Raw genomic sequence first — 71,087 nt, 5'->3', positions numbered from 1 at the left:
TTGGTCTGCGTTTCTGACATGCGCAAGCATGACAGCAGACCTCATCTGTCAAGGCCCTGAGATGCCCGGCCCATGTCACTGAAGCTGATGCTCCCCCAACACATCCCAGGCAGGGCCACGACCACTAGGCCACTGGGAAAGGCACTCACCTTGTCTGAGAACCCAGCCTAGACTCCACAGGAACTGAGCAGAGGGTCTGGGCTCTGCTCCCTGGAGCCCGGATCACCCTGTCCCATAGCATCCCCTCCCCTGTGGTCTGTGTTCCTGGTCTAACTCTACCACTCACTCCGGCCTCAGTTCCCCTACGTGTGCCAAACGAATGGCCTCGTCCGTGAGCCTAACTCAGAGGTGTCGTTTACCTCAGAAGCATTTCTGCCCTTTCCTCAGAGGGGCCCATCTGCCATCTGGAGGGAGTGAGGCTGCTAACCCTAACTCTCTTGCACCACACAGGATGCCCCACTATAAAGAATGAGGGCCAAGCTCCCTACACTGAGGAAAGAAACCAAAAAAGCAGATTCCCTGTCACAATCCCTAAAAAGGCAAAATTGAAACCCTTCCTCTGTTTTCCCCCAGACCATGCTCTGTGGCCTCCCTTGGGGCTGGGGCAGGGGCATTTCACAAATGATCAAGTTCCAGGGCACAGACCCCCCCTCCCCCATTTTCTGACCATTGAACCATCCTCCCCTCATTTTCGGATAACACCTTCTTTCTGTTGGTTTTTTTTCTCCCTCCTGCTGCCTGCAGATCGGAGCTGAGTGAACCCCTGCATGGGTTGTAAGGGTGCCTTTATAAAGGGTCACACGAGAGATTCCTTAGCATCTTGGAGCTCAGGGGATGATGGATCGAGTTACCGATTCCCTTAATTGCATGTCTGGGCTAAAAACAGACTCTTTTAGTTTTCCTAAGAAGTTACATTCTTAATGACATTAAAATATTGCGGTGAGTGAAGCAAACTGCTAGCTGACGGATTTAGGGCCTGAATCAGTGTGCGCGGAGTGTTTACCTAAACTTGTTTACCCCTGCTGGGTCACTAGTCTCCGAGGTTCTGCCAAAGCCCAGGAAGGAACAGTGGTGTCAGATTCAGGACCTGGAGAAGGCTCAAGAATGTCTTTCGATTTCTTAGCCCCGGACTGAGCAGGCGCTGCAATCACGCTGTAACTGAAGAATGACTGTGTGCACCAGGCCTGCAAGCCGATTCATCACCCTGGATTTCTGCAGGGACCGGGAAGGGCAGAGATGCCATGGGGAGAGGAGGGAAACCTCTTGGCTTTGTGTCCTGTGGCAGCTCTTTCCAAATCTTAAAACAAGTAAAAGCAGAGACAACTTTGAATAGGCACCCTCAAGAGGCCAGGTTCAGTGGGGACATGCTCCGTGGAAGCTTCCCAAATTCTCCCCATCGCAGGAAGCAGGAAGCAGCATATAGCCAGGATGTAGAACCTAAGCCCCACAAACTGCTGGGTAACTCCAAGAGGACATAGCTTGGATTCAGTGCTCTTCAGACAGGCCAAGAGCTCTGAGGTCAGACAGTGTGCTCCCAGCCTGGTAACCTATGCTGAGGCTCTAGGAGACAGCTATCTGGCAATAGAAACAGCCGCAACCTGAGCCGTCAAGGTCAGTATCACACACATACCCTGCCCCTAACAAGCTGTCATGATGCTTTTACCAGGCATCTATCCTCTAGCGGTTCTGGTCTCCATCCCTCGCCCTCTCTCCTAGCCCCACGGAGGGAAGGACCCATGGTGTGTAAGCTGATCAGTCACAGTTATTGTAGATAATGATGGCCAGAGAGATGGCTTAGTGGGTAAAGGGCTTGCCTCAAGGACCTGAATTCCATCCCCAGAGCCTACACAAAAAGCCTGGCATGGTGACAACATGGTGAGATGTACTTGTAATGCAGGAACGGCGAGGTGGAGGGAGACGACTCGTCTCCAGACTAGGGAGATGCCTGTCTTTAAAAAGGATGGTAGACTCCAGAGGATGACATGTGCATTTGACCTCTGACCTTCCTGCGCACATGCACACAGACATTACAACAACAGCAACACACACACACAGATAATCTAAAAGAATAAAACAGGCAACGTGTTGTCAAAACCACCCAATACTTCAGACCCAACCCCACAGACATTTGACGGTTGTCATCTCCAGCACAGGGTCTCACCATGAAGTCCTCCTGGCTGGCTTGGTACTTGCTGTGTAGTCCAGGCTAGCCTTGAGTTTGGGTGGGTTCTCCTGCCTCAGCTCCCCAAATGCTGATATTACAGTCATGTGCCACTGCACACCCAGTTTGGCCCCATGTATACTTTATCTAAAAATAGAAACCCTATAAATCAGCTGTGGACTCTAGCAAATGCCACACACAGGCAGGCTGGGGGTTCTGGTTTCTGCTGCTCACTCGGGAGAGTGCGCCCAGAATTACGGCTAATGATGGGCAGAAGGGAGGATGAGGGTCAGGTAGGTAATGAATGATAGGTACCTGAGAGCGGCTACACAGATCTTTTAATTTTAGCTAGTTAGTGAGTCTGTGAGTGAGTTGATTAGTTAGTTAATTAGTTAGTTAGTTAGTTAGTTAGTTAGTTAGTTACAAGGTTGTGCCATGGCACCCATGTGGAGTGGAGTTTACAGGGAAATTGGAAGATGAGATTGGATCCTGGTTTTGAACTCAGGACCTCAGACTTAGCAGCAAGCCCCTAAGCCGCCCTGTGCAACTCTTTAAACTTTCTGCATGGTTACGAATTTTCACTGAAAATATTCCAAAATGGAGAATGCAGATCCTTGATACATGCTCAAAAGCTACTCTGTCCACTCACCAGACGCCACAGCCTCGCAACAGATCCTTCACAGCAGCGACGTCCCCAGCTTCTCAGACTCCCTCCATTGGCTGCAGCCCGAGCATGCGCACTGCAGTGATGATGAGGCGGACTGAGGATCGCTTAGAGCTTGCCACTCGTCAGCTGCTCTCCTAAACGCTTAACGCACATTGACTCGGAAAACACCTCCATAATCTATAGGTCAGTGTACATGTCCTCGGCAGGGCGGTGATGGTGTTAGCCATTTTACAGATGACAACAGTGAGGTTCGGAGAGAGCTATGAGGTGCTTCGTCCAGTGGGCGGCGCACCCGTGCTCACTCATCTCGGGGGACTCAGAGGTCCTCGATCTGCAGCATCTTGGTGGCATGGTTCGGGTTTCCTCACCCAAATCCTGTGGCCCCAGCTTTTTCCTTCTCCTGGCTGCATTGCTTTCCGCATCCCACAACTCTCTCAGCCCATCCCCCACTAAACTCTCAATATTGGAGCCCAATCTGTGCTGAGTGATAACCTCGCGGGCCTCTAAGGGAAAGTACACCACCACCGGTTGAACCCTCGGAAAAAGGGGGGTGGGGGTCCATCGTATTCAGAATTTCTTCCGCGTGACTGTGAATGTTAAGCTAGATTCACGGGAGAACTCTCTAGGGTTCTCAGTGAGGGTGAACTGGAAGACAGCAGCCACTAAAATCTTACAGGGATGTATTCGAGAAAGAGACCAGAAGGAGAGAGGGAGGATGCTGGGTAAAAAAAGCTGTTTGGATCTTATTAGCCTCAGCTGCTATTGGAATATGTCCCCAAAGTCCTAGAAAGGGAAGATGCTAAAGGTGGACAGGCAGATGCCAGGCAGAATGTGCCTAAGTGTGTGTATTCCCATGTGTGTGCACACATACGCATGTACACGCTCAAGTGCATATGTGTGTGTGAATGTTCTCATATGTGTGTACATGCATGCATGTGTGCAAATGTTCTCATATTTATGTGTGTATGTGTGTTTGTACAAGTGTTCTCATATTTATGTGTGTGCATGTTTGTATATTCTCATATTTATGTGTATGCATGTGTGTGTGTGTATGTGCATGTGCATGTGTGCATCTGGATTTTTACTCACAGTATCTAGCAGAGAGTAAACACTAAAGACACACAATGTATAACCTCTGTATAGATTGCGCCAGGACCCTGTGATTAGTGGGGGCTCCTGGCACTTCCTGGGCACGGGAAGATCACGGAGTGGCAACCAGGCTGGCAGTTTCCCGACCCCATCGCTGTGCCTACTGTGTCATTTGCGGGTATTTACAGAGGCAGCAGCTCAGCTGCATCTTCTCTGACTTAACACATTTGCAGCAAAGGGTTGTAAACCTTCCAGTGAAACCTGCCCACGAGCTGCCTTCCTTGGAAGCCATCAGGCTCTTGGGACATTGAGGCAAATCCTCAGCCTGCCTTGTGAGGGGTGACAGTTGGCAAAGCTACAAAGAACCAGTCTGAGTTATTGGGGGGGGGGTGCTGCGCACGTGTGTACTGAGAGTGTGTGGGCGCGTGTTGTGTGTATGTGTGTTGAAATTACTAACTTCCCCAGGCTAACGTGATATGCAGAGCTGGCCTGCCCACCGCCGTGGGTGGTCCTCCTTGGGCCCTCTGGAGGGGGATCGGATGGAGCGGGACATGAGTTTAGCAACATTTCCAATGGGGTAATGACAGCAGTAATAATGGCTGTCCCGCTTGGGAAGAGGAAATCAAAAAAGCCTACACGGGACAAAAATAAACAAGCGCGTAACGTCGGCCCAGGAGGCTGGCCAGTTCTGAACTTGGAGGACATCAAAGCAGGATTGGTTATCGGGCATCCCAGGCTCCAGGCTCCACTGAGCCCTGGCTCTCACTTTTATCAGCCTTGTGGATGTGGCCAGAGTCTCACAGCTGCACAGCTGTGGCTGCCCCACAGAATCCTGTTTCTGGGGAGGCTCAGACTGCAGCAGATTGATGGAGAAAGACCTTAAGATGACCCAGAGTATCACGGGGACAACAGAAATACCTACATTTAGATTCTAAATTCTGAACCACAGAAAGCAGGCTGAGGTCAGAAAGCATCCAGGATGGAGCCTCGCCACTGAAAGGAGCATGCCTCCTCCAGCAGCTTGTCCTGGCAGGGGCTGGGTGACCCTGAGCCAGTGGCCTCCCCTCCTGCTCAGATGGGGTGAATTATACCCAGCGTTCAGGCAGCCCGTGTGTTGTGTGTGCCCAGCTTCTGCCATGCCCAGACATGGCATGGAGTTTCAGTAATAAGGTGTTGATGAAATCTGTCCCCCAGATGGGCCCAGAGAGTTGGCTCAGCCGTGGGAGTTACAGGCTGCATAGGAAATGGACATCCCTGGAAATCCTCATGCTAAGCAGAGTGAGCAGACTCAGGAAGGAGACATGATTTTTTTTTCTCACACACAAAATCTAGATCTGAATGTGCAGGACATGGGATTAGGAGGGCCATTCGAGGAGAGGAGAGAGGCAGGGGAGGGAAAGAAAGGCCAACACCTGAGCCTGGAGAGATGGCTCAGTGGTTAAGGACATTGCCACCTCTGCTGTTCCCACTATCCCCAGGGTGGCTTACAGCAGCCAGTAACTCCAGCTCCGAGGATGGGAGGGTCTGGTGCCCTCTTCTGGTTGTCTTGAGTACTGCACCCAGGTCACGCACAGCAGAACAAGTAGACAGTCTTGCAAGATCAGCAAATAATGCTTAATTCCTCTCATGTATTGTTTAAGATGGATGGGTGGGTGGACGAATGGATGGATGGTCAGATGCACAGACAGACAGACAGACAGATAGATATTGTAGGGTAAGGAGACTTGGGGAGAAGAAAGAGTAAGAGAGGGTTGGGGTGACTGGCATCCATGTATAGAAATGTTATAACAAATTAACTCTTTTGTATACTAGAAAAATTAACAAATGTTTCAGCAAGGCAGGACGATGTAGCATGGGACTGAGGTTTGTTGCTGTGGTGACGGGCTGTTTTGATTGTGACTGTTGTTGGTACAGAAGTCTACACATGTCATAAGTGGTTAAAAAAAAACCCGCAGATGTTGGGGGCTGTTTGTGTGCTGTCTCAAGGTTAATTAAGTACTATCATGTAAAACTCGGGTTTGAGGCCATCATGGAAAGTGATGGGCACATCACATCCCTCAGTTCCTTCTCACAGCCATAGATACATGAAAGGAAGACCGACCAACAGGACTCCACCCCACTGGGCTCAGGTCCTGATGGGATCTAAGGGAGGGCATTTCCAGGGAGATTTAACTGAGTGAGCAACAGTCACTCCCACTGTGGGTGGCACCATTCCCTAGGCTGGGATGCTGGACTGAATAAAAAAAAAAAAAAAAAGGAGGAAGTGAGCTGAGCGCCAGCGATCATCTCTCTGCTTCCTGACTGTGAATGCCACGTGACTAGCCACCTTATGCTCCTGACACCATGCCCACAGCATCATGATGGACTGTACCCTTGACCTGCAAGCCAATTAAACCCTTCCTTCCTTAAATGTTTTTGTCGGGCTTTGGTCACAGCAACAAGAAAGTATAACACAGGTGCCATTAGCCCGCTTCACAGATGAGGAAACTGAGGCTACCCAGAAATCAAGGGACGAGTCCAAGATAACACAGTCAGCAAGTAGCACCCCAAGGTCTCAGAATGCAGACTAGTCCATTCCAAAGAAAGCCAGAATCCCACAGTGAACATCCGTATGGGAGCGGGGTGAGGCAGGTAGGTGTCTTGGATACAATGGTGGATGTGAACTTCCTGCGCCCTCTCTCCACACACTGGTGTCAGGGCTCTTTGACCAAAGGCACAGGCTCTTGACCTCCTCCCTTTGAGCTAGCTGCCAACCTGGTGGGATTTCTCCGTCCAGGCTCAGCTGTGCGGGGTGCACAGACAAGCCTCTGGTGCACCCGCTCCACCGCAGACTAGCTGTGCAGGTCTGGGCCTCCCAGGGAACCCGATGCAGCTGGCAGGGGTCCTCATATCCAGGGGCGAGGGATTGAGTCTCAGCTTCCCACCCCGGCTGTTTCCCAGACCCCTAATGACACAGTCTACTGACACCTGGACGGTGAAATCCGAGTGACTCGTGAGCACGTGAGGAACCAGCCTGGGAGCCCTGCAGTGGTGGCTCACTCCTTTAATCCCAGCACTTGGGAGGCAGAGGCAGGCAGATTTCAGAGTTCTAGGCCAGCCTGGTCTACAGAGTGAGTTACAGGACAGCCAGGGCTACACAGAGAAACCCTGTCTCGAAGAAAACAAAAAAACAAAAAAGGAACCAGCCTCGCCATCTTGTGTCACCTTCACCTGCCCCGAGCCTTGGGTTTGCATCTGTAAACTAGGGAGAGCCGCTGGGAGGACTGACAGTTGAATACCATCAACGCGCCTGCGCACCACAGGCCTGTCCACTCCCTGCTCCATCACTGGATAATACTGCGCTCATCACTGTCTTCGTGAAGGGAAGGATTCAATGGAGAGTCAGGAAGACGTGGGCGCCTTAAGCAGAAGCTTAGGCAGCAAAGCAGAGACTGGAGCAGGCTGACCAGAGGGCGGAAGCAGCCAGGGGGTCCTGCCTGTGGATCTTCATAAATATTTATGAGGTGTTTGGCATATTAATACGATGACCCTCCCTCTCTCTCCATCTTTCTCCATCTTCCTCTTCCTCCCCGAAATCGTGGTGGATGGGGTTTCCATTGTAGGGTTTTTCTTCGCGAGATCCTCTAAGGAAGCCCACAGAGGAGAGAGGGAGGTCAGAGCCACAGTGAGGACGCAGCTGTCTTGTCAATCCCTCCACGTGCAGTGACTGGGACAGTGCGTGGGGCCGTTTCTGACAGAGAAACTACCTTTCTGCAGCTTTGATAACAGCTGTCTACAAAGTGGCTTTTTAACCATCCTGGGACGCTGTGGCGTCCTTGGCTTGCTGCCTGAGCAGGAGACACAGTTGCTTAGGTTGGTTGCAATCCCTCTGCCTCCTCACAGATGCCTCCCTGTCCACCTTCCGGAGACCATGCACCACTATATGCAGAGCCCCTGCGTCGTGCCCGGAAGCGGACGTGACCTGAGAAGAGCAGGCTCTGAGTTCATTTGCATCCTGGCTTCGTGCTGGCGCAGCCAGGGCTTCCTTTGAGCAGCAGGAACTGGAAGAGCCTTAAACTTGTTTCACGTCGATTGAGTGATTGATTGCTGGATATGTGGTGTACTTGCAGGAGGGACAGGACAGCTAACAGGGAATCGTTTCTCTCCTTCCACCACGTGGGTACTGGGGATAGAACTCAGATCCCTCAGAGTCTGGCAGCAAGCACCTTTACCTGCTGAGCCATCTCACTGGCCCATTCTGCTCTTTCTATGTCCTTTTCTGAGAACATGGTTTAAAACGACACATGTACGTCTTGATGTATGCCCTTAAGGGGCAGCCCCGCCAAGTCCATACAATAGCTCACACCTCCTGCGGGGCTGGGGCACTGGCCTCCTTGTCCCCTTTGATCTCACAGCAGCCTGGTAAGCTGACACACTGTCACTGAAATTGCCTGCTAGGAGCTAGACAGGCAGCGCCCATGGCTGCAGCTCTCTGGGAACCAGGCAGCCAGGACCAGACCTCTGGCTGGGTCAGGAGAGTCCTGTGGTCGTTGTCCTCAGAGCCATCTGCCTGGACTCCCCACCCAGGCTCCCTGCATTCCAGCCCAGGCTGCCAAGCTTTGAAGTGTGACAGCTCTGGAGCCATCCAGGAGCCTGGACTCCAGGGGCCATCTGGCTCTGATCCCATAAGCCCCAGGGAGCTAGCAGGACAGATGGGGAGGGGGACAGCGTCCCTTACTGTTCACAGGCTCTTCCCAACCTTAGTCTTCCTGGTACCCTTTCCTTTGGCCCTGATTTTTCTGAAACTCCACCCTGAAGCCCTCTCTGCCTTTCAGCCCCTAACCCTGGCCCCTCTCTCTCTATTGCCCAAAAAGTGCAGGACCCAGGGAGGGGCTACCATTCTGCTCTGGCCAGCTCCGTCCCCATTAGGGTGACTGTTGACAGGAACATGTCACACAGGAAGATGGATGCTTGCTTTGTCCCATAAGTCCTGAGACCTCAGAGCCAGAGGTGGCCCTGAAAGGCCTTTTCTCGGTAAATTACACCGTTTATTTAGCCCTTGAAAGGTTGTATACACAGCCTGCCTGTCCCCATGAGGTGGCCACAGCCACTCCCTCCTGGACAGCCTGGGATGCGGGTGGGGCAGCCCAGATGTGTGCTGCCCTCCAGGGAGGTGCTTCAGACCAGTCTGCTGCCAATGCCCGACTTTGGGCATCTCCTCAAGGGCCTGGAACCCCTCACTCTTGGTCCCTTAACTCAATTCAGCATCAATAGCTCATCGAAGCTTCAACACAGCACCAAGAGCCCCAAAGCACAGCCTCCGCAGGCAGCACCCACCCAGGTTCCTGGAAGGACCTCAAAGCTGTTCTTCCATGGGTGCCAACCATGGATCTGTCCTTCAACTGGGACTTGGCAGTCTCACTTTCAAGGCAGGAAACTGAAGCTGGGAGAGGGAGAGGGAGAGGGAGAGGGAGAGGGAGAGGGAGAGGGAGAGGGAGAGGGAGAGGGAGAGGGAGAGGGAGAGGGAGAGGGCCTCCCAGGAAGCACTCACTCTTCCTGGGAGAGTCTGAACTAGAAGGGTCTGAAATCTCTTGGGGACAGTGACTGTACAGCTTCCTGGGGACTCTGCTGCCCATCCCTTACATGGATCCAGAAGTGGAGTATGGTCTCCTGCAAGTCTGCACTGATGACTGGACCCTCCTCCTCTCCTGTTCCAGTGAGGGTGGGGGACGGTAATTACTGGGGAATGGGCTACCTGTCCCCTACTAGAAACCCAGAGAAAACTTGGGGTCCAGCGTCTCACCATATCTCTGAATTGCAGGCAGAAGGCAGCAAAACCACATGCACAGCTGTCCCAGATGTTGGCACTGCCCACTATATCCAAAGCTGAACATCAAGTGGTGGGTTTGGGGCAGGAGGAGGGAGGGAGGGGTTGTTACCCAGACAGACCCAGAACCGGTAAAGGCTGTGGGAAGTGAGGGAAGCGCATGCAGCTCAATTCCACTGACATCAGATGTCTGGAGGGAGCAAATCCATGGAGCAGAGAAAGGTCCGAGGTTTCCAGGGCAGGGGGCCGGGTGAGAGGATGGAAAGGGTGGCTGTTGGGTCCCAGGTGTCCTTCAGGTGCTGACAGAGTTCTGGAAATAGAGGCCAAGGTTAAGGACACTCAGGACATGGAGTGTCATGGTGCTGTGCCCTTTAAGATCGTTACTTTGACGACATGTTCATTTCTCACTACTGAGCCCCCACTAGCCAGAAGTGGACACCAGGGCCGCCGTCAGCTGAACCAACGTCTCTGGTTGCGTTTCCTAGGTGATGCAGGGATGCCCGGTGCGGATTCAACCACTGACACCCCTGTTGCCTGGTTTTCTGCTCTCCACATCCCCTATCACCAGGCTGGGGTCCTTTGACTAACAGACAGAAGGATCAGGGACCCAACACTGGCTAACGCACGCAGAGTAACCTTTCCCCAGGGTTCTGCTTATGTCAGGCTTCTTGCCAGCACATCCACGGGCTTACAGGCTTTCTTCCAGCTATCCCTAAAGGCCTCCTCCCTGCCCCTCCTCCCCACTGGTCCTCCCCAATGGGTAGAAGACGAGAGGACAGGAGAGGTCTTGCCCCAAGCACTGTGTCGGGAACTGGTATCCCTTCCCTGAACAAGCTCCTGTTTCTCTAGTTGTTGTGGCGAGCGCTGCTTTCAGACAGCCAGGTGCAGGACCAAGGTTAGCTATTTCCAAATCAGATCGGTGAATAGAATTCCGCAGTCCTTCACTACAGAGCTCAGGCTGGCCTCCAACACAAGGCAATGCCCCTGCTTCAACCTTCAAGCCCTAGACTGCAGGCTTGAATTTTCTCGTGAACAATTCCCATTTTCAGAAATGTTGTTTGAGAATATACGTTATTGAACTGAGAACCCAATCCTCTGGTAGGAATAGAGAATGGCCCCCCCAAAATAAATGCTTAAAAGGCATACTGGCGAGTGTTGGCGGAGCACAGAGGAGCAAGTCTTCTCTGGGTTTGCTCCTAGACACAGGAGCAGATTTAGAGGCTCTCTGAGAAGTGCTTTAGGGGCGCATGCCAGGAGCTCACAAAGGGTCCACTCCTTGTGATCTGGGGCTGCTCTAGCTAAGACTTACGGAGGGAAACAGACAGGCAGGTCCACACAGATGTATGCGTAAGGGTCTATGCTGGCAACTGTATTATTATGGAGAATACAAGAACACTTAGGACATAGAGTGTCGTAGTCTAAGTATACAACCAGGGGAAGGACCTGCCCAAGAGTAAAGCCAACGGCCAACACACAAGGAGATGAAGCCCCTCAGGGGGCCTCGTGCAGCAGCTGAGCCCAGGGCGGAGTCTCTTGCCCTCTCGGGGTGTTGCTTTCTTTATTCCCACCAGAGGACTTGATTTTCAATTTAATATGCGTATTCTCAATGACTGTTTCTGAACATGGAAATAGTTCGTGAGAAAAAAAATACAGGCTTGAAATCTAGCGCTTGGAGGTTGAAGCAGGAGGATTGATGCCTTGAGTTTGAGGCTAGCCTGAGCTATATAGTGAGTTCAAGGACAACCTAGACTGCATCATGTAGCAAGAGCATCTCAAAACAAAACAAAACAAAACAAAAACAAACAAACAAAAAACCCAAACCATTCTATAACAAAAAGACTTGCTTTTGAATTATTATTCCGGGGGAGTGGGGGTTTCACACACACCATGGTGACTGTGGAGAGGCTGTGGACTCAGTTCTCTCTAGAACCCAAAGGTATTTAGGGAGTCTCAGGGATTGAACTTGCCTTATCAGGCCTGTACAAGAGCTTTACCCACTGAATTACGCCACCATTCCCCTCAATCCTTCTTGTTGGCTCCCCCAGGGAATGAGCTCTGGCGTGGCATGTCCTTTCCTGAAGGGTAGAGAGTCATTTCTGGAACTGTATAGTGGGGAGCACGCCAGCCTCAGGGTTAGAAGCATAGCCTGGCTGGCTATATCCCTGCCACGGCCTCCTCATGAGAACTCTAACAATGGCCTGCTGTCTGTCCATCACTACCCAGCAAGCCCCTTACACTCCCTCTGTGCCTCAGTTTCTCCAAATGTCACGTGATGCATCTTCTGGTCAGCATTTCTATCAAAGTTGTGGAAGTTCTCTCTGTCCCTTTTTATCCTCACACACTTTAATTTTCTCATTAGATTTATTTGTTTTATTTTATGTGTGAGTATTTTGTCCCCATATATGTTTGTGTCCCACATGCATGCAGACATGGTGGGGGGGTCAGAAGAGGCCATCAGATGTCCTGGAACTGGAATTAGGGATGGTCCTGACCCACATGGTAGATGCTGGGATTCGAACACTGGTCCTCTGCAAAAAAAAAAAAAAAAAAAAAAAAAAAAAAGTGTTCTTAATCGCTGAGCCATCTGTTTTTTTAAAATCAGTTCACTTTCATTTAAATAAATATTTTTTCAAACCTTTCTATGGTTCTTGCAAGTAAGAAAGAGTCAAATAGCAATATGACCACATAATCAATGAAGTCGAACAGTTATGGGTTTGTTTGAGTTTTTTGTTTTTGTTTTTGTTTTTGTTTTTGGTCTAGACTTTTGTTGTTGTTGTTGATGTTGTTTGGTAGGTTGGTTGTTTTGTTGTTTTATTTTTCAAAACAAAATCTAGTGTCGTCAGTGCTGACCTTAACCTCACTATGTGGCTGAGGGTGATCCAGGACACCTGATTCTTCAGCCCTCCCCTGGGATGACATGAGCCTGCCACCACGCCCAGTCTATTCAGTGCAGTGGCTTTGTGAGTGCCCAGGTGGGTGCTCTATATAATGAATCCAGTGCCCACCCCAGTGTCACTGAATTTTACAGGGTCTCCTGGCGGACTTGGCTTCCAGAGACCTCGCTAGAAGGGCTGAGACACACACAGGGCATTTTGTCATTTGTTTAAGAAGAGTAGAGGAGCCGGGCTTGGTGGCACACGCCTTTAATCCCAGCACTCGGGAGGCAGAGGCAGGCGGATTTCTGAGTTCGAGGCCAGCCTGGTCTACAGAGTGAGTTCCAGGACAGCCAGGGCTACACAGAGAAACCCTGTCTCGAAAAACCAAAAAAAAAAAAAAAAAAAAAAAAAAAAGAAGAAGAAGAAGAAGAAGAAGAAGAGTAGAGAAGAAGCCACCAGGCCATGGGGAACGCAGGACTCTTTCCTTCCCCCCACCCCCCAGAGTGCAGTGTCAGGGGTCCCAGTCCTGTGCAGAGTGCCTTCCTTTTGCTTCCGGGCTGAGGCTGTCATGGTTTCCATTAGTCCACAGAACAAAGGAGGGTGCGAAGCTGTTTGTTATTTCACCGTCGGCAGAATTAGCGGCGGCTTTACGCTTGGTGCCCAGGACTGCTCCCCACTCCAGAAACCTGGCCTCCGCCAAGCCATGCAAATTGCTCTCAAATCTCTTATTAGTGAGGCTCTTAACTGTTGAAAGATCACAGGCCACCAAGGGGCCAGAGAAACCACAGAGGCTGGCTGGGAGGGCAGGGCGGGGTACGGGCACAGTGGAGGCTTCCCAGGGTACCTGGGGCTGAAAGCTGACTTCTAAAGGACACTAGGCCGGAGCTCCACCCACAGCTCCGCCCACAGCTCCACCCTGCACGTGGGGGAACACCAAGCCTGTGGTCTAGATTCCTAAATAAATGGCCCAGAAAGGTTATGCAGCTCTGTAAGAAAACAGCTTTCATTCCTCCATTTAGAAACGTCGAGCAGTGCTCGGGACAGGGCGCTTGCCTGGCATGTGTGAGATTCTGGGAACGCCTCGGGACAGAAAGAATAAATATGTAAAAGGTAGATAAATAGTGCCCACTAAAAACTCCTGCATGGGGCACTGTGGGCATGTAAGCTCAGGTGGCAAAGTTACTGCCCCACAGTGAGAGCATGCTCGCCACCGTTTGAGCTCGGCAGGCATTCCTGTGTGAGGCACAGGGCAGAAGCAGCAAGCGATTTCAGGATGAAACTGTGGTGTTGTCAGCATCCTGGCCAGGACTTTGTGTTGTATCTGTGAGAGGTGTCACCAGGGTAAATCATGTCAGAGGAGTTCCCTGCATTGTTTCTCAAAACGTCATGCAGATTAGCAATAATCCCATAATTATTTTAGAAAAAAACAAAAAACAAAAACAAAAAAAAGCCCTATATTTTGCAGAAGCCAAAATAAGGATATATAGTAGTAATGATGACTGCATCTTGCTGGGAAGCAGAGAGCCTAATGGCCAGTGCTGAGTCTCATCACCCAGGTTCACAGCACCACTCAATAGGGGAATGCTGATGAGTGGTGTCACCGCTAGAGCCTTGGATGGCATCACCACTAGCATTGGATGATGTCACTACTAGAACCTTGGATGACGTCACCACTACTTTGGTGTGGTGATGGTCACACTTCTGCATTTAACTCTTTTGTTGTTCTTACAACCGCAGAAAGTTCCGGAAGGCTGTGGGCTGGGCATCCAGCAGTCAGTCACTGATCCTCTTCAGAGGGGAAGAGATACAGAGGGTGTCAGGTCTCCCATAGACCATCATCCCTGAGCAGTGAGGCTGGAGTGGGAGCCACTTTTGGGCCCTGGCTCAACAGAGTCCATCCTCTCTGAGGCAAAGCACAGGGGCCTCCATCCTTCAGCCACACAGAGAGTATGAGGTTCCTTGTGTATCTTCCTGCCACTCTGAGAGGAGCCTTTACACTGGCTAGGATTGGAGACATGAAACCATGGGCTAGCCAGGATTCCTCTCCTCCCAACCCATGCTCAGCCTCTTCTTGCCTCAAGCCTCAGCTCTGTCCCAGCAAGGGAAAGAGAATTCCCAGACTCTTCCTTCTCATCCCTGAGAACACAGATCCCAGCCCTTCAGGAAAGGGCGGTGTGAGCCAGCTGATGGTAGAGGGGACTTGGGCCTCAGGAAGGAAAAGAGGCGTCAAGAATGCAGCAGTAGCCTGCAGCTCTGACCACCCCACCCAAGAAACCATTTCTGCTCCTCACCACACTCTCTCCTGCAGATCACAGGAGTCCCATAAGCTGATGATGGGCTCTGGGGTTTTCTAGCTGTGTGCCTTGGCACACGTCACCCAGACCTCACTAACTCCATCTGTCAAATGGGTACAAAATAATGTCTGGCCACAAGGAAATATTCAAAGCAATGATCCAACACAGCCCCCCATTCACTAGCTGCTGTGTGCCCGATCAGTCCCACTACAGTTGTGACTTGTAAGAAAGGCATGGAGTCAGTCATGGTCACAAGGAGGTTTGGACAGCAAAGTCCCAGTGTTGGGGAGGGGCACAGAGGGTCCCTTCAGCCACGACCACTGAGGGTGGTAGATGCGGATACCTTGGACAGACATCCCTTACTGGGAGGAATATCCTGTTTTTCCAAGGGCTAAATGCAGAATATTCTGTGTCCTATTCTGGTCACCTGCTGTGCCACCAGGCCAGGACAAGCTCAGGCCAGACAGGTATCTTTAGAGGGAGGAGCCACAGCATTGGTGAGCAAGCTGAAGCCTGCAATGAGAGTTTGAGCTGAGAAGTCCTGGCTCCGAGGTGTGTCTTTATGCCATCCTGACCACATCCGGGAGCTGGTTTGTGTGTGTGCTAGTGGGGGGCGGGGGGAAGAAGCTGTTGACTTCTTGGAGAATCGGCCACAGGCAGACCCTCAACTGTGAAAGTTGTCCACAGTGTGGAGATGACAGAGATGAGAGGCCCAGCAGGGTCAGGGCTCTCCAGAGGCGGCTGAGACAGAGCAGACCCCTGAGGAGGCCAGACACCAAATGGTGCTGGGGTGGAGATCACAGAGGCTCATCTTCCTTGAATCCCCCTTTCTTCCCCTCATACTATCTGCAGAACAGGGCTCCCTTGACCCCTCCTCCACTCATTTCATTTCATCTCAACGCTGCCGGCCTCTCCCCCATCCCCCCTGCCGCCCCCACCCCTTGCTATCTCCCCCCCCCCCCCGAGACCTGTCGCCTCCTTTTTTCTCTTTCGCAGTCTCCTCCGGTCCCAAGCAGGCTGCAGATCCAGCCCCGAAGGCTTTGATGCCCCGAGGTGTAAGATTGCTGCGGTCCAGTGCAGAAGACAACCGGGCTTCTGCGCATTGATTGATCGCAGCGGCTCCAGCCTTCTAAAGCAAGGACCGAGGATAGGGGACAGGAGTGCAGCCCGCCCTGCCACTGTCCCTTCTGCCTGGCAGGGACCTTCACAGTAAAGCACCAAGGTTAGGCGTGTCTGTTATCCAGCTCTCAGGCTGGCTAAGAATCTTCGCTGGGACAGAAGTTAGCCTCCAGTGCACCTGAAATACACCTGGCCCCTAGAGGGCGCCCCAGAGCCCGCCATCGCCACCGCACCCCACGGCTTCCAGCTGAGTCGCCTCCCATTCCTGGGTATTTGAGACCCAGTCAGCTAGGGCTTGACTGGCAACCTGAGTGTCTTAACCAGAAGGCATCAGACTGGATCTCAACAGAAAAGTGCACAGCTCTTATCTGTGTTGGGAGAAGGTTACAGGTTCCCAGGCAGACACGGGCTCCGCTATTACTGGGAAAGAAGCTGGGCTAACATTTTTCCCGGAGACTCTATCAGGATGGGTCTGTGGGAGTCCAAGCTTCTGCTGGGTGTGGTTGTCATTCAGCAAGAATCTCAGAGAGAGGAGTACAATCGTTGTTGAAGCACCTTGTACTCCAAGGACTTTTTTTTAAAGAATGAAATAAGACAGTGGGCTGATGAGATGGCTCAGCAGGCAGAGGTGCTTGCTGCCACGCCTGGCAACTCTAGTCTGATCCTAGAACCCATGATGGAAAGAGAAAAATAAATGACTTCCACAGGCTGTCCTCTGACTTCCACATAGGAGCCAGCAGATGTGAGCACGCGCACACACACACACACACATAATTTTAAAAACTTTTTTTTTAAGAACAAAGGAAACCATTGTGACTATTGACCTATGTGGCAGCCTCCTCTATGGTGTGGACAAGCCCTCCAGTTTGAGTTGAAGGTCCAAAGAGCAGTTCTCAGTCGGCCCCTATAGACACATGACTATGGTGTGTCAGAGGAGGATACACCAGCCATCTTTCTCCTTTACAAAGAAAACATGGCCTGAGAAAGTGGCCAGTGGCCAAGTGATGGGCTCCAACCTTCCCAGCCTTGGTGGAGACTTCAGACCCTAACTCCAAGCAGGCCCCCAAAACACAGAAACATCTTTAGGAGGTTCACAGAGGAGGCCAAGGAGCAGGGTTTGGGGTCCCAAGTAATTTTCCTGTTTTATGCACACTCATCTGAGATCTTGGAAATAAAATTCAAAATGTAAATATTGGGGCATCCATGAGAGACCAGCTGGGATTTGATGAGAACTGGGAGTTGACTTTCTCTACTCTCAGGTGGGAAAACATTGCCCCACACACAGAGCTCCTGGCCCTGTGTCCCTCTGTTCCTGTGTCCCTGCCTCATCTGCACTGCACCGGGTCTTAAGAGTAAACGGAGAAAACACGGGTCACTTGCTTTCCATTTATTATGTCACTGTAACAGTTTCAATTGCTACCTATAAGCCTTTCTGCCTTCATTTTATGCACAGAGGAATACACTCCAGGGAAGGAACCGGGTGTGCTTGACCACCGTCAAGAGCAAATTTCCCCACACACAGACAGAGCTTGAGACACACAGGCTGCTGGACCCTTAATATCATGTTTTAAAGACTCTTCCAGTGAGCTTGCTGCTTCAGGCGTTTTAAACAGGCTTTATTTAATAATGCCCCATTCGACTCATGAGATTTAAATATTTGCTCCCATCAGCAATCATTTGATCCTTTATTTCCAGCCGAGGACTAATTTCTCTGGGTTATTTTTCTTTGGAGCTGGGTGAGCCCTGAGGCAGGGCGGCCTCTCGGCTCTATGGAAAGGGAACCCAGCCGAGAGCAGCAGCCCCCCTCCAGGCTTCTATGGTGTTTATTCGCTCTCCTCACGTCCATCTCACTGGAGACAGAAGATAGCATTTAAAAGACCACTATGGCAAGATAACCAGAGAGAGATTTTTAAAAGTAAAAGATCAAAATGTGAAGAAATTCGCAATAAGGGGGTGATTTGGGGGGGAGTATATTCTGATGTCAACCGGCCAGCTTTTTCCCCATGGGGATACTTTGTGACAATTGTCCAAATAGCTGTGGACGTCCATCCCTTACCAGTTAAGGCTCTAAGAAGGAGAGAGGAAGAAGATTTGATTTTAAATTTCAGTCCACTACATTTTAGAAGAAAAAAGGAAACTCACTTTGAATTGTTGACTTTGGGGGACAGTTTACTAGTTTTGTTTTGGATTTTTGTTGTTGTTGTTGTTGTTGTTACTGGTTTTATTGTAATGCCATTTGCTACATGCTAACTGTTGCAATATTAAAAACAACAACAACTTTCGTTTTATCTCTTCATGCTGCCTTTACAGATAGCAGGCTTCCCTCTTGAAGGGTCATAAAGCCATCATTAACTCAACAGACACTGGACAAACTGACAAGCCTCTCTGGTCCAGCCCCGGAGAGCAGCCTTGGTGATGGTGGAGAGCGAGGGGCTCTGACCTTATCTTGGCAACCCCAGCCTGGGAGCTCTGCTCCCACAGGGAGGGCTGTCCTGGGTGAAAGCTACAGCTATTACAGAGGGTGCCACCCGGCCGCCTGAGCCCATGTCCTGGCCGGACATGTTTACCATGGTGTGATTTACGGCACCCAGGTGTTGGCTTGGGAAACATCTCCGAAATCGGCCAGACCTGGGCAGTTTCTACTCCTGAAAAGCCAGTGATTCCAAAAGACCCACGTGGCCGTTCACGGCTGTCTGTAACTCTGGTTCCAGGGAACCCGACACCTTCACACAGACACATACAGGCAAAGATACTCACGCACATAAAGTAAAAATGAATAAATTAAAAAACATAAAACAAAACGTGCTGGTCCAAACCAGGTTCCTCTCTAGTGGCTTTAGCACGGGGGGAGCTAAGCAGCCGCATCAGCCCAACGTGGCTGCACCAGCTCCACAGAGGAAATCTCCCAGCTGCCATGCTGAGCTGTCCCCTTTTTGTAGCTTCATGGACACAGAGCTTCCCACTTGGTCCTTGCCAAGCAGTCTGAAGGAGGCACCTGAGAACATGGGCTTGCCCCCCAGCTTCAGGACCCCCTCCCCGCGCCCCCCCCACCACCACCAAGGAGAACTGTGTCCTGTCACCTTTGCTGGTGTTGCCTGCAGGTGACTGCAGGATTGCTTAATAGGCACCTCTGACTTTGAGCCATGGCAGCCCAAGCAAGCCTGGCGAAGGGCAGCACCAAGTTAAAAAGAGATTCTGGAATTTTAAAGGTGGCCTTTTTAGGTTGGCTACCAAAAAAAAAAAAAAAAAAAAAAAAAAAGAATTTAAAATTTTATTTTGTCCTTCCGAACTCAGCAATGTTTAAAGAAATTTGGAGATCTCTTGTGCAGCTAATTTTGCCTTACCCCAGCTTGCCCTCAGATACTACTGACCCTCGGGGATAAAGTCAACGCAAGTCTGACTGGGTGCCTGTAGGGCCGCAAGTCTGACTGGGCGCCCATAGGGACGGAGGATGGGTCTTCGTTTCTGTTTTCATTTTTAGAAATAGCTTTCATACTGATCTCCATGGTGTCGGCTGACGATAGGAGCGCATTTAATCTGAGCCGGGCTCCCTTCCCTTCCCCTTTCTACCCTTAATGAAAAGAACCGTTTTCTCTTGCCTCCCTGGAAGGAACCAGCTCCACAGGCAGAAAGCAAGTGGCTGATTGCAGCGAGTTAGTGCGCGGGCCATTCGATGCGGCTGTGGCAAATGGCATAATTTAAGTCTTTTAAGCCAAAGATTTGAATGCTAACAAATTTCCTTTAAAAGGGTTTCAACCTCTCTTTGCATGTGTTCCTCACTCTCCCGGCTCTAAATACACTTAAAAAAAAAAAAAAAAAGAAGAAGAAGAAAAAAAAAAAGAAAAGAAAGAAAAGAAAACATTGATTTGCCATCGTAGGCACGGGAACTAGCGTGATTGTTGAAAATTACTAGCCCTGGGGCGAGGGGTGATACCCAGTAATAAAACAAAAACTTGTATTCAGGACTATCCGGCTGCCTGCTGCAGCCGGTTCAGGACGGTGGCTGCCTGGCTCTGCTGAGTCCCCACCTCTCGTCGCGGCTGCGCCCATGTGATTTGGAAACTGTTTTAGGGAAAGACCTTTGCTTCGTAGTGCCCCCACACACCTGCGTTTCTATCTTAAACCACAGGGGATGCCCAGGCGGACAGTGGTGGCTGACCACAGACCCGTGGAAATGCGTGCGGGCCGCGCTGCTTTAAAGGATGGCAGAGAGGATCGTCAGGATGCCTCGTGGCGTGAAAACCGGCCCAGGGCGCACCGCGGGCTCCGTTTATTTAACCTCTGCTGGAGCTGCCCCACCCAAGCAGGTGACTATGGGAAGATTTTTTTTTTTAATTGTGAATTACAAGAGGATTTAAAAAAAAATCTGAATGCCATGCTAGTTATGAGATCCGAACATTGGAGGTGAGCACTGAGATTCAGGGCCTGGTAAACGGCTAAACAGATTTAGTAGGCTTGCTTAACATATAAACATCTGAAACCCGTTTCCTGTTTAAGGGGGAAAAAAAAGTCTAGGTAGGAGACCTCAGCTTTTTTTTTTTTTTTTTTTTTTTTTGATTAACAAATGTGAATTGTACATCGCGGTGGGGGCGAAAAATGATCCACGCTTGGTGGTCTTCCGAAGCTCCGTGTATGGGAGAGAGAGAGAAAAAAATACAAAAATAAACGTTACCTCTCTCTCTTTCAGGGTGGGCAATGCCATTTCTCCAGGCGTCCGGGGCTCTGGCTAATGTTAGGGCTGTCACTGCAGGCAGAATCCCCGGGGCCTTCGAGCCTCCCTCCCGGAATGCCTAATGCTAGGCCTATCTCCAGGCCTTGGACTCAGCCCTGCAGGCTCGGTGTCACCCCACCAAGTGGCCTGCTCCGTGGCTGTTCTAGACCCCGGAGACCCCCCTGTGAGCCCTCCAACAGAGGGGAGAGCAGGGAATATTGATTTGCTGATTGAGCTAGAAGCCACAGCAAATTGGTGCTTGCTCAGCCCTCGGGGACCAAGCACCAGCTGCGATCTGTTCCTCGGAAAAGAGCTTAAGGGTTCTGGCACTTTCTGACAAGATACGTTTTATAGGATTTGTGCTAGAATTTGATATTAGATGTTAGGAACTGAAGTTTAATGTCTGCAATGATAACAGCAGCAGCTGGGACCTTTAACAGCTCTGGGGGTCCTTTCTAGTCCGGAGTCCATAATAAAAGCCATTTATTTCAAACACCTTATAAGGGAAGGATTTAGCCCTGAAGTCAATATAACATACAATACTTTTTATATTTGGATAAGGGGGGAAGTTCCATGATCAGGGATGTATGTTGGTTTGGGTTTGGGCTTTTAGACATGTGGAGGCTATAAATATTGAAAAGCTGCCTCCCTTGCTTAATTTAGTGTGCAAAGCATCTCACTTTCAATACCATTTATTCTTAGAGAACAAGATTCCCTCCACTCACTATCTTCTATTTGTTTTTCCTAGTCACGCCCCCCACCCCCACCCCCGTGATGAGTGGACAGAACTTGGTGGGCTTGATTTGATTTCTCCCATCTCCAAGGACACCCCACATTAAGTCTTGGTCGTTGGAAACGCAAGGTTCCCTTATTTTCTGGTAACAATTTGATTTGGGGGAACCAACGTGCGCCTCAGTGCCACGGAAGAAACCCATCAATATCTTGGGGGTGAGGGAGCAGTCTTGCTCAGTGAAGGAACGGTGACCTTTGCTCACTCGGGTGTTGCCAGCCTGATTTTAGAGAAGCTCCTGGCTCCCCACACACCCCAGAACTCCAGGACTCCAGTGTTTTCTGAGAAACCTGGAGCCAACACGCAGGGCCTGTCCAGCAGGGGCTGCTCAGAGCAGCCCAGCTCCCTTCCTTGTCTCTTCAACTCAGATAAAGAGCAGGACATCCTGGAGACAGAAGGGCACCCCAAGTAGCAGAGTCCGGGGGTTCACAGGCGTCTCACGCCACACAGGGTTCTGTGGCCTGATTCTCTTCAGCTAGCAAGCAGCGTGACCAGCGGTTTACACAGAAGCCCCAGCCGGGTGGTGGCTCGGTCACCCAGATGCTCTGGGCTCCTGCTCAAGGCCTCTGGTCCCCCCACGGTGACATGGAAGCCCTGTTGGCTGAGGGACGAGTGCGATGCCCACTCTGCTCACTCTGAGACATAACAGCTCCCTACCCTCAGCAACAAGGGGTCTCAGGCTCCTGCTCTGTCCACAAGTGGAACAGAAGGACAGACAGACACACTGAAAAACAACTCCGGCCTCTCCTTCTGCTCTGGGCTGGACAGGTGGCCTCATTTTGCTTTAGAATACAGAGGGCCCAGACTCTGCTTCTCTCTACAGTTACACACATACACACACACACACACACACACACACACACACAGACACCGGAGAGACAGCAGTTTGGAGGAGAGCTCACCCACCTCCTGTCAGTGGTGGGAAAAACAACAGGTGGAACTTGTTGCTGGGAATATAATTGCTCTGAGTGACAACCCTGCTCCTGAGGGGGACGGGAAGGTGTCAGGAACCAGTTGCAAATACCGGCGGATTAGCACTTCTTCTGGTGAAGTTGAAGCCATAGGTGTGGGTGCAAAGTGTCTCCCACTCCGGAGACCTTGGTGTCAACACCACTGTCCTTTCCTCTCAGCAGAAGAGATGAAGTTGCTAACAGCTTCGAGGGAGGCAAGCCTGCAGTGTGGAGAGAAGCTCACTTGACAGAATAGCCCTACAGGGCAGGGTCTGCCCTGCTGGTCCCTCATGTTATAGATAGGGAAACCAAGGCAAAGACCGGACTGCTGGATCCTGACAAAGGCTGTAGGGCAGGAAGGCGACTGCGTCTCAGGACGTGGTGACAGGAGTTCGATAGCTACGGTTAAAGCCAGGACATTCTGCTGGCTGGACAAGTCACTGTGCCATGCTGAGCCTGGGGTGCCCATTTGGGAGGTCAGAGTGGCAGTAGTACCCACTAGTAGCTGTTATCAAAGGACACGAACAGGGAATGGAAAGCCTGTGGCTCATTGGGAGTTCGCAGCAGACAGTAGTAGCCATGGTGACCTGAGATACTAGCCTGCCACCTCCCAGGAGCTACAGCCCCAGGTCTAGCCTCAGGAACTGATCTAGAAACTGTGAGCAGTCTTAGATGCCCCAATAGCTAAGCAGCAGAAACGCAGCTGTGACATACACACCCCAGCATCAAGGCCTCAGCCAGAGTAACTGGGTCTGGCCGATACCAGATGTCCTCAAGTACCAACAGAAGGTGGGCACCAGACCTCCCCCAGGGGGAACCTACCAACACCCCCACAGTCAGCCCCAAGCCTCACCGTGTCACCATGAGAACCAGGTCCTGACACAGCTTCACTGCATGACACAGAAGCCGCCCGGCTCTAGCTATCCATCCCCTGACTCCCACCATGTCTCTTTGGACACAAAACTCCTTTCCACCTTCTTCAAAGTCTTTTACCCGTTCTTTTCCAGCATCAGATGGAGGCCTAGCCATGAGCCCCAGAAATAATAAACAGTCCACATCCTGCGGCCAGCTCCCAGCCAGACACAGGGCTCTCCTTGCCGCCAGCCAGGGTCCCGACCCAGAGGCCAGGAAGCAGCAGCAGGCACAGCTTGAGATCCCATGAATGGAAGCCCCCAAAACCAAATTCTACTTCTGTCTCTTACAGGCAGTTCTTGCTCAGCTCAGTTGCTTGCCCTGTGTGAAGGGACCCCAGGTTCCCTTCACACAGTAGGGCAGCAGAGAACCTGATGGTACATCTCCTGTTGTCAGAAAACACATTGTTATCTGCCCAGACGATGGAAAACATGGTACAGAGAATGAGAGCTCACCTTTTAAAAAACGGGATGGCCACTCCACAGTAGAAAGATCAGCAAAAGAAACATGGAGTGGCAAGGCCACGTTGGGGTGATCCACTACTGTAGGAGACTTATTTTTATGTGTGTGTTTTTGTCTGTTGCCCCATTGCTGGGCAACCCTGGGCGAGTCACTTGCCGCTTCTGGGCCCGTTTCCCTTGTCATCGATGCCAAGACCTAAATTCACCTCTATATTCTTCTTCCTTTCATGGCTGAATAAAACCCTTAGCCTCCAGATGTAGGCAAGCATGCCAGTCTCTGCACCAGCTTGTACTTATATTTTAAAGTCCCCAAGCCTTCATAACTAAAAAAAGAACAATTCACAAATGTGAAACCCTCCGAAAAAAAATAGGGTGCCCTCTCCACTCTGGTAGATCTTTCTCTGGTCTTTTTCTTCTTCTTCTTCTTCTTCTTCTTCTTCTTCTTCTTCTTCTTCTTCTTCTTCTTCTTCTTCTTCTTCTTCTTCTTCTTCTTCTTCTTCTTTTTCTTCTTCTCTTCCTCCTCCTCCTCCTGCTCCTCCTCCTTCCCCTCCTCCTTTCTCCTTGTTCTCCTCCTCCTTCCCCTCCTCCTTTCTCCTTGTTCTCCTCCTCCTCTTCCTCCCTCCTCCTCCTCCTTCTTCTTCTTTCACTCTCTACCTGATTCTGTCACTGAGCCTGGAGCTCAGCCTGTGGCCATAAGCTCCAGCAACCTTCCTGTCTCCCCACACACACACACACACACACACAGTGATGGCGTACAGGTGTCCATTTGACCACACCCACCTCAAGCATGGGAATTAGGTTCTTTACCCATTGAGCCGTCTCTGCAGCCCTTCATGACACTTATTAAAAAGCCCACGGGAGACAGAGGACCCTCAACCAGGTGATACACAAAGGTCAAAGTGGGGTGAGAATGAGCCTGAAGTCATTGTCATGAGCTGATGGAAGCTTTGTGAACACGGACTGAGGGGCAGATTGGGGGGGGGGGGAGCTTTTCTCCCAATGAGATGATTTCTTTGAGGTCAGACAGCTTTGTACATGGGAGCAAAGGAAGGCCAGTTAGTTGTGGAGAATGTAGAATACGTTTTAACTGATTAGGAACAGACCCTGAAGATTAGAAAGCAGCAGCAGTTTCTGTCTCTGTCTCTGTCTCTGTCTCTCTGTCTCTCTCTCTCCCTCTCCCCCTGGGTACATCTCCTCCTGAGATCCACCTGCTCTGGAAGGTCAATAGGGCCCCTTTCACAGGTGTATGGAGCCACAGGCCCACAAACACAATACAGATGGGGGACAGGGCATTCTGGGAACAGAGTGGCAGGTGATATCACCTGCTCAGGGCAAGCAGCCCCTGAAGCCTTATGGGAGACTCAGAAGAGTTCCCACCTTGCCCTGTGCCGTAGAGTCACCAAGAGTAATCCTAAAATCTCTCATCCTCTGGACCCCAAGCCTGTGTGTGTAAGAACCTTAGGGGTGTCAGCGTGGGGGGAGGGATGTCAACAAGGGGGAGGGGTGTCTGCAGGGGGAGTCAGTGAGGGGTTAGCAAGGGGATGGAGTGCCTGATCAGGGATGTGCATTGCACAGATCGTCTAGTGATGTCTGCACAGGACACACTGCCCATTCACCCACACTGACTGAAGTTTGCAGGGGATCCAGGGCTCACCCAGGTCTTGATTGTTGTAAAGTTAGGGCTCAGGCCTAGACCTCTCTCCATGGCCCCTTTTTATCCAAGAGTGGCAAGCTCAACTAGCAGTCCCAACTCAATGCCTCCACCAGCTCACACTGTCCAGGCTGAAGACTTCAGCAAGCCTCACCGAGATCCACATGCTCTGTGGTTTCCAGTAAAAATTCAATTCTAAAAGATCACAAGGCAAGAAAGAGAAGCCCGCGTGATAAGGGGTACGGCCCAGAGTTGTACAAGCTAGGAAATGTCCACCAGAGAAGACAGAAGCAGACGAACCAGGAAAGCAGACAGACAGGAGAAATCGAGTTCGTGGCTCCCTGTCCCCTATGGTTTGAGGGGGGAGTGTGGTCCATTTTGCACATGGTTGTGAGAACACCCGTGACTAAGGCAAGGTTTGTCTTGATCTGCTCTGTGCTGAGATCACAGAGGTCTGGTGAGGGGAGACAGACCCTGTGAAGTTGCTGCAGATAGAATAATACCGTGACAACGAACAAGGCTTGGGAAGATGTCGTTAAAAATAAAATCAAGCCAAGCATGGTGCCACATACCCTTAGTCCCAGCTCTTGGAAATTGGAGGCAGGTGGATCTCGCTGAGTCTTAGGTCAGCCTGGTCTATGTAGCCAGTTCTAGGCTAGCTATGGTTACCCAGTAAGACCCTGCCGAGAGAGAGAGAGAGAGAGAGAGAGAGAGAGAGAGAGAGAGAGAGAGAGAGAAAGGAAAAAAGAAAGAAAACAGAGAGAGAAAAAGAGAGTGTGTATCAAAATGAAGCCCATGTTTAATGTCAACACAGAAATTGCATGGAAGTTTTTTCCTCTTCCTCCTGTTCCATTAAATCATATTTTTATTGTAAATTAATTTGGGAGACAGAGCCATGGATGTACCAGGCTCTGTTCCCAATGAAACAATACGGGTTGCGTAGGAAGCAAGTCGGGAAACAGAACCCTGCAACTGGCTTCCGAAGGGAAGTGAAGGAGGTCCGAATCTCTTTTATCTTCCCAGACCAGATGCTCCAGTGTGTGTGTGTCCGTGGTCCTAAGGTTCAGCCATCAAGGTGAGAGGCAGGTGTGTGAAAAGCAGGGTCCCTTGGTGCCCTGGCTGGAGGGACCTCGGGGCATTCCCTCAGATCCAGCCTCACACCAGGGTAAGCAGCTCTGGGATTGACCCACACTCCTCTCCTCTGCCCATCTCCTGTGTAGTCAATAAATGCACAATTGTTCCCAAGGGTCCTGGAATGGGGGAACAGAAGCTCAGACCATGGAGCCTCTTGCTCCGGGTTAATGTCTATTGTGGCTGCCAGAGTGGGACTTTATGAATCAAACCTGTTTTCTAGTATGTGACTGTACAATTCTGAGCCATGTCTTCCAGGCTGTGGTGACTTCTGCTCACTGCCTATGTCAGACCAATACTATTTCCTATCACTATAAATAGGGGTCTAACTCAGAGGGTGCAGCCCAGTACCCCTGTCTGCTTTGTACTTTAATCAGGGGTTTCCTGCCTGTGATGTTTGTCTTCCAGCAAAGGGGTGCTAATTTTATCTTGCAAAAGTGGATATCTGCTTACGTCCCTTCTACCTTGGAGAAAGATAACCAAACACGGGTTATGTCATCTAAATTCGGCAAACCTCCGAGATCAAAGGCGTAGTGTATACACCTGCCAAAGTTGATGGAACGGCCATTGGCGGAGCCTTCCGCCTGGCTCGAGTGTGCCCCATTGATAGACGCCCGGCCTTTCTGTGAAAGAGACTCTCCGGGCTCTGTTTGTGCCAGTTGATCTCCACGATACTGGGAGGTTTTTGAAGGAGGAATCCAAAATAGACATGCCCTCGTCACCCCTGTGGAAGCCCGCATCACAGGAAATGGCACAAATTCAAATTTTTGTGATGGGAGTCAACGCTGGACCAGATAAGCTGTCTGCTCCTCACAGGACGTTTTGTGTTTAGAAACTAGTCAGAATGATCCATCGCTAATGCCACCTGGGCATGTCTCCTCTGATGCGTGCCTGCGTCCGGACCAGCGTTCATTTCCCAGGACCCCAGGCTATTATAAGCACACACACACACACACACACACACACACACACACACATGAGTGTACACATGCAAACTCGAAGTAAGTGGTCATAAAGCCAGATGCAACTTTCTGTCTGATTGATGACCAAAGTGGCTCTTTCCATATAACAAGCGGAGCCTTAGAAGTGACTTGTTGAGCGCTTCTGACCACGGTGGCCTGACCTCCAGTGGCTAAAAGAACTTGTGAAGACTCGATATGAGAAAGCCTCCTGGGACAGGATCCTAAGACAGATAAAAAGCCCTAAGCATTGGATGAAGATGCCTCCCTTCCTTCAGAAAAAAAGACTGAAAAGAAAAAAAGAAATCCTTGGAAGACTGAGCCCACCCAGGCTCAGGCTGGGTGTAAACCGATGGAGAATTTGCTGCGGTGCTTGAAGCCTGTGTAACCCACAGCAGCACCTGTAGAAACAGGTCCTGGCAGAGGGCAGGAGGGCACACAGCAAGGTCACAGGTGCCCTTGTGTGTGCAAGCTCCCAAGTTCCTTCCCCAATGCTACAAACACAGAAGTCTGAAGCACTTTAAATCCCGGGCTGCAGGGTACAGCGGCCAGACTATGAAGGCCTTGTCTGTATCCCTGCCCATCAGGAAAGGCACACGGCACTGTGCTGGGGGTTGGGTGAGGGTGGGGAGTGGGGCTCCATTTAATCTACAAGATTAAGTTGCTTCTGGTCTTGTCCAAATGGTCTGTTAGGGGTTTTTTTTTTTTAATTGTTTTGTTTTATTTTGTTTTTTAAATCTACTTTTGTTTTGGGCTTTGGTTGCAGAACTCTAAGCAGCAATCCTCCAGTCTCAGCCTCCCAAGTGCTGGAATCTCTGAGAGGAGCCATCTCATCCAGCTATTGAAATTTCACCTCAAGCAGTTTGAACTGGCAGAGCCTCGTTACAGGGCTTGTGACTGATGTCCCCGTGCCTCAGTGCCTCAGTCCACGTTAGACCACACAACTGAGCAGTCAGTGACTTCAGCCACCAAGACTGAAGATGCTCCAGAAATGGGTGGTCCTGGCAGGGCCAACAGGAAGGAGACAGGGCCATGACCTGCCACAGAGGCCAGCACACATTATCTTCACTCTTTCAGAACAAGGAAGTCTCCATGTTTGGGGTCATAGGTGCATGTATGTGTATAGATGTATGGTGTGTACATGTGTGTATGGTGTGTACATGTGTGTATGGTGTGTACCTGTGTGTGGTGTGTACATGTGTGTGTGGTGTGTACATGTTCGTATGGTGTGTACATGTGCGTGTGGTGTGTACATGTGTGTGTGGTGTGTACATGTTCGTATGGTGTGTACATGTGCATGTGGTGTGTACATGTGCGTGTGGTGTGTACATGTGTGTGTGGTGTGTACATGTGTGTGTGGTGTGTACATGGGTATGTAGTGTGTATATGTGTGTGTGGTGTGTACATGTGTGTGTGGTGTGTACATGGGTATGTAGTGTGTATATGTGTGTGTGGTGTGTACATGTGTGTGTGGTGTGTACATGTGTGTATGGTGTGTACATGTGTGTATGGTGCATACATATGTGTGTTTTATATTTGTGTGTTTGTTTGGATGCATGTGTAGGTCACACACGGTGGTCTTGTGGCTTGGGGGTAAATGTGAGAACATTGCAGTTAGCCCAAGAATGACCACAGTTCTATTTCAGTGAAAACCAGTTGCCCAGTGCAGGTGTGACTTCCTTTCCCGCAGGTCGGAGCCCTGCCCCATGCCTGCCTGGTGTTACAGTTATGCCTAGGTAGGTATCAGATCACTTTACCTCCTGCAAGATTACAAACCCAACAGGACCAGTGATTCCATCGGTCCGAGGCTGAGGCAGGCTTGGTCTTCTGCTTTGGATCAGATCTGGAAAATCTTGTTTTCCCAAGGTCACATTTATTTACAGTAAGATGGAGCCCACCTTGTCGTACTTGTTTAAACCTTGGCAGCTGTGTGCCAGAAATCTGTCCTAAAGGTCCTCCGGTTGCCTAATCAAGGGCAACCGTGTGCCTTTTCACTGCATAATAATATCCCACTGCATAGACTTAGCTTGGGTTACCTGCTGGCCTGCCAATGGTCTTTTGGGCTCTATTCAGCTTTTGGCTGGTGTGAATGAGAATTTATCTGACAGACTTTTTGGTGATTTCCCAGCCCCTCTCAAGGCTGATGTGAGCAAAAGACCCTGCCTGGTCAACCAGCCTTCAAGGACAGTTCACAGTATGGCTACGGAAAGGAAAAGGAGAGAATTCGCATCTCCATCGACCTGTTGATGGAGGCAGCCATGATCAGATGTGGTACCTAAAGAGATTCCTGCTGGGGAGGTCAGGAGAGCAGCAGGCGTGCTGGGAGTCCAGGCATGCCCTGAACTGAACGCCATCGCTCTGCTGTGTCCAGCTTCTCACCACACCAGTGCCTTGTCTGTATTGTGTGTTACACCAGTCAGCATTTTACTATTGAGAACCAGCACAGGCTTCTCCCCCGCCCTGCCCCCAAAGCTCTAGTCTGATCTAGAAAGTCTGTTTCCAGCAGGCAAATTAACTGAGTGCTTTTATCACCAGTCTTTTAGGTGAGGGGAGCTGAAGTGGGAAGAGAGTCAAGGGTTGAGACCCAAGGACCTCGGTAGAGAGAACTCTCAACCCCGGACAGCCAAACCAGGGTTCTAATCCTGAGATTTCCCCAGCACCCTCCATGTGCCTGAGCATGTGCCATATATCTGAGCATGCGCTGTGTATCTGAGCATGTGCCATGTATCTGAGCATGCACCATGTGCCTGAGCATGCACAGGTCCTGCTGGTGGGCAGGGGCCAGATCCAACAGGCTAATAGCACATTCATTTTTCCTTCCTGCAAATGATCTCAGCTGGAATCAAGTGGCCAACTTATGACATTATGGGCTAAAATTCTTCTTCGCCACGGGTCCCTGGGAGAGGGAGTCGGATCTTCTTGCTGAGTCCTTTGCTTAGTGTCCAGTAAAGACACAGGTTGTCTCTATGCTATGAGTGGGCTCCCCACAGGTGACACACTTTAACAAGTCATGAGTGGTGCCAGGACTCCGGCTAACATCCTTAGAGGCTGCGGAAGGGACATCACACCTCAGCTCAGATTTGCACTACAGCCACACTGTGTGCCCTGTCCCACCCCCAAAGGCTCCAGCAGAGGCTAGCATTTTCTGGAGGATCACGACAGCCTTCCCAGGTAAGCAATCACATTCTCAGCTCAGAAATACAGACAGTGGGAGCGGGGGAGGGGGTGTCAAATGGCCAGCATCCAGGGCTACAATGGCAACAGATGCTCTGGTCAGGCACGCTCTGGTAACACTCATCACCAACCCTGCCATTAGCAAAGGCAAACCCATACTTACAATCAAGTGGATTGTGTGACTGGGGCCCGAGTGTTTCCAGGAACATGGGCCACATCCCTGTCTGCCATCGGCCTCTTCCTCTTCACAGGCCCTCTGAGCTCGGCAGAGGGTTCTGTGACATTATGGGATGGAACAGTCTGCTTCTCTCTCTCCCCCTCCCCCTCCCCCTCCCCCTCTCAATGCTGTTTCTAGCTTTTAGGAATGAGGTTGGCCCTGCTTTCCATGGGATAGTAATGAAGTCAAGGTCTCAGGGCCAAAGGTTTTGAACATTTTAAATAGTCGGGCACATGGCTGGCCATGGTGTAAGCTCAGAGGAAACAGCCTGCATTTGGCTTCAAGGAGTCTAGCTCAGCGCCATCAGCTCAGATGGCAAGTTGGCTGTGCTCAGTCAGTTGGCCATGACTGTAGGCATACATTTTTTTCAACCTACTTTCAATAAATATTCAACCTCTCCTCTTGTCCGTCACCCAGCAGAGCTAGTGAAGAGAAAATTTATTAGGATATGGGGGGAGTGGACCTGTTTAGCAGTAGTCCTTTGGGGGCAAGCCCGATCTTCTCTGGCAGCAGCTCAGTCCCATAGCAAACACCACAACTACGACTCAGCAGCTGCTGACCAGTCCTCCAGGCAGGCGGACGCCAGGCACCAACCAGCAGCTGTAGTTCAATCCTGAAGAAACCGCAAGGCTCGCCAACCAGCCTGAGGCCACTCAAGTGGCAAGAGGCTCCAAGAACCTCACGAGAAGTTCTTTGGTGAGTTTCTCTCAATGGCAGCACTACCACAAGCTGAGCTCAACAATGCTAGGTAAGGCGAACCAATACAGGTGTGTCGTTAGTGAAGAATAGCGAGGCAGAGCAAAGCAAACCAATGCTCTTGCTCCTACTGTCTGTGGGGTCATATTTCTACTCCTTCATCAAGAGTCCTTTCCTGTGTTTGCTATAGCAAAGCATCCTTTCACCTGTGTCTGCTTCAGGACAACATCCTTTCACGTGTCTGCTTTAGCAAGACATCCTTTCGCCTGTGTGCTCCAGCAAACCATCATTTGACGTAATTTGACTTTCAAGGAACTATAAGTTTCCACTTCCCATGACCCCTTGGGGTGGGTAGGGTAATTAATGGTCAGCAGTGTCGTGTGGGGGAATCATGGGGAGCCACTCACAGACACACAGATGCAAAACTGTGAACTGACACACAAAGGTTAAGGAAAGCCCGAGGCTCAGCCAGTGTAGAAGTACTAGTATCAATAAGGAAACAGGATATAGGAGGCAAGGTACTCACTCTCATTGTCTGCTGCAACTACCCCCAACGATATCATTCAACAAACATAACGGTTTCCAGCGACTGCTGAGTGGGTAACTTACTCATTGTGCTCACAGGACCTGAGTTCAGATCCCACGGGAGAAGCTGGGCGTGGTGACACACGTGTGTAAACCCTGAGCTAAGGAGGTAGAGACAGGAGGACCTCTGGTGCTCACCAGTCAGCCAACCCAGTCTATTTGGTGAGCTTCCAGTTCAGGTAGAGCTTGGTGTGGGGGTGGTAGTGCACACCTTTGATCCCAGCACTCAGGAGGCAGAGGCAGATGAATATAAGTTTCAGGTGAGCAAGGTCTACATAGTGAGATCTTGGCTCAAAAAAAAAAGAAAAGAAAACAAACAAACAAAACGAGGAGACTTAAGACGGAGGCTGGGGAGTGATGCCTAACATTATCCCTGACCTCACATGTTCATGCATGTGTATATGCAATCCCATGTGTAGCAACATACAAATACACCACAAGCAACAGCCATTTCTCGCCACTTGGGACTGGCCGATGATAAAGGTTCAGCAGGGTTCTTTGGCTCCCAGGTGTTAGTGGGGTCGTCTAAAGGGACAACCAGGACAACCGCTCATGGACGGATAGTCAGTGCTGGCTGTTAGCCAGGAACTCGGCTGAAGCATCAACAAGGACCCTCCTCTCCCTCTACCCATCCCATGCACTGGGGCGTCCATGTGCCCACAGCAGCTTGGCTCCCATGGAGAAGGAACTGTGAAGGTGAGACTACAGTCTCTATCATTCTTCCTTATTTTTTTGGGACAGGGTCTCTCACTGAACCTGCATCTCATCAACACAACTACACCAGCTAACCACACGCAGCGTGTGCTTGTGTATGAGGGCTCCTTTTAGTTCTTTTATTTATTTTAGTTTTGGTTTTCTTTGTCTTTGTTCTTTGAGACAAAAATCTCACTCTATCGACCAAGCTGGCCTTGAACTCACAGATATCCCACCTGCCTCTGCCTCCCAAGAGCTGGGATTAAAGGCTTGCGCCACCACAGCCCTCCGTTAGCTCTCAAAGGAAAGGCAGCACTGAAACTGGCCTGGGAACCTTTGTCCGTGTTGACCATTTGCCTGCATCCAACAGTCAGCATCAGGAGGGCCCTCAGCCCCCAGCCCCTCGGATGGGAATTGAGTGCATGATATGATATAAAGCTAAGCCATGAGCTTGGGAGCTTGCCCTCTGAGGACTGTGCCTCCGTGTAGTCTTGGACCGTGCAGCATGACCCCAGAGCCTGTTTCCCAGAAACATTATAAATACCCATGTGCTTTCTGGCCTCAAGGTTTCTATTTCCCTCCAGAAACTCAAATGTCTGGTTGAAAATTTGCGTTCCAAGTGAAAATGAGGTTGCAGAAGAGTCACATTCCTGGGGGAATGGTACCTTTCCCACGACAAGTGTGCCACAGGACCAGAGAAGCAAGGACAGACAGAGGCCTCAGTTCAAGTCTAAGACCAGCCTGTCTCAGAATCGAGCAGAACAAAACCCAAAGGTGGTAATAAACGGCTAGATCAAAGTTCTAATCCAGCCTGGAGAGCAGGTGGCATTTGACTCCGCACAAGCCGCTAGCCTGTGGGTGCCTCCGTTTTCCATTCCAACAACAAATGTCAGACGAATGTAATTAGTTATAATTCCCCCAGGGATTCCTGGGTAGTTAGTTATAATTCCCCCAGGGATTCCTGGGTAGTTATAATTCCCCCAGGGATTCTAGGATACAGCCAGGACAAGGACCCTCAGAGTGAGGGCTGTAACTCTTCAGCTGTTTTTAATCTGAGATTCATTTCTTCAAACACAAGTTCAGCTGGATGAAGCCTAATGTGCAGAGCCAAGGCTGTTCCCCAAATGGAAGGGCCCCTGAGTCCTGCCTACTCGGTCACACCCAACCTAAGGACCAGCTCCTCCCGACCTCAGACAAGATTTCTGCCGGATTTGATTTAAAACTCCTGGAGATGAGACAGTTTCTAAGACCATTTGGAGACTTAAGCCTTCAGCGTCACGTGAGACTGTGAGGCTGTGAAGCCAACCAGCAACAGAGCATGTCTGTTGTGAACATCCTAGCTCATCTGTCTTCTTGCTGAAACCACCCTGAGTTCTGCTTGGCTGTCGATGGAACCATGGAGTAAAGTCTGCCTCAGTCCCAGCAACTCAGCCAGCTGCTAACTCCATCTACATCCTCGAGAGACATCTGGGTGTCTGGCCTTTCAGAGGCCAAGGGGATGGTTCCATCCAACACTCCAGTGTCCACAAAGCAGTGGGCAAAATGTCATTATCAACAATAGCCTCGGAACCACAGGCTGCTGTGAAGGAAGATTGTTCATGTTACACAGGAAGATGGGGATTCCACTTTGCAGACACACTGGGAAGGGTTTGGTGTCTCGGGGGGTTGTTGTTGGAGTTTAGAGTGGGGAGTTGTTTTGTTTTGTTTAATCAGAAATAAGACCCCAGCTAGCAGATCCCACTTCTAGATCCCAATTATTTAAAAAACAAACATCACTTTGCTGGCCAAGTTTACTGTTTCCCTGCAATCCTAGGACCCACTTCTGTGAAGGCAAAAGAATTGGGAGTTCAGGGGCAACCTGAGCTACATCACGTGTTCAAGACTAGCCTGGGCTACATGAGATAGCAGCCTGGGAAGGCTGAACACACCCCAGGTCTCCTGTCTTTGAGCTGAGGCTTGCAGCTGAGGCTTCTCTGGCCCCATAATTTTGTCCTTAGGCCGGAATCCCAACAAACATGGCAGGTGAAGGCAGCCTGTACTGGGGCGGGGGGGGGGGGGGGGGGGCGGGCGTGGGGGGGGGGGGAGAGACACTCGTGATCTCTCTCCAGCTGCCTCTGGAGATTTGCTAACCAACACAGTGTCGGAACCATGGGCCAGGCAGACAAGGTAGAGGCACTGGACAAGGACAAAGAAGCGGCTGAGGAATGAAGACTTGAAGCCCTTCCTCGGATAAAAAAGAGAAACCAGCACTGCCCCCCCCCCCCCCCAGGCCCTGGGTCTGGTGAAATGAGGCTGGCCTCATTTGTGGCTTTTAAGATATTTTTTATGCATTTTTTTTTTACTACACTGGATATGGAACCCAGAACCTTATGCCAGGCAAATATTTTAGCAATGAGCTATCCCCAGCCCCGTTTTTAATTTTTTTATTTTGATCTAGGCTTTCCCCATGTTGCCAAGTTTGGCCTTAAACTCATTCTGTAGCCTAAGCTAACCTCAAACCTGCTATCTCCCTGTCTCAGTCTTCTGAGCACTAAGATCACAGGCCTGGCACATGAAGCCTCGGAGACAAAGATAATATGATCATCTGGCTAATACAATGTTTCCTAGGTGCCATGGTATGGTAACATGACTCTTTGCAGCACTATCAACCCCTACAGGGAAGCTAGCAGCCATGCTACAGACGGTGAGCCAAAGCCATGCACCAGGTCCACCTCCCTTCCCCCCAACCACCACATCCACAGTAACTATGGACTTATGCATTGAGAACTTGGCCAGGGTTATTTGCCTCTAATTTTCATAGCACTTAAAATGGGCAGGCATCGAGGGTTACTTCATCCCGAGTGTGCAGAAGAGAGTGAGAACCCAGAAAACCATCCTGAGGGTCCAGCTGGGTGGTAATGTGGAAGTATCGTGGTGCCTAAGCCTGGAGCACAGCATTAACGACTTCTCTCCCCTGAGAGAATCCACTGAAGGGAGGAAGGGTGTACTTTGGCTCTCTGTCTGAGAGGGCCCAGTAGGTCACGTAGGGAAGGGTATGGTGGAGGTCTCAGTGACAGGACACACAGCTGAGACTCATTGGGAAGCAGAGAGACTGACAGCTACAATGTATCACTCATAAAACCCATCCCCCGGGGACCACTTCCTGTATGGAGGCCCCACCCCCTAAAGGTTTTGCAGTGCTCCTCCCTGCTTAGCACCACCAGCTGCGAACCAAGTGATCAAACACAGGAGCCTGGGGAGGTGAGTTTCCCATTAAACCGGAATGAACACTGAGGCCCATCACGCAGCATCCACTAGGCCCATGAAGAGGAGCCAATGTTAACTTTACTGTAGCGAGGTTCAGACGTTACTGTCAGGCATGCCCAGCCACCACCCTCTTTCTGTGGCAAGCAGACTGCTCAGCCAAGCATGGGTGCCTCACTGGTCTCCTGCCCTAAAAGATCCTGTCCACATTCATCCAGATCGCTGGTAGGTCACCGTCCCCACCCCCATGGATGATCGGAAATCCTGGGGCTACTCTGGAACCCTGTAGCAGTTCCAAGTTTCTGGTGACAGTGAGTGTAACCCCACTGAAAGCCCAGTTGTGACGTCTTCATTCTGGAGTCTAAGCAACCCACACGGAAGTTCTGAGCCAATGATTAGTCTGTCAATGAATAAGCAGCCTCAATTTTCCCCTCCTCTTAAAAGCTTCCCTTCTGACATCACCTCACCAAAGCTGGCTTCAGCCCCATGGCTGTTATAAGGACCCTGCATGGACTCCTGAGCAGAAAGCAATAGATTACTTTGACTTCAGTCAGCAGGCAGGCTAACTTAACAAGTCCAGGAATGGCAAGGCTGGGCAGAGAAGTGCAGGTGAGCTGATGTAGTCTGTGCCCTTGAGAGAGTTCTCCGGGAGAGGGGTTTGGAGGGGGGGAAGCAAAGGCCAAAGGAGGGGTAGGCGGTAGTTAATGAGTGTTTGATGCAACTGTTGGTGGGTGGTTCGGTTTTCAGACCATCTGGAAGTCACCACAAGATCAAAACTCCAAGCTCCTTTGCGATCCCAGAATTACGTAGCCCGAGAGTTGGGTAATCTGTGGAAACCTGTAGGGCCCTGGGGTCAGCAGCAAGCCCACAGTGGGAATTCCCCAACCCACGTTCCTGAGTTCAGTTCATCCACACGCCCAAGGGTGGTGAGCTCCTAATGGTGTCTGTGGATGGTCCTCAGCTGGCTTCTCTGGTCCTATCCTGGCCCCTGCCTTGCCAATGACAACTTCCTGCCAGTGATGATTCCGATCTGAAGTATCGCACACAGGCTCGTGCTCTGAACGCATGATTCGCAGCTGGTGACCACAAGACCTTTCCAGCTAGTTAGCCACTGTCATGTGTCCTATTGTATCCAGTTGGAATTAGATTGAAGTGTTTGGAATTAGATGCTGCAAGCAGCTCGTGTGGCCATTTAAGTAGCACAATGATAGTCCCTATTCCCTTTCTCATGGTCTTTTAAAAAATAAGAATGTGTTCCTATGTAAATCGGGCTGTCCTCAAACTCGCCACGTACCTTGAACTTACAATCTTCCAGCTTCTATCTCCCAAGTTCTGGGAATCACGGGTGTGCCCCACTGTGCCTGATTTATTCAGAACTGAAAGTAGATTCCCAAGGTTGGGTGATTAGAACCCACCAAGTTGAGACCACTACCCTGATTTTTCTAAATAGATCGTATAATAAGCCAGACAATGTTTTTCTTTTGGTTGGTTGGTTGTTGTTGTTGTTTGCTATTATTGATTAGTTTTTTGGTTGTTTATTTTGAGGGGTGGAGTGGGAATAGGGTCTCACTATGTAGACCAGACTGACCTCAGACTCGGAGAGTCCTGCCTCTCTGCCTCCCAACCCCTGAGAGTTTGGCAGACTTGAGATGCAATACACACGCTCTTGCTAGAGGCCCACTGAACCGGGCTCCACAGCACATGACAGGGAGGAAGTGAGGTCATGGGAGACAGGCCCTAGAAGGGGATGCTGCCTCCCCTCCTCCACCCCCTGGCTTCCAGCTTCACGAGGGTTGCCACTATGAGCTACTGTCCCAGCACAGACCAAGTGACCACTTGCTGAAATGGCTGAAGCCAGGAGTCAAATTAAGCCTTCCAACGAGGGAGATCTGGGGTGTGGAGGATGCTGGCCTGTCACTCAGCTGCATCTCCTGGCTCAGGCAGTCAGAGGTCCAATGAAGAAAAAAAAATCAACTTGAGGAGTAGGTATTGAAAACAGGGCAAGTAGGGGGGTCCCACTGTCCATCCGGCATGCCCTGGTACCATGACTGCCGTGGCGTTCCAGGGAGAAAGCATACAAGGGACATGGAATGGAGGGGCCCCAGAAACAGCTGAGGCCAGGGGAAAAGTGGGGTGCCAACCAGGAGGGAGGCATGAGATGGACACAAGCTGCAGGAGCAGAGAAAAGGGCTGACACTAGCACACCATGGCTTCAGCATGGTCTCTCCTGTGCTGTGGCTGAACCCCTGATCCACCACCATCCATAAGCCTAACGCACCCCCGGGCACTCTGTACAAACCGACCCCAGATTGAGAGGCATGGCCCCATCCGTAACAGGCTGGTCTTGCAGGCATGAGGACCTGAGTTTGATCCCCAGAACCCACATTTTAAAAGCTAGTCATGGTCCCGGCCTTGTCATCCCAGAGCTGGGGAGGCAGAAACAGGTAGGTGCCTAGGGCTCCCTGGATGGCCAACCTGGTCTAATTCTGGAACTCCAGGCCAGTGAGACCCTGCCTCAGAAAGCAAGGTGGATGGTACCTGAGGGACAGACAATACATGAGAATGGCTTCTGGCAGGCATTCGAGCACACAGACACAGACACACACAGAGAGGGAGAGAGGGAGAGAGGGAGAGAGGGAGAGAGAGAGAGAGAGAGTAAAATTTAAGAAAAAAAAGAGGTAGGGGTCAGAAGGGAGGGGAACGTGGGGCTGTAACACCACCAGCAAGCTCAGGCACAGGGGCTTACTCACCAAGCCTCAACCCCTTCTCTCAGCTCCAGCACTGTCTATTCCCAGGAGTACCTGTACGTCTTAGTTAGGGTTTCCATTGTTGTGCTAAAGCACCATGACCAAAAGCTACTCAAAAAAAGAAAGTGCTTATTTCTTATAAGTCTGTGGGAAGCCAGGGCAGAAACTCAAGTGGGGCAGGAACCTGGAGGCAGGAGCTGATGCAGAGGCCATGGAGGGTGCTGCTTTGGCTTGCTCCTGGTGGCTTGTTCAGCCTGCTTTCTTATAGAACCCAGGACCACCAGCCTAGGGGTGGCACCACCCACAGTGGGCTGGGCCTTTCCTTACAAATCTTTAACCAAGGAAGTGCCCCCACATTCTTATCTATAGGCCAATCTGGAGGGGAGCTTTCTCGGCTGGAGCTCCCTCTTCCAAAATGACTCTAGCTTGTGTCAAACGGACAGAAAACTAGGCAGCCCAACTGACTCCTTGTCGTCTTGACCCACACAAAACACACCACTATCCAACTAGAACCTTTGTCCACAAGGATATGTCAGTAGTCACATCACAGAAGACAAGTTTCCAACTTTTATAGATCACAACGGTCTTTAAAAATCCACATCATTTAAAATAGGCAAAGTCTCTTTTAAAATTCAAAGCCTCTCTAGGGGGGCTTCTGTTAAAAGAAGAAAGTTACATACATTCTTACTCCTCCAGGCACAGTCACAATCAAATCAAACCAAAACCAAAATGCAAGAGTGTATTAACTTGAGTGTTTGGCATCTGGAACCCACTCAAAATCCTCTGGGTCCTAAAAGGCTCCAGCTCTCCAGCTCTGCCATGCATATCCAATGCAGTTGTCTGAGACTCAGGCCACTGGCTTCATGCCACAGCTGCCGCTGTCCTTGGTGGTCATTTCCTGGCATTGGCCTCTTCAAAATGTAGTCTCCGCTGCAATCGTGCGGCACCTTCTCCAATGGCCTCTCTCAGACTCATTGCAGGGATGCTAACCCTGCCATATGTTACCAAGCCTCAACTTCTTCCCATGACCCCTTCTGTCCTGGGCCTTCCATGTCAACTGAGGCTGCACCTTCACCAGTGGCCTCTCCTGGCCTCTCCTGGTGCCAGGTCTGAGCATCTAGCTCTCCAGGCCACCTTCATGCCTTCAAAATCAGCACCACCTGAGTGACTCTTATAACTTACCAAGTTTGGCGGCCAAAATAAGATACAGCCCTGGCCCTACTCTGGACCATGGCTTCTGTGTCCTGACCCTGGGAAAATATTCCCAGATTTATGATCCTGGGTGGTACTGGTCTCTTCTTAGTCACAGCTGATTCTTCAGCCCTGGATTATCAGACACCACATATTCTTAATTCAAAGTATCACATAAATATTCCTGATAGAGTCTTTGATTCACTCTGAAATGTCTCAAGCCAAGCCTTCACCATTTGTGATTGGGCTGCTCTCACCATTATCTTCCAAGTTCCCACTTAATCTCTGAATGCGCTATGGTCTTTTCAATCCAAAGTTCCAAATGCCTTTCACGGTCCTCCTAAAAATATAGTCAGGTCTGTCATAGCAGTACCCCACTCCTGGTACTAATTACTATGGGGGGGGGGTGTCTGTTGCTTTAATAAAACACCATGACCAAAAGCAACTTGGAGACCAAAGAATTTATTTTATAGTCCATAACTGAGGAAAGCCGAGCCAGGAACCTGTAAGCAGGAACTGATACAGAGGCCATGGAGAAGTGCTACTTACTGGCGCGTTCAGCTTCCCATACTGGACAACAGCTCAGGGGCAGCACCACCCGAATGAGCTGGACCCTCCCACGCCAATCATTAATTAAGGAACCGCCCCACTATTGGTCTACCAGTCAATCTGATGGAGGCATTTTCTCGATTGGGGATTCTCCTCTTCCCAAATGACTCCAGCTTGTGTTAAGCTGACATAAAACTAACCAGCACAGTGGCATTCTAGAACATTCCTGAGAATTCTAGGCAAACCTCTCCTGTCTTTGGTTGGACTAGGGAGTGCTGAAGATAAGAAACAAACCCGACTCAACACAGAACAGACTAGGGGCTCCTGAGGCTCTCCTTCATGCTAAGTGAATGAATGAATGAATGAATGAATGAATGAATGTAAAATATGAATAAATATTGGATCTGCCTCCTAGCAGGAAGTACTGGCAAGACAGAGATCTGACGATCGCCTCTTATGTGAAACTGGTGCCCTGCATGCAGTGGGTGCTCTATTTATTCACATGTATAACTTGACCAGGATGGCTACTTCTCTCAAATCACTTTGGGCTTTCGTCTCTGAGCTGAGCGCTTTCCCAGGCCTGACCTTTTGAAGATAGTGTGCTGTGCGTCAGTCTGGGGTCGCCTGTGCTGTCTGTCACCTCCGTGTTGGGTGGGATAGTGCTTGCCCTCTGAGTCTTTCTCTCAGCGTGTGCTTTTTTTAAATTCAGAGTCTGGGAAGAGCAGGCGAAAGCTCAAGGCTTAGAATTTTGAGGGAAGATGGAAGAATAGAGTCTTTCACTTGGAGAATGTTCTAGATCTGCCCGGGCACAGCTGTCCTCTACAGTGCTTGAGAACAAATGGAGTCAGTACAGCCAAGAGTTCAGTTTGTAGTCTGACTTTAGTTCAGTTCATTTAAACGAATGCCAGGAGCTGCATGAAGCCCTGGACCATCGGCCTCCTGCTTCTCAGGCCCTCTCCTGTCTGGCTTCCCACAGCCTCCCCAGCGCTCCAACTTCTCTCACAGGAAGTTCCCTGTGTATGTTCCCACGCACTGCGTCATAGGCTCCATGAAGTCACGGCCTGGCTTGCACGTCCACTCCTTCCATACCCCCAGGACAGTGCTCAGAGTAGAGAGGGCTTTCCATATGTTGCCTATGAACCGGAGCAGCTCCCTTGTCTGCCTGGTTGGGCTTGTAGGGAAAAGGGACGATGCTTCCTAAAGCTCCACCCAGCATGCTGACTCCCCCTCACAGGACCCCAGGGTTCCAGAGTTCCTGGACCAGCAAGTTGGAAATCTCTGGGCCATGGTGGTTAGTTGCCACTCTCGGATCCCTGGCTTATCTCCGCTCACACAAGTCTCCCAAAGGTTGGCCGAGGAGGGCACAGTTCTAAGGTCACTTTCCCCACAGTAGCCAGGTCCTCTCAGCTCTCTCAGCTGCACCCCCTTCCACTCACAGCCCAGACCCCAAGGCCCCCCTGCTTTGAGCCAGGACCCAGTGAGACAGCATTACTGGCTTTGCCAGCTCAAGTGCTCCAGGCCACTGTTCCCCACGCCTGAGGGAAGGCTGGCTCTTTTAGCAGGGCACCAGCCATAAGTGCTTTTCCCACAACCAGCAAAGCCCTTCACTTCACCTTGGAGGGTGGGGCATGTGAACGTAAGCAGACACATGTCTGTATGTACATGTAGGCATGTGTGCATATATACACATACATATGTATACATACATGTATGTATGTATGGACATGTATGCTTGTGTGAGCATGTGTGTGTATGTGTGCACATGTTCCTTGGACTGCGGCTGGTTTTTTTTCCTCTTTGACCTCGCCCTCTGAAGCCCTCGTTTGAAACAGAAGCTTCCAGAGCAAATCCCCACACTGGCCCTTGTCCCTCTCCAAGTTCTGCCTTGCTTGAGGCTAGCTGACTGCAGCAGAGCAGGCTGCCTCACAGTGGAGCATCCTGGCCATACTGCGCCTATGAGTGCCGGGGAGGCCTCAGGCCCCCTGCCCCCTGACAGGAGGTTTACAGTTTATAATCTGGCCTGTGTAAAGCACTCGTCAGCCGGATCCTCCAGTCTCGGCCGACCACCCAGGCAGAGGGCCTGCAGGAAGCGGCTGCGTGCGCACAGTCAGCTCGAGGCTGGCTGCGGACCCACAGGACTCAGTTGCACGGGCGACTTTTTTGGCATTATCTGCTAGGCCTCTCTATTGCAAACGCAGCCTTGTTTATACGGAGCCATTCCTGCATGCTAAATTTGGAAATTCTACGTATTTCTCTAATCCGCCGGGCCCCAGGCTGGATGGGGGCGCCTCTGCAAAGCCTAGCCACTTTCCCAGCATCTCCACGTGAACCTCCCAGTGTGGGGGGAAGGCCCTGTGCCTAGGGCCGGCCATGCCCATCCCATCACTCCTGATGTCAGCCTAGGAGGCGCTGGCCACCAGGCTGGGATCTTAAGTGTCTGTGTACAGCTGTGAGATGTGTCTCCCTCTGGGCTGGCTGGTATCTGATAGAGTCTCCAGGCTTCGATCCACAGAAGTGGGCCCCACTGGAGGAGGAGGAGGCAGTGGCTGGGCACGGAACCTCCCCTGATAAGGGTTCCGGGAGCCGGGCTGGCACGCTAGCAGGGAGGAATGTGAACTAATAAGTCACACTCACGTTTTTATCTGGGCTGCTGAAGACATCTCCAAGGGAGGAAATCACACCATTCCGGGCAGCAGATAAAGGAGATGGGAACAGAGATGGTTCGTCGGTGAGGTCCGCTCCCCGCAACCACCCCGACCCAAAACCCTACCTGAGCAAAATCCTTGGAATTTGGCCACAAGCCTTCTCCCTACGGCTACAACAGCTTATCACACTGCTGTCTCCCCAAGACCCAGCCTTTCTCGGCCCCCACGACCAAGCCTTTCTCAGCTGCCTCTGCCCTGGCTGCCAGGCCTCCCCATCCCAGCTTGCGCCTCGGGTGGTCTGAACTCTCTGTGACACTATTGCGAGGAACCCTGGACCAGCTGGCCCATGGGGACAGAGACATTGAAACCCAGGGCTCAGCTTTCTGAGGATGTCCCTAAACCTTTGCTTGCCGGGAGCTGGGGGTCCTTCATCATCCCTAACTTGCCTGTTTCCAAGCTCCCGGACAACGTAGGGATAGAAAGCAGGAGTCACGCTTATGTTTGTGAAAGGGACTTAGGCTGGGCTGTCCTATCCAGTATGAAGTTGTTGAGGTTTTTTTTTTGTTTTTGTTTTTTTCCCCAAGCAGACCTGAGGCAAGGATTCAGATTCAAACCAATTGCAACAGTAGATGGGGAGCAAATGACTGAGCCGGGGTCGACCCAGCCCCTGTGCAGGTCTCATCTATAAAGTTCCTGTTGTAGCACAGGCCGTCTACAGATTGTATGGAACAATGAGGAGGGTATGCCTCAGTCAGAGAGCTGGGATAGGTCCCCACAAGCTGTCCTTGTCATCAGCTGAGAGATACTCCCAGGTGGCACCACTTCCTGGCATAACTGACCTGAGGTCCACAGCCAGTACCAACAACAGGCAAGACCCCTACAGAGATGCAGATGGGGGACGCAAGTCAGACATAGAACCAGGAAGGACTACAGATGGAGCCCAAGCGTAGGAGGCCATATCGTCTTTCCCCAAACACTCAGTTCCCATTTCCTCATGTGGTGGCCCAGAGCCCTCACCTGGGTATCTTATCAATTCTTTTTTTTTAATTTATTTTATGTATATGAGTACACTGTAGCTGTATAGATGGTTGTGAGCCTTCATGTGGTTGTTGGGAATTGAATTTTAGGACCTCTGCTCACTCCGGTCGGCCCTGCTTCGCTCGGTCCCTGCTCGCTCTGGCCCAAAGATTTATTTATTATTATAAATTAGTACACTGTTGCTCTCTTCAGACACACCAGAAGAGTGTGGTTGATATCATTACGAGTGGTTGTGAGCCACCGTGTGGTTGCTGGGATTTGAACTCAGGACCTTCGGAAAAACAGTCAGTGCTCTTAACCGCTGAGCCATCTCACCAGCCCCGTCTTATCAATTCTTAACGCTGCTCACCAGAGTCCAGCTCCTTAAGAGAAACTCACATTTCATGGGGATAGGTCCCTCATACTGCCTGTTGAGAAAGCCCCTGCTCCAGGGGCCCATGATGCCATGCAAGTGGTCACAAGCAAACCCCAATGGCCACTGAGATGGGGTAACTTTCACCCTCCTCCACACCACAAGATTCAAAATCACCCCAAAAACAAAACACTGGGTCTTGTCTCCAGAGACTCCTATGAGTCGCTAGCTTGGGACCTGTGAGGACTAGCTTCTGGTGACTTACGCCCTCTGTCCTCAAAGAAGAAGACTTTGTGATCTCTTTGGAGAAATGGGTGATGTGGCCAGAAACACATCAAACATGTTTAGGGTGTCTTGTGGTGTCTGAGAGTAAATAAGTAGACCAGCACTTGGCAGAGCCAGGAGCCATGACGGACTCTCCATGACCACACCAGCCAAGTGCTCAGGGTCCCTGTGGCTAAATGCAGAGCTTTCCAGCAACAGAATAAGTACTGTATCATAACCCACGATACAATGTAAACATCACAGGCTTGTAGTTGAATAAGCAAGTGATTGAAGAAGTCAACAGGAGAGATGGGCAGATTTGTCCTGGTGGAAGGAGTCCAGTGAATTCATGCAGGCTCTACCTCTAACTGAGATGATCCCTCAAGCCAGCTCCTTAGGATCACCAGGAAGAAGAGGATGAGAGGGGATGGTAAAGAACCCAGGAACACCGTCTCAGCCAGGCAAAGAGGAGGCATAAGGGAGGTTGGAGTCGTGCTGGAGACTGGCAAAACTTTTGGCCTGATGGAGTGGTTCACCCTTCATCTTCCCCAGAAAGCAAGTCCATTCTAACTGTGAAAAAGACACCAGATGAATCCAAACAAGAAATCTTCTAGCAAAATCATGAAACTCATAAAACTAAGATGCTTCAAAAAACAACCCCAGCCATAAGAGATCTCAGAAGGCTCAATGGCTAACATGGAACCCGAGGAGAAAGGGGAGCCAACCCTAGGATGGCGCTGGCTGTTGGGTTCTTGGTGACATCAGCTACTACAGCTGATGGCCTTCTCCTCGGCTTCCTCTGCTCTTGTACATGAAGGGCACTCACTGCCACCATCCCAGAACTGAACAGATTTCCAGGGCAGTCCACTGCGGCTCCCAGCAACCTGGTCCTGTGTGGAGTCGGGGGGTGTGGGGTGCCCCAGAGAAAACCCTGATTTTGCAGAAGATGCTCAGTCAATGAACAGCTGCCTCCCGCCACTCTTGCCCTGCGGCAGAGCAGACAGACGCAATGCTAAGTGCCCCCAACCGCATGCAAGGGAAGGTTCCCGGAAGAAAAGAGCGCCAGCGGTCCACAGCCACGAGCCTGGCCCAGCCACATGGGAAATTCCAGGACAGACACTGGTTAAGCTGCTTTTAGTTTTGGCTTTGAACTCACAGAGCTCCAGGCTAAAGAGAATGTCAGACCGAGTCCCGCCTGTGGAACCTCTCTGGGGCAATCAGAGGCTGTGGCTCTGTTCCAGCACATCCCACACTGCCAGTGCCCACCACCCTGGCCTCAGTGGTGGAACACCGTAGAGGAGGGAGGACCTCAGTTCGAAACCTGTCCTGTCACTAACGGGTTGATGATGTTGTCAGGTCTCTGGGTCACCCTACTGATGTCCTTAGACTGTCCCTTCTCTAGTGTATACTCTAGGATGCTAAAGCCAGGGTATCAGCAGGGCCAGGTCCCTTCTACAAGTCCAGAGGGGCCTCTTCTTACCACCTACAGCTCCTGATGTGATATTACCCCATGATACCTCTGTCTTCACAAGACCTTCCCTTCAAGTTTCCTGTGATCTTAGCTTGAGGACACCAGTCTCTGGGCTGGGGCCCATTCTATCCAGCCTGACCGCACGGCCTCATCTTAACTTGGTGATGTTTACAAAGACCCTATTAACTGAGTCACTGGGAATGGGGCATGTCCTCTGGAGCACTTGAGCAGGAAGCTGCAAGCAGGCATTCAGACTCTGAGCCATGAAGGAGCCCTCTTAGAGCTGTGTGGACATCCCCTTCCCGATTCCACATGCATCCGTGGCTGCTGGCCCCATCACTCTGTCCAGCACAGGAACTGCCCATGGGCTCTGGAGATGTGAAGCCAGGCAGGGTTTATACCTCATTTGATCATGAAGTGAGTTGTGCTGTGGCCAGTCTAGGCTCCCTGGGTTCTTTTGTTCAAGACCTGGAGACCTACTGAGCCAGAGTCAGGGTCAGGGTGAGGACATCGAGTCTCCAAGTTTCCATCATGATTTCCAGTTTCTGATGCTTTGAGAAGAAGCCAGGGGTCTCAGAATTGACCAGCTAGAGGGACCTCAGGAGCCCTGACCACTGTCCAGGTCAGATCCCAAGACCAGGTCCTCAAGCCAGATCCTAGAGAGGACTGTTTAGGGGTTGTGATGGTTTGTATATGCTGGGCCCAGAGAGTAGCCCTGTTGGAGTGGGTGTGGCCTTGTTGGAGTAGGTGTGTCACTGTGAGCATGGGCTTTAAGACCCTCATCCTAGCTACCTGGAGGTCAGTATTCTGTTAGCAGCCTTCAGATGAAGATGTAGAACTCTCAGCTCCTCCTGCACCATGCCAGTCTGGATGCTGCCACGTTCCTGCCTTGATGATAATGGACTGAACCTCTGAATCTGTAAGCCAGCTCCAACTAAACGTCCTTTGTAAGACTTGCCTTGGTCATGGTGTCTGTTCACAGCAGTAAAACCCTAAGTATGACAGGGGGCCCCACAGTGGCCATCCTGGGGCTTCTAGAACCCAAATGTGATCATGCGCCCCTGTTCCAGGCCCTTCTCACTACTGTGTCCCACTGCTAGTCATTCTGTCCTTCGAGATTGGCTTAAAGCCCCACCCAAAAGATACCACTCGTTGTGCCCTCCACGAAGCTATGCCTCACCTCTTCTTCCATGCCTGTCCTGGCACAGGCTGGCCAGGCTGCGTCTGCTCCCTCCATCATCTTAGCGACCTCCCCTGGGCCCTACATGGCTACACAACTACATGCTTCTAAGCTCCAAGCTTCCTGCTTGTCCTTGTGAGACAAGTGAAGATCGAGAAAGTCTCCCGCTCTTTGCACCAGCACCTGCCCTCCCTAAAGCAACTTCTCCCGGTTGCCAAGCCTGCCTTCTGCTTCACCAGGGTTCTACTTGAGCTTGCAGAATCCTGGGGCAAGAGAGCAAAGACACCATGAGGCTGGACAGGTCCTCCTGGGCCCCAGCCATGTCACAAGAGGATGTATCCCACCAGTCCCTTGGTCCCAAGAAGAGTGAAGGAGAGAAGGCTCAATGCCCTCCCTGACAAGCAGCACACCCCAGCACAGACAGTTGAGGAAGGGCTTGCTGCTGGGGACACTTGCTACTGCTTTGGTCTGCTCCAGTGCCTCAGGCCAAGTGATTTATAAACAACAAAAAAGGGTTGCTCAGTTCTGGAAAGAAGGAAGTCCCTCCCCCTGCAGGTTCCGTATCTGGGGATGGACAGTAGACACTGATCCTCAGATAGGACCTTATAGTTGCTGATGTGTTTATTAAAAGATAAAGAGAGGGGGATGTATGATCTATGGAGGTTCAGTCAGGTATGGGGGACCAGGGTGCCTTGGTGGGCCCATGCTGAGGCATCCCTTCCCCTTGAGAGACCAGCCATGGGATGGTATAGTATAGAATAAAGTTTATTTAGGGCATGGGGAGGGGAGTCAAGAGGGTAGTAGACACACACACACACACAAAGAGAGAGAGAGAGAGAGAGAGAGAGAGAGAGAGGGGGGGGGAAGAAGGAGGAGGAGGAGAAAGAGGAAGAAGAAGAAGAAGAAGAAGAAGAAGAAGAAGAAGAAGAAGAAGAAGAAGAAGAAGAAGAAGAAGAAGAAGAAAGAAGGAGGGAGAAGAAAGAAGGAGGGAGAAGAGAAGAGAAGAGAAGAGAAGAGAAGAGAAGAGAAGAGAAGAGAAATAGAGGAGTAGAGTAGAGGCCAGCCATGAACATGTGGAGAGAGAGGAGAGGAGAGAAAGGATGAGAGATCAGAGCAAGAGCAAGAGAGCAAGAGAGGAGCAAGAGAGGAGGAAGGGGCAAGCAGCCCCCTTTATAGTGAGTCAGTCCTACCTGGCTGTTGCCAGGTAACTGTGGGGCGGAGCTTAGACAGAATGCTAACAGTCGTGTCTTAATGTAAAGGGGTGCAAAGGCCCTGGGGTGGAAGAGCAGATCTTGCCAGGAGCCTTCACCTCCTCTTGACCAGAGAAGAAGGCAGGAGAGGAGTGAAGGGAGCAGGACACAGTCCCATGGGGCTTCCCAGGGTACCATGCTCCAGTGTCTTCAGACAGTGGAAGACAATGCTGGGGTTCAAGCAGGTGTGGAACTGCCTGACAAAGGCAACTTAAGGAAGGGAGGGTTTACTCTGACTCACGGTGTGAGAGTCCTGTCCATCGTGGCAGAGACATCACAGAGGCAGGAGTGAGCAGCTGTGTCAGAGAGCCTCAGTCAGGAGAAATGAATGCTGGTGCTCAGCTCCCTTTTTCTTTTTGATTCAGTCCAATACAACAGCCTAGGGAATGATGCCGCCCATAGTCGGGGTGGGTCTTCCTACCCGGAAAGATCCTTACAGACAAACCAGGGGGTGTGTTTCCATGGTGATTTTTTAAAACCCAGTCAAGTTGTCATTGACGATGAGCCATCACACAGGGTTCACTGGGGGCTGGGCAAGCTCACTTGTGTCACGTTATAGGAGCCAGACAGGGGTTTGGGCCAGTATGTGGCAGGTGTTCAGGAAGATGTGGGTAAGTGTGACGTTAGGTATGTGGGCATGTGTGTGACAGGTGTGTGAGCATGTGTGTGGCAGGTATGGGTAGGTGTGAAGTCAGGTGTGTGAGCAGGTGTGTGACAGGTGTGTGGACCTGTGTGTGGCAGGTGTGAGTAGGTATGAAGTCAGGAGGTGTGTGTGGCAGGTGTGTGGGCAGGTATGTGGGCATGTGTGTGGGCATATGTGTGGCAGGTGTGTGGGCATGTGTGTGACGGGTGTGGATAGGTGTGAAGTCAGGTGTGGGCAGGTATATGAGCAGGTGTATAGCAAGTATGGGTAGGTATGAAGTCAGGTGTGTGTGGCAGGTGTGAAGGTAGGTGTGAAGTCAGGTGTGTGGGCAGGTGTGAAGGTAAGTGTGTGTACAGGCATACAGGTAGGGAATTCAAAATGACAAACCAGAGGCTTGGAGTTTAGAGCAGCGTGCTCACATTCATTCAGGTGCAGCCATTGGCAGCGATGGTGGGAGCCGTCTCTTGGCCTACACACTGGTTTGAACCTTAGCCAGCTATTCTGAAGGCATATGACTGCCCAGCCTCTGTGGTGAGGTTTCTGTCAATCAGGCTGGTACCTGTGGCTTTGCTGAGTTCCACAGAGAGCCTTTTCTCTCTTGGTCTCTTGACCACCCATCACCAACTCACAGCCACACTCAGGAAATGTCATGGCCCTTGTTCTCACTAAGGTGTAAATGAATAAGGAGGTGCTAATGACTGCCATTCCCCAGGGCTTTAATGTTTAAGTGGGGTGGGAAGATTCTGGAGCCAGACAAAGTTCCCAGGGATAAAATGTTGGAGACACAACATTCGGTTAAAGACGGTGATGTGCTGACAGGCTTAGCAAGGATGCCCCAAGTAAGGGGCAAGGTGGCACTTGAACTCGACACCCCCAAGCATGGCTACAATCCATAAGATGGAGTGGCAGGTGTCAGGAAGGGGAGCCACTCCCACAAGCTGCTGCTGAGGAAAGGCAGCACAGTCACTCTGACTCAGCCTGTCGGCCCTCAAAGGTTACACACCCGGTCACTGTGGGGTCCAGAGAGTCCACTCCCAGACATATACCCCAGAGGCTTGGAGCTGTGTATTCACAGGGATGTTCTTTAGGTAATGTTCATGGTGGCATGATTAATGGATTAAGGCCAAGCGACCCCAAAGCTCCACAACAGACAGCAGAATAGACAAAACTTAACGCTGTACCGTGGAGTATTATTCAGCCATGAAAAGGAGCAGAGCATCCAACGCTGGTGGATGAGCACAGCTGCTGCTGGTTTTGAAAAAGAAGAAGAAGAAGGAGGAGGAGGAGGAGGACGAGGACGAGGACGAGGACGAGGACGAGGAGGAGGGGAGGGGGGAAGGGGAGAGGGAGAGGGAGAAGAAGGTGATGATGACGACGATGATTATGGTGACAGTGATCATGATGGTGGATAATGATGATGATGATGGTGTTGATGATGATGGTGTTGGTGATGATGATGATGAAGCCCCACCCCCTTGACTTCTTTCTACTTTTTATTTTTAGACACATCCTCTGTAAGTGTGGCAGCTGTTAATGGTTGCCAACTCAACAGAATCTAACATCAAGGAAGAGACAGGATTCTGGGAGGAAGTTTCCAGATTAAGCTAACTGAGGTGGGGAGCCCCACCCTGACTGAGGCTGGCATCACCCCGAGGGCTGGATCCCTATGCCCTCCACCACATCCGAGGCAAGCCATGCCAGATGAGCAACTTTGATTCTCCATTTCCTCTTCTCTGCGGCCAAGCTCTAAGAGTGGTAACACCTGGTCTTGTGTAGACACTGAGCACAGGGCCTTGACATGTGCTTCTAGGACACCAGGTAACACGATAACACTGTCTCCAGCAGTGTAGATCTGAGATGTAGTGTTTTGTGACTGGATCATCAGATCTTCTCTGGCCTCAGTTTCCCTGGCAGAAGCATGGGGGTGGTAAAGGTACTGACGTCATTGAATGATGAGGAAGGGGGCTGCTCACAAGAATCAGTGTCGGGCCACCATGTAGTAGACCCTTGATTTTATTCCTCCAGTGTCATCTGTGTCACAGAAAAACAGACAGGTTGACGGCAGCACCAGGCTTGTTAGTGACCACAAAGACTCATGGGACCCAGGCCAAGCTCACAGCCAGTGCCCTTCAGATGACCAACTGGAAATGTGGTCCTCCCAAGTGTGTCCCCACGACCCAAAAGAAACACAGAGAGTGAAATTACCAGCTGTCAGCCAAGAGCCACGCAGGACCTCATGAGAGCACTGCCCACGGTCACAGCTGGAATGTGTTGGTGGTAGGGACTGTAAAGAGGGGTGCCCTCATATTTAAGATGCTGTAGAAAGACAAGATGTCCCCATAAACATGATTGTCCCTAACGCAGAGATCAGCTCCAAGTCAGAGACGGTGAGGGCAACCCTTAGAAGGGCCAAAAGTGACCAAGATTTTGGAGAGAGAACCGAAGTCAAGGCCACCTCCCTCCGGCTGCAAAGGCCACACGTGCACAGGGCCTGGGGCCACCACCCCCACCTCACTGGCCCGGATCCATCTGCCGGCACTGTGTCTGCTGCTGTTTAGACAGCCTGCTAGGGTGGGTGGTCAGGTCTGAGCCAGGCAAAGTTTACAGAAGGCCCTGGCACAAATGAACTGTTGATGACCGACTGGAAGGGCTCCGTGAAATCACAACATGTAAAATATGGAAAGGGGAATAAAGGAAAGACACGCCATTTGGAAGGAAGTTGAGCGGCCACATGAAGGCTGAGACGCCAAGCGCAGAAGCCCCCATCAAACGCGTGCACTGGCCCCAGCCCAGCCCTTCCCTTCCACCACACACGCAGCTTCAAAAAAAAATCGTAGGTTTAAATAGATTTTATGCATCAAATACAAGAAACAGGCCGACATTTTCTCGCCCTCTGTCACATGGCAGGCTAATATTTGGCCATTTACGCTCCATTGGAGACCATTTCTGGGGAACAGGGCCCTTCCAGGTTGGTGGCCGCCCGCCCTGGTGGCCAGTGCTTCAAGGCCAGGTCTAAGCAAGGAAGACCATGGCCCTCTACTGAGGGAACAAAGGCTTGGCTTCCCAGCCCTGCTCTGAGACAGACTGAAGATGGGAGCAAAATGTGGGCCTGTAAATGAGCTCATGGGGTGACCCCAAGCCCCGTGCTCCAACTCTTGTGCCTGTTGCTCTCAGAGACAGCCATTGCAGTGTGTTTGAGACCATCCTGTTTGGTCCAGGAATCCCCACCTCCCAGCCTGCTTAAGCGGGGCAGGTTCTTCTGCTCCTCTTCTGTTTGTCCAAAATAACCTGCTGTAGGAGTGGCCTTTTTATTCTATTTTTGAGAGTTGTGTGTGTGTGTGTGTGTGTGTGTGTGTGTGTGTGCACATGAATGCAGTATTCTTAGAGGTTAGAAGAGGGTGTCAGGTCCCCTGGAACGGCAGTTACAGACGGTTGTTAACCGCCCAATGTGTGCTCTTAAATACTGAGTCATCTCTCCAGCCTGTTTGGCTTATCTGTAATTGTTGACTTATCTACAGTTGCTTTATGGATGGGGACCATTTCATGGATCCCACGTTAATCAGAGCATCTTAGTAACATTTACAGAGAGATGTGAGGGAAGCTGGTAGTGTGTGCGGTAGACGGGCTGAGGAAGTGCCCCCCCCATCCCGCCACTCCTTACCCCACTTTAACTGTTCACTGTGATGAGGAGAACCCTGTTTTAATTTATCATTGTCAGATAATCAAACATCATCATGGCCCGTGACATTTGATCACTGTGAGAGAGTGGTCTCCACGGCTGGGTGATGGGGATGCTCTAATAATCCTCTTGGAGTTTTCCCATCTGGCCCTCTGCAGTTAGCGCTGCATCTAACTCCTATGACGTCTAATTTGTTTTGACTTGATTTGGATAAACAGCTCATGTTATTTTGGGGTCCCTCTGCTGATTGTGGTTTCACAGTCAACTGTCTGACTTCTTGCCAGTGTCCCTGACCTGGTCCCTCCAGGGGGTTTTGGTCACAGAAAACATTCAGAGCTCTGGTCTGCAGGCAGGAGTGTTACAGGTCTGCAAAATTCAGACTTCATTTATAGATTTATTCCTCAAGCCCTAGGTGATGCCCCAGCTGCCACAGGACGCCAAGGCTCTGACTTGGTCTTGCTGACAGCCTGCAGCCTGCACCACTGTGCTCTGCCATGACAATGACTCTTGTTATCTCAGCCTGGCTCAACTCTAGTTTTCTATCATTATGATATTTCTGCTAGTGGCGTGTGTGTGTGTGTGTGTGTCCCTGTATTTGTGCATGTGTGTGTGCATGTGTGTGTATGTGTGCCCTGTGTGTGCATGTATGTGTGCATGTGTGTACATGTGTATACATATGTATGCATATATGTGCCCATGTGAGTGTACATATATGTACATGTATGTATGTGTGGTCATTTGTGCATATGTGCCCCTGTGTGTACATATGTGTATAGGTGCACACATGTGTGCCCATGTGTATACATGTGTGCCCTGTATTCCCATGTGTGTGCATGTGTGTGCATATGAGTCCCTGTGTGTACATATGTGTGCATGTGTGTCCATGTGTGTGCATGCATGTGTATGCACATGTGTCCATGTGTGTGATTATATAGAGGTCCAAGGCTGACTTCTGGTATCTTCCTTTTTCTGTCTTCATGTTATTTTTTGAGACAGTGTCTCTCACTGAGCCTGGAGCTCATGAGTTAGCTAACTGTCTAGCCAACGAGCTCTGAGGATTCTCCTGTCTCCACCTTCCAGGGTGAGGACTACAGGAACAGTCTCCTTGCTGTCTTTCTTTTGGGTGCTGGAGAGCCAAGTCTGGTCCTACTGTATGAGTGGAAGGCCCTTTACTCACTGAGCCACCCAATGCAACCCCTTTACTTCCATTTCTTGGGTGTGGGAACACGGATGCTCAAGGTCCCCACAGTGACAGGAGCAGAGTGAGCTCACACCACAGGCACTACCTCTCCACCTTTTCCTGAAGGAGAGTTCTGCTTCATGTGAGTTTCAGAGGCACGTGGGGGGGGGGGGTGTCTTCAGCCACTGTCTACACATTTCAATGTGAATTGGAACTGGTCCATTCGCACATTGGTGCAGACACTCACCCTGGTCAAAGCCCCACCCTGCCCTGGCCAGGTGATACCTCACACAACCCACATCCCCCAGATCCATTCCACCTGCTTGAAATGGACAGAGAACAATGGTGTTCCCATGGGCAAAGTTTAAATGTTCACCTGTGTAAAATGCTGAGGCCAGTGTTTGGTGTGATGGGAATTCTGTGAGGGCTAAAATTAAAGGGTGATGCTATTTAATGAGAGATATTATGGTGTGCAAAACATAAGAATAAATAAGTGGGTTTCTCTGAAATAATTTCTGTGAAGAACAAAATGGCCCTGGCACTTTGTAGATATGGAAATAGATCATGGCTTGGCTCCATTTCAACCCCCAGTGGCACTGTGTCCTCAGGGGTTATCTCTGCCCTTGGCATACTTCTGAATTACAGGGAGACAGTGACCAATGGCCAGCGCCCTCAGAGGGGGAGGAGTGTCTAGGATGGAGCCTGGTGTCAGGATACACTCAGTTCCCCTGGTCACAGCATACAGCAAAATGGCAGACCAAGTGAACAGAGAGCCACCAGTGAGCTCGTGCATCCTCTGGGCTCACAGGAGCAGAGCAGGGACTGCCGGAGACCTGCACATTGGAAGAACGGGGTCTGGTTCATGAGCTGGAAGAAGTGTCTAGAAACAGCCTCACTGGGGTCAGGTGGGCAGGGCTGGAACTGGAGTGGCCATGGAGAGGGAAAGGGGATGACCCACCTGAGTGGAGGGGGGAAGGGGAGAACTATGAAAGAAAGGGGGGGAGGAGGAGAAGTCAGGAGTGGGGGAGGAAGAGGAGGAAAGAGGGGGAGGAAGATGGAGGAAGGGGGGACTAGGGAGGGCGAAGAAGATGGAGGAAAACCAGAGGCAGGCAACCTGGGTCCTCCAGTCCTCATTTTCAATATTGGCTTCAATTACACATGTGGGGCCTGGCAAAGAAAAACACGAACCCCCAAGAGGGTCACGACCCTCAAATATGTTTTTAAATCCGTGGAGGAAATTCCCAATTTGCTGCCGCTGGACAGTGTTTTCATTCCTCCCCTAAATGCGGTTCACGACCTTCAGCAAAGAAGCGCGACCTCCACGCGGGCTTTTAACTTCTGCAGGAGCCCCGTGGTGTTGGCTGTTCCGGATGAGAGGCTGGAATGGGGAGGGGGGGGTGAGCGAGGATCTCACTAGCTGTAAATCACACAGCATCACAGCAGAGGCACCTTCTGTTTGGGTAAGAACTGCAGGGCCACCTTGGAGGAGAGAGGGAGGAGGGAGCGAGAGGGAGGAGGGGGGAGGGAGGAGGGAGGAGGGAGGAGGGAGAAAGGGAAAGATGCTTTGCAGTTTTTAGCACTGAAAAAGGCAATAAGCACTGCATTTGTTTTTTGTTTTGTTTTGCTTTTTCTGACCCAAAAGAAAGCATGCCAGGCTAATTGAATAGATTGTAGCTTGGGCCACAAAGCCTACTGATTGGTTTGCTAGGCAACAGAACCGTGTGAGCACACACAGTGGCTTCCCAATCCAATCAAATGTGCCCCACTGGATCCATGTCCCTTTAATCTAGACAACATCATAGTTGGATTCTTTTCATGGGAATTTCCCCTAAAGGACCCGGGCTTTTCTCAGAGACTTGAAACTCACTTTGAAATGTGCTGGGTTCTTGGCTGGCTGCCTGGGAGCTCACGAGGGGGAGAGGACCTTGCCCAGAATCACGGTCTCTGGAGGCTCCTGGGATCACTTGGGGGCCCTGAGGTGTTATAAGCACCTGAGCTCAGGAAGGGAAGGCCAACAAAAGGCTTACATCACAGAGTCTGACCCATGACTGATGGAGACCAGGGGTGGGGGTGGAGAAGGGGGTAGGAGGGAGGTTTGAAGGAGGGGTGTAGGGGATTGGGGTGTCCTGGAGAGATGGCTCAGCCATTAACAGCTGTGGCTGCTCCTCTAGAATTCTGGGATTCAGTTCCTCATACTTGCATGCTGGCTCAAAATCATTTGTAACTCCAGCTCCAGGTATCCAACACCTTCCTCTGATCAGGCACCAGGCACGCACATTGTATATAGACAGGTAAAGAGTACGCAGGTAAAGAGTGCATACACTTTTAAAAATAATAATCTAAAGAAGAAGGAGGAGCTAAGCCAGGGAGAATGTATGTATGTATGTATGTATGTATGTATGCATGCATGCATGCATGTATGGTGAGAATGCACACACACACACACATATCCATCCCTGTCTGTCTTGGAACTTGAAACTCACTATGTAGACCAGGCTACCCTCAAACTCACAAAGACCCACCTGCCTCTGCCTCCTGAGTGCTGGGATGAAAGGTGTGCGCCACCACACCAGGCTCCACCGTATTTTTTGAGACAAGGTTTCTCATTCCATTTGGATCTCACCATTTTGGCTAGATTGGTTGGCCAGTGAGGACCCAGGAACCTGCCTCACACGCACACACACACACACACACACACACACACACACACACACACGCACAACCGTGCTCACTCACACCTCACACACTGCCACATTGGGCTCTTTTTAGGTGGGTTCTTGTTAGCTGGAAAGTTTCTGAGGTGTGTGGGCTGTAAAATGGGACAAGGCATTTCCAAGGGCCCTCAGAGCCCTAGGGGCATACACCATCCCACAGGGAGGAAGAGCTGTGGTCCCGCAGGCACCCATATGACTATCCATCCATGTGAGGCAGAGCACTGATCCTCCCTCCGACTCTCGACTCTCCATTCCTCAGCCTGGCCCCTTCACTGCCTTTAAGCAGGACCCCAGGAAGTGGAGCATATCAGCGGCCATTTTTCTCCTGTCCAGATCAGCACTGTGGGCGATAAAGGCAGCATTGGCCTCTGGTGGAGACCCCATGGCTAATGAGATCCAGATGTGGTCCAATCAGCCAGCCAGCAAGAGAGCAGCCAGGCCTTGTAGGCACCTGAGTCCTCTTCTCAGCAGACACACAACCCAGGCCTGGGGGGTAGGGGGGGTGAGGGGGGGGAGATAGGCCACCAGAAGGCAATGCCATGGGCTAAGTAACAACTGTTGCATGCAAGCCACAGAGTGGGGAACGGCCCTGCTTAATGAGGAAGGAAGGCTCCACATAGCATCTGTGCACGTCAGCTTTTCCACATCAGAAGCCCTGATGTTCCATCACATGTGACGGTCCGTGGACTTGACAGTCAGTTGAAATCCCAGAGCAGACTGTCCAGCAAGGCTCAGCCACCAAGTGCATGCTGTTCCCCAGGGCTCCCACCTACATGAGATGTGACCTCTCTGCCCCTCTGAACCCTCTGTGGTGAGTCTTCTCAACAACCCGACCCTGAACCCTGGCCACTGTCACTTGAACTACCTCACCCATACTTACTGCTGCTGACTTGGATTTGATGGGTGGTGTCCACAGCCCCATCCACCGCTCCGCTTTCTGTTAGGTCAGTAAGTTCCTGGGGACTCTCTTACAACAACCTGAGCATCTAGGACGAGGGCCCAGATGACCTGACTAACCCAGCAAGCTTCCTCTGCAGCCTGTGACCATCCCATGAGCTCCTGTCAGACTCTCCTGCTTCCCATGAATCTCTTCTCAACTCCCATGAGCCTTCTCAGAACCTTTATGAACCCCCTCCACCCTCAGAGCCTTCTATGCACCCTTGCTCTAGGGTCCCTGTGTCTGAGTTCTTGATTAAATGTAGTTGGTCTCTAAGCAGCCCTTCCCAAGATGGAGGCTGCAGAGATCAGTCTTCCTACATGGCTATGCTGTTGCTTTTTGTCATCTTGATGTAAACCTAGACACACCTATGAAGAGAGAATGTTAACTGCAGAAAATGCCTCCATAAGATCTGCTTGTAGGCAAATCTCTGTGGGAGGGCCCAGACCACTGTGAATGGTGCTATCCTTGGGCTAGCATGGGTTGTATAAGAAAGCAGGCTAGCCAATCCAGGAGCAAGCCAGTAAGCAGTACTCCTTCTTGGCTTCTGCTTCAGTTCCTGCCTCCAGGTTCCTGCCCTGCTTGAGTTCCTGCCCTGACTTTCCTCAAGGATGGATTGTGACCTGGAAGTATATTATAAAAGAAGCCCATTCCTTCCCTAAGTTGCACTTGGTTACAGTGTTTCATGCATTTGATTACAGTGTTCCATTGCTTTTGGCTACAATGTTTCATTGCACTTGGCTGCCCTGTCCCACTGCATTTGGCTACAATGTTTCGTTGTGTTTGGTTACAGTGTTTTGTTGCTTTTGGTTGCAATGTTTCATTGCTTTGGGTTATAATGTTTTGATAGAAACCCTATGACAATGGCTGTCCTACCATCTCTGCTGTTCCGAGAGGAAGGAAAGAAAAGATACAGAAGGTGCTTACAAAAAGCCTTGGGAGAGGCCCTGCTGCTGCTTTTGAAGATGCTGCCTAAGCTCTATCTGAATCCCTTCCTGCAGCAAGTCCCAAGGCCTCTGCAAGATATCTCCCTCCCCCTCCCCCTCCCCCTCCCCCTCCCCCTCCCCCTCTCCCTCTCCCTCTCCCCCTCCCCCTCCCCCTCCCCCTCCCCCTCTCCCTCTCTCTCTCCTCCCTTCAAACTCAACAGATTCACAGAACCCACTAAGGTGGTCCCAGATCGCAAAGGACCATTGCCAGCAAGGTGCTTCTGTGTGGTAATTTTCTGCAAGTTAGAAGATGGTACCCTGGAGGGAGGCTCCTTGAGTTTCGGGAAATGAACAATGCAGAAGACTTAGGTAGTGCCTGAAATCCACAGATTCCCATTCCCTGAGGTTATGAGCTGCAGACTGCTCTGGACAAGACTCTATACCCAAGCAGCTATAAATCATACAGGGAGCTCAGGATTTTTGAGAGTTGCCATCTATGTCGGATCAGGCTTTAGTGACCCAGCTGCCATTGAGTGGTCCTTGCTCATGTAAGGATCTTCTACACCTCACCACTACTCCTGTAAGTCACTCCAATAAATCCATTAGTTCACAGAGTTGAACCTTACTGCTGTCATTACTTTGGTCTGTTGTCAGTTCCCTAACTAGAGTTTGTTCACACCTCCCCAGGAATAGTAAGTGTCATGAAACACACAAGATGACACCCTGTCACAAGCTCCCATCTGTCTTGGGCCTATAAACCAGGACACAGTTTAAAGTTCCCAGATGCTTCCAGGCTGCCACGTCTTCTGGCCATGTATAGTTCAGAGCTCCTAAAACTGGTGGTCTCAGAATTCCAGGCCAGCGATAGGCTATAGCCACATCTCCCCCAGAGGAGCCTTGTCCCCAGCAGAAGCCACAAGTACCTACCCAAGTCCATAGCTGGCTTTGGGAACTCACAGCCAGTGTTCATTTATGGAGCTGCTGGGTCAAAGCACTGCCCACAATTTGTGTGGCTTCAAACAAAGGTAATGAATCCCTTTGGCAGTCCTGGAGGCCAGGAGTCTGACAGCCTGAGTCAGTGAGCTGAACTGAAACTCTGAGGGGACTGCTTCCTGGCTCTCACTGTCTCTGGTGGCTGCCAGCATGGTGGGATGAGGTGGGGGCACATCAATGCGTTCTGAGCAGTTGCTAGCACCTGGGAGAAGCCACAGGGTGAGGTCAGAGCAGGAAGGCCAGGCAGTTAATGAGACTCAAAGATACATAGGCAGGGGCACAGGAGGCTGTGGGGATGCAGGAGAGGCAGCTGGACCTTGAGTTTACTTCGAAGGCAGAACTAGCAGGAGCTGGACAGCCTGGTTGTGGCGTGCGAAGAAGAGAAATGAGACAGAGCCCAGGATTTTGGCTGGAGCAACTGGAAGGCGAATAGTCATTTTATGCTGGTCTTTGATATCCAGCTGTGAGTTGAGCACTAAGGTCCTCTCTTTGCCAGACAGCACAGTCCAGTAAGGGGTGGGGGCTCATTAAAAAGTAAACACTGGCATTAAATACAGGCAAGTTAAAATGCGTGGAAGTCATAACAAGTACTGCAAAAAAGCAAACGAGGAAACGTATTCTGTAAAAGGTTCCTGGGACAAGCATGATTCTTAGTCCCACTTTGTCCCTGGTGCCTGAGAGCCACCTGTCACTACAGCACCAGGGCTTGATAAATGCCACATGACAACTGAGGGAGAGGAGATGGCCCGATGGGTAAGAAAGCTTGTTCTGTGAGAACGAGACTCTGAATTTGAACCTCCAGCATGTATGTAAAAAGCCAGGCATGGCTGCATGTGACTGTCACTCCAGTGTTGGAGGCAGCATCAGGCAGAGAGAAGCAGTGTCCTGGCCAGCCAGCCTAACCAAAACAGCAAGCTTCCAGCTCATGGAGAGACCCTGTCACAAGGACAGTCATGATGAGAGCAATGATGAAGGATGTTTGATATCTTGCTCTAGCCTCCACATGTGTAATCATGGGTGTGTGCATGTGCGTGCATGCATCATACACTCACACACACACATGCACGCACTTTTACTGAAACACATATGGAAGACGTCAGGATTGGCCAGAGTTTCTGAGCTCAGGCATAGTATATGTTCTGCAGGTGGTTTTGTATACAACATCTTGGACCAGTGACCCAGCACTCCCTGAGTTCTGCAGCATCCACACTTGTGGATGAGAATACCAAGTCCTGGGGAGGCTAAATACTGACTCAAAGTTGGCACTCTGGTACAGAGCAGAGGTGAGTTTAAACCTGACAATGTAGGGCCAGGATGTTCTGAACAGCCATGTGATTCAGTCAGTCTCCAGGTCCCTCTTTTTCCTTCTGTTTCCCAGTACTTTGCCTGTCTCCTAGGCAGCCTGTCAGCAATCCACCCAAACATCTACCCATTTATTAGTTTGCCCATTTGTCTATCATCTGTCCACCTAACATCTGCCTACCTACCCACCATTCACCAATGTGACCATCCATTCATCACCCATCCAACCACCCATCTGTTCATCTACCTGACTATCCATCCATTCAGCAATCTTCCCATCCATCCATCCATTCATCCATCCATCCATCCATCCATCCATCCATCCATCTATCCAAATACCATCTATCCATCTATCCAACTATTATCTATCAATCATCCATCCATCCATCTACCATCATCCAGCCAGCCAGCCATCTATCCATCTATCCAGCCATCCATTTACCCATCTATTGATCTAGCATCCATGCATCCATTTATCCATCCACTTACCCATCCATCCATCATCCATCCATCCATCACCCATCTATCCATCCATCTACCATCCATCATTCATAAATACATACATATATACATACATACATACATACATACATACATACATACATACACCTGCCTTCCTATTCATTCATGCTTCTATGTATGCACTCACCCATCCACTCCTTCATTACCCCAGTATATCCATCTCTCCGTCTATCTACTTAACCTGCTGCTTATCTACTTAGTTATCTATCCATCTACCCTTCCACACATCTCTACACCTACCCTTCTATCCTTTGATCCCCTCAACCATCCTTCCAGTGGTCATTCAAGCAAGAATTCCCTCAATTCTACACCATGTGTCCAAACACACAGCACTTAGTGAATACCAGCTGTGTACTGGGCAGGGGAACTTCCCAAACAAGCAAGCCACACACTGTGCTCACACTCTGGGCAGTCCCAATGGGGAGGAGGGATGGAGGGTCAAGAGGGAGGAGCCCAGGAGTAATGCTCCCAAGACACAGCTGTTGGTCACTGGAGCTTGTTCCCACAGTGAGATGACCTTGTGCGTAGGAGCCAGAGCCAGCTGGAAGTGGCTAAGGCACTCCACAAAAGCCTTGCCATGACAAGGCTGAGCCAGGAGGAGGATTGTGAAATGACACACTTGCCCACCCAGCTTCTCAATCTTCCCCAGCAATCTTCCAACACCGAAGTAGGGCTCTCACACCATCTATTGGAGGCCATGGCCCCAACTCAGGCCACCTAGACTCTGTTCTTTCCCTCTCAAGTCTTCTGTCTGAGGTGATTACCAAGTCTCCTTACAGGGATAAGCATCAGGAGAAATGATTCCTGACAGGAAACCAAACTAGGACTCCAAGGCTAACCTGAGAAGAGAGAGAGAGGTTAAGTCTTGCCAAGCCATCCAAGTTACCTGGATCCAGCCATGCCTGAACTCCTGGGGAAAGAGCATCCAGCGATCACAAGAGAGTTGATTAAATCTCTTATAAAACTCAAGTGGGAAGTGAGAATAGAGTCAAAGTATTAAAGATGGAGAATTTTTAATGGTAGGATTTCAGATGTTTACATTTAATTCTTTGCACCTTTTTAGTTAGCATTTTTGTTGATTTTTTTACCATGGATATATTCATTTTATGATGGACTCAAAAGGAATCACATTTAAAAGGAAGAACTAAAAACATGAACAGTGTGAGCCTTAAAGCAGTTCGGGGAATGAGCTGGACTGACGAACGTATGTAACAGAGTCGAGGTGCAGGCCTCTCCTGAGGGAGATGCTAAGTCACGGAGGAGTCTCTCTGGGGAGTCCATCGGTTAGACTTTATCTAAAATGGCAAAGCTGAGAAATTTCTCAGTAGGACTATAAAAAAAAGTCGATCACTAAGTCCAAGAGAAGCTGAAACATGTAAACAGCTTCCCCTCAAACACACACACACACACACACACACACACACACACACACACACACATACCACACACACTCACACACAGACACACACACTTCAACCATGATGATCAGTTTTCTGAGGATATAGACTTCTAAAAATGAATAAGGAAGTGTGTGGGGACCCCCAGAAAGCTCTGAGTAAATGCATAAAGAGATGGAGTCCTGAGTAGATTGTAGATGCTCAGCAGGCAATAAAAGTCCTCTACAGCCACACCCATGCAGACAATAGTGATCAATTGCTATAAGCTACCTACCAGACAATACTAATCAATTGCTGTAAGCCACCTACCATGCTCCGAAGGCAGCACTAATTGATTGCTGTACTTGCCCTATGGAGGCCATGCAGACAGCACTAATCAATTGTCATACTTCTCTCATTCAGTCCTTGTAAAGCTTCTTGTCCTGGGCCAGGGAGATGGTTCCAGTGGGGAAAGATGTCATCCACCAAGTGTGACTATCTGAGATTAATTCCTGGGACCTATGTGGTGAAAAAAGATAATTGACTTTTTAACATCGACTTTTGACCTTCACATTCACACACAACAACAATAAATAAATAAATAAATAAATAAATAAATGCTAAAAATTTAAAAATAGAACAGTCCAGACTGTTCACACACGCCTGTTTGATCTTCGCCACCCCGTCAGCAGGAGTACCCCAACAGAGTTGGAGGGACAGGAAACTCACCAAGGACAACCGTAGCAAAGATGGGAGTTAATCCTGCTTAGTTTCGTTCCCAAGCCCCAACTCTACCCACAAAGCCCAGTCAAGGGGAGCCTGGTCTCTGCAGAGAGCTGCGATTCTGGAACCAAATCCTTGAGTCTCGAGGTAGAGGCTCCACGGAAGGGCTGCAGCCAGGAATCCCAGGAAAAGGGTTGGGACTTGGCTTTGGTTTCTTGGATGGGAACTTTCACCTAATGACAGGCACATGAAGACCATAAAACCGTCACAGGGAACACCCAGGACATGGTGTGGGCAAAGACGTGTAGCCATATTGACCCCTTTGGTCTTATCCTATATACGAATGACCTGGGTTCCCAGCCTGTGGTTGGAACCAGCATCCTGGGGGATGAAGGACAAGAGCCGGTAAATGTGCTTCTGGCCAGAGGAGGGGCAGCTGGCCCCACATGCTTGCAGGGCTATTTTTAAAATGATCCACATCTTTGCACCAGGCCCTGGGCTGGGCAGGCCCCTCCTCCTGTGGGGCACTCCTGCAAGGCGGGAGACAGAGCCCACTCCTCCCCAGTCACAGATTCTGGGACCGAGTCGTCTTTCCCTAAATAAGTAAATTAGCTCTAATACCCTTATTTGCCATCAACCTTATAAACCTAACACAAACCAGATGGGCCTCGCTTCCCGAACCCCCACGCCGCCGGCCTGGCCTCCTCACGGCTGCCCTCGGCGAGCTAGCTTCCTTCGCCCTTTGTTGGGGTAAAAGCCATCAGAGAAGACGGCATGGTGGCTGTAGCAGGACAACAGGCTGCCAGGGTCCCATACTCCTGAGAGAATTTAGGGCCCCTCATTCTAAGAGCCATGTCAAAGGCCCTCCTCAAGGTACCTGTGGCTTATTCATTCACAGTTTTTTAAATAAGCATTGATGGTTTTTCATCCTCATTGTCAAAACTAATGTCTTCATTCCTGGAATATTATCAAAGACAGGGATGGTAAGGAAGAAAAATAAAATCTCACAAGATCCCAAGGCCAAAATTGCTGATGTCTTTGTAGGGCACTGGGCTAGAGACTATGAGAACCAGGGTCAGCCAGTATTTATATGAGAGTCCAGAGGGTAAATATTCCAGTGTCTGGGAACACATGACATATTAGTTACTGGTTTTGTGACTGTGACAAAATGCTTGGCAAACGTGACATTAGGGAGGAATGCTTTACAGATCAAGGGTATAGTCCATCCATTATAGCGGGGAAGGTACAGTGACTGGAGCAAGCGGCCACTGCCCACATCATATCAACAACCATCAGGAAGCAGAGAGAGGTGAGTCCTGGGGCACAGCTCACTTTCTCCATTGTATTCAGCCTAGAAGCACGGCCCAGAGGATGCTGTTGCTCAGGGTCAGGGAGGGTCTCCCAGCCTCAGTTAACCAATGGCATTAACATAACACTAATTAATGGCAATAATAATTCAAATGCATTTTCAAGATGGAGTTTATTTAGCCCAAATGCACACAAAACACTACCCTAGCACAAAGCACAACGTTGAAAGCTGGTGATGAGATGTTTGAATTCTTCAGTTCCACGCCCTTAGAAATCCAGCCCTCGCTAAGATGGAAGATAGCTCTCCACTCCTCTGGGTCATACTTCTGGTGTTTCCTGCTGGGTGATGTGTCAGGCACACAGAGCTCTCTTCTCTGGACTGAACCAAACAGCTCCCTCGTGGAGGGAGGAGGGAGAAGGAAAGAGGTGTGAAGAAGGAGGAGAGAAGGGAGGAAGGAAGGAAGGAAGGAAGGAAGGAAGGAAGGAAGGAAGGAAGGAAGGAAGGAAGGAAGGAAGGAAGAGAGGGAAGGAGGGAGGAAGGGAGGGAGGCAGGGAGGGAGGGAGGGAGGGAGGGAGGAAGGAAGGAAGGAAGGAAGGAAGGAAGGAAGGAAGGAAGGAAGGAAGGAAGGAAGGAAGGAAGATGGAAAGGAAGAGAGAAGGGCAGAAGTGACGTTCATAAGACTCAGGAAGCTCAGAGAATTTCAGGGCTGAGGAGGCTCCTTCCAAGGAAGGCTGTATGAGTAAGTGACTCCTGGAAAGGAGAGACTCTTCCCTGAAAGTTGGGCAGGAGTCCCTAGAACATGGCTAATGATCTGTCATCTGTGCTGGGGTGGGCTGGAGTCCTCTATGCAACCCTAGGTGTGACTCCCTCATCCGTGCACCCATGAGTGATATCAACTGTGTGAGGATGGGGTCTTTGTCCATCAGCAGTGCACTCTGGGTGAATAGGTTTCTTTCACTTCTCCCCAGAAGAAAGCCACAGGTTAACGCTGTTAGGGTTGGTTTGGTGCTACTGTGTATTCAAATGCTAGATACTGTGTCTCAAGACCTGCTGCCCCTAGACAAGTGAATTCTCACATACCCCAGCTTTGGTTGTGCAAACCTTGCTCTCCAAGTTAACTGGTCAACAAAAAGCCTGTGATTGGGCAGTAGGTAGAGGTGGGCGGGTTTTCAGTTACCTGGCTAGGGAGGGGTCCCAGGTAGAGAGGATGTGTGAGCGGAGGAGGCTGTGCTGTGAGAAGACATAGACCCTGATCACATGACCATAGAGCTGAGATGTAAGTTAGAATAGCCCCCAAACCTGCCCAGGCTGGACTTACAGCTTGTAAATAAAATAAATAATTAAATAAAAACCTGGATTGTGTGTGTGTTATACAGGCTGGCTAGAGTGTATAATTACACTTACACAGCAGGTCACCTCCCCCCATGATGACAGGGCCTCCTTGACGTGAATGAGACAGTGAGTGACAGCTTGGATGTCTCTGTCCTAGTTTTCTCTTGACATGTGCGTCACTTGAAGGTCATGTGACATTATCTCTCAACGGTAGTGAGAGATGATTAAAGGTCTAGACTGGGACCAGGCAAACAACAGGAGCTTCACATGAGTCAGCTCTTAGTAAGCTGGTAGCCTAATGGTCAGGCTGCAGGGACCGGAGACGCATGGCAATCTTCTAACCAATCCCTATCATAATCCCAGGATCTTTGAGATCAATGGTCCAACCCAGACAAGGGGCAAGCCTGCCCTAGGCCCAGAGAGGTTGCATAACCCATCAAAGTCACTCGGCCACAAAGATGATTAAGCCACTATATAGGCATACTAGATAGAAGAGCTCAGAGATCAATAAAAGCATTTCCTAAGTGATGCGGGGAAATATTCAGAACACCCAGCCCATCCAAACCAACAACCGGCTTTTAGGGCGCTGCCTCTGTGACCCTTGTTTAGGCAAAATGTCCTTGATGGGTGATTAAAGATATTGAGAGGAGGTTGCCCTGGATGAGAGTGTCCACCCAAACCCAGTGGCTGGTGTCCTTGTGAGAAACAGAAGAGGAGAAACCGAGTAAATGTGAGCAGAGCCTGGAGCCAGAAAACCACAAGCCAGGGTCACCTGGAGCCACCAGCCAGGGACACCTGGAGCACCCAGAAGGTGGAGAAGGCAGGGGGACCCTCCCTAGAGCCTCAGGGGATGTACAGCATCACCCGTCTGTGAATCTTCTGTGAAGAAACTTGGCTGTGATTCTGAGCCAGTTCTCTACATGTGACCCATGTTCCAAGGGTGGACTAAGCCCCTGTGTGTCCTGAGCCCTCATGTGTCCTGAGCCTCTGTGTGTACTGAGCCCCGATGTGTCCCGAATCCTGTATGACCTGAGTCCCCATGGGTACTGAGCCCTCATGTGTCCTGAGCCTGTGTGTCCTGATCCCCTGTGTGTCCTGAGCCCTCATGTGTCCTGAGCCTCTGTGTGTCCTGATCCCCTGTGTGTCCCGAGTCTCTATGTACTGAGCCCCTGTGCTCTGAATCCTGTATGTCCTGAGTCCCCATGTGTACTGAGCCCTGTGTCCTGAGCCTTGGTGTGCCCTGACCAAAGTCCCTGAGTGTCCTGAATCCTGTGTGTCCCAAATCTCTGTGTATTCTGAGCCCTATGTACTGAGCCCTGTGTGGCTGTGTTCCACCAAGACACATGGTGCACACCACTCAATTGCAGCCTGTTCCCACAGCCTGGTAGTCGCCACCTCAGGCTTCCAGAAATTTCTCTCAGAGCAGCAGTGCAGCATCTAAACACAGCAGGTGCTGGCCCTGAAGAGAACCACAAACCCAACACAGCCACCTTCCATTGGCACCTCCATCTCAAGCTGCTTCCTCCTCCTCTTCCTCATCTTCCTCCTTTTCTTCCTCATCCTCCTCTCCTTCCTCCTTTTCCTCCCCTCCTCTTCTTCTTCCTCCCCTTCTTCCTCCTTCTCCTCCCCCTCCTCTTCTTCTTCCTCCCCTTCTTCCTCCTTCTCTTCCTCCTCCCCCTCCTCTTCTTCTTCCTCCCCTTCTTCCTCCTTCTCTTCCTCCTCCTTCTCCTCCCCCTCCTCTTCTTCTTCCTCCCCTTCTTCCTCCTTCTCTTCCTCCTTCTCCTCCTCTTCCTCCTCTTCTTCCTCCTCCTCCTCTCCCTCTCCACCAGCAAAGCCCAGTTCTCTACTCTAAGCTTCGTAGACTAGCCACATGCTCTCCATGGAAGTACCCCCAGTCCACTTGGCAGGTGCCATCAGACACAGCTGCTGTAGTCTAGAAACTCCCCCACTGCTTCCAGAAACCATCATCAGGGCCAAGGAAAAGTTAACCGAACCAGCCCACCTCTAAGTTCTTGATCCAAGCAGCCCATTCCCAGGCCAAATAAGTCAGGAAGGAAGAAGGGTGAGCCCAGGTGAGGACAGACAGGGACAGAATCACAGTGGCTACATGCAGGGCTGCAGAGTGTGGCAGGAGCTGTGGACCTTGCAGGGTTGCAGAGTGTGGCAGGAGCTGTAGACCTTGCAGGGCTGCAGAGTGTGGCAGGAGCTGTGGACCTTGCAGGGCTGCAGAGTGTGGCAGGAGCTGTGGACCTTGCAGGGCTGCAGAGTGTGGCAGGAGCTGTGGACCTTGCAGGGCTGCAGAGTGTGGCAGGAGCTGTGGACCTTGCAGGGCTGCAGAGTGTGGCAGGAGCTGTGGACCTTGATGGAGCCTACACTGGTAGGACATCCCTTCTGGAGCCTGAGTTAGGCACCCTGCGGGGTTTCCTGGCACTTTTATACTACAAAATCTTCCTGGGAGCAGCAGAGAAGCAGCAGACATAGGTCTAGGTGGGAATGTTATCGTCCAGATGGAGCCTGCTTGCCCAGGAATTTGCCAAAGGCACTGGGAACTTTACCAGACTCTACAGGCACAGCAGAAACCATGTGCCAGCTCATCCGGAAGAGCCTTGACTTTGGAGTGAGGTCTGATCACGCCCAGGGTGGACAGTGGATGGTGAGAGGTGCCACCTCCCATGTTCACCACACAGGACCCTGCTCTTAGCCAAGGGCCTGGCTCCCACACCCACCACAGCCTTCCCAAAGCTAACCTCTCTGTTGGTATCAGGACCTCCAAAACCAGTGACATCACACCTAGGCAGCAGTGCAACCCTCACACCTGTTGCCAAGGCAACAGCCACCATATTCCCAGAATCCACTTGACTCACCTCCCACCTTTGCCTGTGGCTATGTCACTATCCATATATAAAACGAAGACCCCTCTGATCTCGCTCTCTCTCCTTCTCTTCTCGCTGCCACCTTGCCCTTCTCCTTCTCTCAATAAACCTCACGTGGAACTGTTTGGCCTGGTGTGGTCTTTCTGGAGCCGCACAACGATGACAACACTCTCGCTGTCCCGCAAGCCATGGGAGGCCTCTGAGCAGCCCCCTTGAGGGTTGGGTAAACTGAGGCTGGTTTGGGAAATCCCACAGCACGTCGCTTTACCTTGGTTCAGAATTCACCATCCTAGCTGGCTTTCTTAGAGCTGACAGCAGCTCCTCTTAACATCACACCTTCCCTAACCCAGATCCCTAACCCTCCAGGCCTCTGTGTCATTGTCCCCACATCCCTGTGCCCCTCCCAGGCCTGTTCCCTGGCCCACATTCCTGTTCCCACTCCTGTGCCTCCAGCTGTGTGGGCCTATGGGGCAGACTTTTGCCTGGCTGGACTTTTTTTTTTTCTCCACCAGTGTGTCTTTCAAATGTAGAGCAGAGCCCTTTTCCCAGAAGGTACCCAGTAAATGCTTTTTTGAGTGAGTGATTGAAACTCCTGACCTTCTAGATGTCCTGACTGCATTCTGGAATGTTCACTCTGTTTCTGGAAGCTTTTGCTCGCCTGACATCCAGTCAGGGAATGCGAGACCTCTCAGCCCATCCTCCACACTGTCTCCCACCCCTGATGCCCATGAACCCCAGATGAGGTCCTGGCCTTTGCCTTTCCACTTTGCATACAGAGCCACAGGCACAGAGACCAAAACACCTGCCTAGACACATTTTCCTGCCGGGAAGCATCCATTCCCAGGGAGACATGCATTCACTTTCCACTGAAAACTGATTCAGTCTCAAGTCCTGTGTTCATACAAATGACTTCCTCAGTGACCTGGGTTCTCCCCAGAGTTGCCCGCCACCCAGGCACAGCAGAGACTTAATCCATCCCACATGGGGCTCTGGTGGCCACTGACCTCTGACCCTGCTGCCCTGGGAGAACTACCGTCTGTCACTGATAACCTCCAATGTCCCTGGCTGGATTGGAGCACTGGCCGCAGAGATGTGCTGATAGTGGCGGCTATCCTGGGGTCAAGTCAGTAGGGCAGGACTGACAACCCTTGATGCCTATGGATACAAAGCAGAGCTGGGGGCGGGGAGGGGGCTGAACTCTGGGGGCTTTCCCTCTAGAAAGCCTAGAGGGGAACAGCAGAGACTGAGGGAGGCAGGCAGCAGCTGCCAAAAGATACCCTGGGCATGTGACTGGGGAGAGGCCCCTGAAGCTCCTGGGGACCTTCAAAGGCGCTGCTTGGACATAAAAGGCTCAGGGAGAGGATGTTCACCTCTGCCACCTGAGTTTGGTCATCCTTAGCCAGGGCATAACTGACATGGTGGGCCTGCTTGTAGCCAAAGCACTCAGGAGAAGAAGCCAGAAGATCACAAGCTTGGGAGCAATCTGGGTTACACAGCAAACTCCAAGCCAGCCTGAACTACAGAGTGAGACTCCGCCCCCCCCAAATAAAAATAAAAATAAAGCATCGATAGCCAGATATGGTAGTGTACATCGTAGGAGGTAGGAGGCTGAGACAGGATGGTTTGTGAGTTTGAGGCCAGTCTTGCTACATAGCAAGACTCTATCTCAGAAAGCAGGGGTGGGGGGAGCAGAGGGAGAGGGAGAA

At 50.7% G+C, this 71,087-nt stretch overlaps 3 long non-coding RNA genes across 6 annotated transcripts; 2 read left to right on the top strand and 1 right to left on the bottom strand.

Annotated features, from left to right (window-relative positions):
* Nucleotides 1-22,454: 22,454 nt before the first annotated feature.
* Nucleotides 22,455-23,669, bottom strand: Gm26878. Its single transcript, XR_388115.2, has 2 exons — nt 23,317-23,669; nt 22,455-22,684 (listed from the first exon to the last, which is right to left on the bottom strand). It is a non-coding gene; the product is annotated as a predicted gene, 26878 (long non-coding RNA).
* A 5,405-nt stretch (nt 23,670-29,074) lies between these two features.
* Nucleotides 29,075-34,682, top strand: Gm33368. 4 transcript variants are annotated; one of them, XR_879263.1, is made up of 4 exons: nt 29,075-29,313; nt 29,706-31,664; nt 32,759-32,945; nt 33,527-34,682. It is a non-coding gene; the product is annotated as a predicted gene, 33368 (long non-coding RNA). The 4 variants fall into 4 exon arrangements; XR_879264.1 differs by having other exon boundaries at nt 29,075-30,748; nt 31,482-31,664; XR_001778677.1 differs by having other exon boundaries at nt 29,075-30,748; nt 31,479-31,664.
* Nucleotides 34,683-36,050: 1,368 nt separating this feature from the next.
* On the top strand, nt 36,051-52,215 carry Gm39267. The gene is made up of 3 exons (XR_879262.2): nt 36,051-36,794; nt 51,019-51,333; nt 51,541-52,215. It is a non-coding gene; the product is annotated as a predicted gene, 39267 (long non-coding RNA).
* Nucleotides 52,216-71,087: the final 18,872 nt, after the last annotated feature.

This window comes from Mus musculus, chromosome 8, assembly GCF_000001635.26.
Source record: "Mus musculus strain C57BL/6J chromosome 8, GRCm38.p6 C57BL/6J".
NCBI classification, from domain to species: Eukaryota; Metazoa; Chordata; class Mammalia; order Rodentia; family Muridae; genus Mus; species Mus musculus.
The sequence above is the reverse complement of the archived record's forward strand: the minus strand, read 5'-3'. Positions and strand labels throughout refer to the sequence as shown.